At 40.4% G+C, this 72,089-nt stretch overlaps 2 protein-coding genes across 3 annotated transcripts; both read left to right on the forward strand.

Annotated features, from left to right (window-relative positions):
• The first annotated feature begins 14,638 nt into the window (after window positions 1-14,638).
• UPF3B (UPF3B regulator of nonsense mediated mRNA decay) lies at window positions 14,639-31,595 on the forward strand. 2 transcript variants are annotated; one of them, XM_081043848.1, is made up of 11 exons: window positions 14,639-14,895; window positions 15,769-15,875; window positions 16,045-16,151; window positions 20,264-20,362; window positions 21,694-21,804; window positions 22,836-22,879; window positions 23,354-23,536; window positions 23,912-23,950; window positions 25,724-25,884; window positions 26,216-26,510; window positions 29,335-31,595. In XM_081043848.1, the coding sequence occupies exons 1-11, from the start codon at window positions 14,740-14,742 to the stop codon at window positions 29,482-29,484; spliced, it is 1,452 nt and encodes a 483-aa protein (XP_080899974.1). In that variant the 5' UTR covers window positions 14,639-14,739; the 3' UTR covers window positions 29,485-31,595. The 2 variants fall into 2 exon arrangements, with proteins under 2 accessions (XP_080899974.1, XP_080899975.1); XM_081043849.1 differs by lacking the exon at window positions 23,912-23,950.
• Window positions 31,596-46,695: 15,100 nt separating this feature from the next.
• On the forward strand, window positions 46,696-52,668 carry RPL39 (ribosomal protein L39). The gene is made up of 3 exons (XM_081043861.1): window positions 46,696-46,827; window positions 48,678-48,781; window positions 50,944-52,668. Exons 1-3 carry the CDS (start codon window positions 46,825-46,827, stop codon window positions 50,990-50,992), a joined length of 156 nt encoding a protein of 51 aa, XP_080899987.1. The 5' UTR covers window positions 46,696-46,824; the 3' UTR covers window positions 50,993-52,668.
• The last annotated feature ends 19,421 nt before the right edge of the window (window positions 52,669-72,089 follow it).

Here is a 72,089-nt window from a genome sequence, read left to right on the forward strand (position 1 = left end):
AACAGTCAAGTTGTAGAAACAACCTAAATGTCCATCAACAGATGAATGGATAAAGAAAATGTGGTATGTAAAGACAATGTATTATTCAGTCTTAAAAATGAAGGAAATCCTGCCATATGTGACAACATAGGTGAACCTTTAGGACACTGTGCTAAGTGAAATAAGCCATTAACAGAGAGACAAATACTGTATGATTCCACTTTAATGAGGTATCTAACATAGTCAAAGTCAGGGCGGCTGGATGGCTCAGTTGGTTAGAGAGCGAGCTCTTAACAACAGGGTTGCCGGTTCAATTCCCACATGAGATGGTGGGCTGTGCCCTCCACAACTAGATTGAAGACAACGAGCTGCCACTGAGCTTCTGGAGGGGCGGCCTGATGGCTCAGTTGGTTAGAGCGCGTGCTCTCAACAAGAAGGTTGCCAGTTCAATTCCCACATGGGATGGTGGGCTGTGCCCCCTGCAACTAAAGATTGAAAACGGAGACTGGACTTGGAGCTGAGCTGCACCCTCCATAACTAGATTGAAGAATGATGACTTGGAGCTGATGGGCCCTGGAGAAACACACTGTTCCCCAATAAAAAAATTTAAAAATAAAATAGTCAAAGTCATAGAAGCACGGAATAAAATGATAGTATAAAATGATAGTTGTGAGGAGTTACTAATCAACGGGCATTAAGTTTCAATAACACAAGATGAGTAATTTCTAGAAATCTGCTGTATAACATTGTGCCTACAGTTAACAATACTGCATTATACACTTAAAATATATTGAGAATAGATCTCATATTAAGTATTCTTATCACAATAAAATTTTAAACACATTTGTTTTTAATTAAAAACATTTTAAAGATGTGAATGCCAACAACAGAATGAAGCTTTCATATAACATGATTTCCTGTGCCAGGGAATAAAGTGGCCTTTCCTTGAATGTTAACAATCATGCAAGCTCACGAGTTTCCTAAAATGAAATACTTTGATCCAATAAACTAACCTTATCATAAACTCCAATCCCAAAAGTCTTGCTGTTCTAAATAAATACTCCTCAGGATTACATAAAAAGTATTGATAATTATTGAAACTGAGTGACTGCTTAATAAGAGTTGATTATACTATTCTCTCTACTTTTAGGCATACTTGAACATTTCCATAATAAAAAAAATTTTTTTTAAATTCCTCCAATTATTTCCCCATATCAATTGCCAGGATCAAGCACAGGTTTTTTTCAGCAGGAAAAGAAGATTTTTTTAGGATAGGCCTACTTCTCTGGCTTCATATCTTAAGCCCTCCCACACCCATACCTCTTGCATTCTACACTGGAGGAATTCTCAGCCTCAGCACTATTGTGATTTTGGTCCCAATAATTCCCTTGGGACAGGGGGTGGGTTTACCTGCACATTGTAAGATTTTTAGCAGCATCTGTCTTCTATCCACTAGATGACAATAGCACTTACCTGGTTGTGACAACCAAAAACATTCTCCAGAATTTGCCAAATATTCCCTAAAGGGCAAAAATGCCCTGGGCTGAGACTGCTCACATAAAAAACATCCAGACTAAGAGAAAGTTTATAAGAATTTATTTGAGCCAAACTGACAACAATTGCCAGGAAGCAAAATCTGAACGGATTGAGAAAATGCGACACAAAATGGCGGTTTGCAACTTATTTTACACATAGAATCAAAGGAGGAGGGTTACATGGAATCCATTGGTGGTAGATTAAGGGGGTGGGAGAAAGCAAAGTGAGGAAATCTCTGGGATTGGACAAAGTAAATTGGACAGACAGGTTCTTCTTTTACATAGGTGGGTGCAGGATAGTTAATAGTTCTTTTTGCAGCACATAGAGATGGTAATCAGGGGACAAGAATAATAATGAGGGATTTTACAGTTTCCTGCTCTGGTCTGGAAAAATAGATTACTGACATTCCAAGGATGTCATTTTAGGTGCAAAAAGACAATAGACAGGCTCACTTAAGGTGAAGATTGACTTTATGAAGGAAGCTTCAGGATAAAGATGTGACTTCCTGCCATGGCCCACCTTAATTATGAATTTTTTTTTATGCTTAAACCATCTTATGTGGTTATTTTCAGTTTCCTGAAACTGAATTTCCACAGGTTTAACCTGTAGCGCCTTTCCGTCCTCAAAACCACCAGTCTAGGTGTACCAGAGAGTCCTCAGTTCCTAACATGACATGCTGTTTCATACCTCTGATAATTTGTATAAACTATTCCTTTTACCTAGAATGTCTTTTCCCTCCTTCTCTGGCTGACAACTTTTGTTAATGGTTCAAATACCTGCTTAGAACAACACTTCGTTTCCTATGTTCATTTCATTTTTGTAGCCTCAGGGCCTAACACAATCCCTGGGATAAAGTGTTAAATGTTTGCTGAAAAGATTAATCATAATTATGAGATTTTTACTGAACTCCTTGTGAGCACTGAACTTTATAAAAGGTATAAAGCAAGATCCTCACTCTGGAATGGTTTACAATTTAGTGGGTGTGATAGAAACTGTTAATTATCCCCAATTATTCTTTTTCTCCTTTGTTTTGAATAAAAGAAGCCCTGATGGCTGGCTATTAAAAAACATTTCCCACCCTCCCTACAGACTAAGTCCTAGCCAAGTGATATAAATGAAAGTGGTATGTATCCTTTAAAAGAAGGGCCATGTTCTTCTTGAATTCTTCCTTCCTGTTCGCTGGAATGCTGATCAAATGGCTGGAACTCAAGCAGGTATTTTGGACTATGAGGCAAAGCCTCATGCTAAGAATGGCAGCAGAACAATAAAAAACAAGTCTGTGTCCCTGATGAGTATGAAACCACTAAACTAACTTGGCATCTATGCTTTTTGACTTCATTCATAGCAGAAAGAAACACTTTTATCTTGTTTAAAACATGGTCAAACTTGATCCTAAATAACTGAATTGGGAAGACTGACAGCAGAAGAAATTGGATTCAATAGGAAAACAAGCCCCAGGATGCACGAAGAAGTTTGCACAAGAGTAAACTAATGCCAAAGGGAGGTGCAGCACCAGGGATGCATCATGCTCAGACGGCCTTGGGAGTAGAGCTCCAAGTTCTCACACTTGCAAATTTCAGGGTCCCTCCAGCTAAGAAATAAACAACAGTAACAACAAAAATAATAGTAAAACAGATCTTAAATGGTGAGAATCATGAGGACCAGTAGAGGCAAATGCAGAATTTCTTTGTAAGGACATTTTCATACCCAGGGACATGGGACTTCTACAGATAGCAAGCCCACTGAAGGTGGGCTCACAGCCAAGATTACAGACTACATCAGGAAATTCACTGCCTGCAGGGAGTCAGAACAGGCAACAAATGGAATAATTTACACCTGAGGAACTAGTGATAATGGAGCAATCCAAAAGAGCTTTTGGAAAAAGGATGGAATAGAAACAAAAACTTTAAAGTATTAAGAAAGATGGATTTGAAAAATATCCAAACACAAATTTTAAAATATCATTACCTTTTCAAAAAATTAATAGACAAAATGAACAATAGACTAGACACAGCCAAAAAAAGAAATCAGTGAATTGGAAGACGTATCTGAAGAAATCACCTGGAACTCAATTAACACAGTAAAACAATGAAACAGAAAAAGCAAAACAAAACCTAATTACTGGTAAAAAAGAATGAGGCATTCCAATACATGTCTAATAGGGATTGAAGAAGGAGAAAATGGGAAACAGACAATATTTGAAGACAAAATGACTGAAAACATTTTAGAAATAAAGGAAGTCTTCAAGCTGAATGAGCAAACCTATATATATATAGCAAGACAAATGAAAACAAGTCCACACCCAGACACATAGTAGTAAAACTGCAGAGAATTTGAAACAAAGAAAAAAAATCTTATAAGAGAGATAGATTACCTACAAAACAACAATAGAAGAATACCTACAGATTCTTAAAAAAAAAAGATACCAGAGATGATAGAGTATCTCCAAAGTACTAAGAAAAGTAACTCAATCAAGAATCTTATATTCAGAAATCTTACCATTTGCAATGATATGGATGGACCTAGAGAACTTTATGCTAAGTGAAGTACATCAGTCGGAGAAAGACAAATACCATACGATCTTACTTAAATGTGGAATCTAAAGAACTGAATAAATGAACAAAGTAAACAGAAATAGTCTCACAGATATAGATGAAAAATGATGGTTGCTAAAAGGGAGAGGGGTGGGGATGAGGGAGAAGGGAAAGGGATTAGAAAGCATAAATTGATAACTACAATATTGACACAGGGATATGAAAGACAGTCTGGGAAATGTCACGCAGGATGTCACACGGGGTCTCAGCTCCCGCTCCCCACATAGGAACGCAGGACATGGTGAGGCTAAAAAGGAACACCCACGGAGCCATAGGTAGGGGAGTCATACCACTATAGTCTTGTTGGCGGCTGGCTTGGAGACAGGAAGCAGGAGCCACACAATCCGCAAACCACACTCCACCGCTTGCTAGCTCAGCCACCATCTTCTCACTAGCCCCCATTTGCTGCTAGTGTAGCTGCGGCAGTTATATTCGTGGCCAATTGCTCACTGGTTACAGCTGACGGCCAGCTAGCCACAGCTAATGGCCATCCAATCACAGTTGATGGCCACTTACTACCCGAGTGAGCACCTTTCCACATGAGGGCGAGAGCCTGGAAACTGCACTCCTGGCTCTGTCCCCACAGAGTCAATGGAGTTGTGATAGATATATACGATGCCAGAGGGGCAATAGATTGGGGGAGGGGGTTATCACTTTGTGAGGGGTGAAATGCCTAACTATTGCATTGTTTTGTACACTTGAAACTAATAATAGTAAAAGAATCCTTAGTCATTCAACAAACTCAGCAAGTGTAATAAATTTATTTTGAAAAAAACCTCAGTATCTACTATGTGCCAGGTATTTTTCTAAATGCTTGGGATACACAGTGAATGAAACAGACAGAAATACATGCCCTCATGGAATTGACACTCTAATGGGGAGAGACAGGAAAAAAACAATAAATAAATAGGTGAATTACATAATAGGTAAAAACAGATGAGGGGATTGAGATTGTCTGGGGCGGGGAAGGGGTTGAAAATCAGAGTTACCTCATTAAGAAGGTAGGACTGAAGCAAAAATGTGAAGGAGTTGAGGTACTCGGTTAAATGTATCCAGCTACATTTTTGTTTAACAGAGAGAGAAATAAAAGCATTTTTAGACATATAAGGATTGTGGGTGTTTAATATTCACAGACCCTCATTGACACAACTATTAAAATGAACATTTTTGCACAAAAATTTTGTAAGGAAATTGCATCCAGAAGGGAGAAAAAAGGAAAAAGATATGGTGAACAAAGACTTTGCAAAACCTAAATGTGCACTGTTTATGTAACTGTTTATGTAAATAGTGGAGTTTAAAAGACTAAAATCAAAATTACCTTATAACCATAACATAGAAAAGTGGATGATGTGATAGGAAGTATCGAAGTTAAAGCACTGAAAACTCCATGCATTATTTGGAAAAATGTAGTTACTGATGAGAGAAGTAAACAGTTAACAGGACCGAGCTTGTGGGCTAACAGGAACTAGCTTAAACATTAATCACTTGGCTCTAACTCCGCTGGCTAGCACTGCACCTGTAAGCTGACAAGCACCCTACATCATGCTTAGAAAAATATAAAACCCCAGCACTCCTTCTCATCAGTGCAGCTGTCCCCCATCGGACTCTATCGTGGCTAAACTTTATTTGGTAGTGTGGGGACAGAGCCAGGAGTGCAGTTTCCAGGCTCTTGGCCTCATGTGGAAAAGTCCTGGCTCTGGTAGTTAATGGCCATCAACTGTGACTGGATGGCCATCAGCTGTGGCTAGTTGGCCGTCAGCTGTACCCAGTGAGCCATTTGCCACTAATATAACTGCCGTGGCTATGCTAGCAGCAAATGAGGACTAGCAAGAAGATGGTGGCTGAGCTAGCAAGAGCGGATTGCAGTTAGCACGGTGGATTGCAGTTAGCAAGGGGTTGGTTGGTTGGGAGAGAAGTGGACGGCAGGTTGCGGATAGTGTGGCTCCTGCTTCCTGTGTCTCCAACCCAGCCGCCAGCGAGAATATAGTGGTATGACTCCCCTATCTATGGTGTGGGGACAAAACCCCAAAAAAGCAGTTTCCAGGCTCTCGGCCTCACATAGAAAGGTGCTGGCTCGGGTAGTAAATGGCCATCAACTGTGATCAGATGCCAGCAGCTGTGGCTAGTTGGCCGTCAGCTGTAACCCGTAGGCCATTGGCCACTAATATAACGGCTGTGGCTACGCTAGCAGGAATGGAATAGGGGCTAGCAAGAAGATGGTGGCTGGCAAGCGCGGACTGCTGTTAGGCAGATTATGTAGATCCTGCTTCCTGTGTCTCCAGTCCAGCCGCCAGCGAGAATATATTGGTTTGACTTCCCTATCTATGGCTCCATGGGTGTTCCTTTTTGGCCTTACCGTGTCCTGCGTTCTTGGGCGGGGAGTGGGAGCTGAGACCCCGCATGACATATGGCTCTGTGGGTGTCCCTTTTTGGCCTCACCATGTCCTGTGTTCTTATGTGGGGAGCGGGAGCTGAGACCCTGCATGACACCCTGAGAGACAGCCAGTATCTCTCTCTTACCCCGCTGTCTGTCTCTGCAGCTCTCCCTCTCAGTGCCCTGGCAAAACTTCTGCCAGTTCCAAACAGAACTCTCTCTTTCTTTTTGACTTTCAATAAATCTTTTCTCTGAACACTCTTGTCGTGCACGGTCTCAGCTCCCACTCCCCGCCCAAGAACGCAGGACACGGTAAGGCCAAAAAGGAACACCCATGGAGCCATAAGTAGGGGAGTAAAACCAATATATTCTCGCTGGCGGCTGGGCTGGAGACACAGGAAGCAGGATCTGCATAATCTGCCTAACAGCAGTCTGCGCTTGCCAGCCACCATCTTCTTGCTAGCCCCCATTCTCCTTGCTAGCGTAGCCACAACCGTTATATTATTGTTGGCCAATGGCTTATGGGTTACAGCTGACGGCCAACTAGCCACAGCTGCTGGCCATCTGATCACAGTTGATGGCCATTTACTACCCGAGCCAGCACCTTTCTATTGTGAGGCCGAGAGCCTGGAAACTGTTTTTTGGGGCTTTGTCCCCACAACTCTTGTAGAGTCTCATAAATTCTTTTACATTCTATGAATAACCAGGGGTTAATTCTACACCGTGACAGTTATTTATTAATTCTAATTATGTGTGTGATGTGATGGCTGGGTGTGAGGTGGGAGGGATGGTGGGTGGGGGGAGGGGGGTTCACAGTGTGAGGGATGTAGATGGTGGGCGTCTAAGTATTACCTTGTCTTGTACACCTGAAACTAATAAAAAAAATAAAAATAAAGTCTAAAGGATGAAGTAAAATGAAAAAAAAATTAAATGTGCATTTTGAAATTTTAAATCAATACTAAATTAACAGTGAAAACAAATGAAAACATACATCAAAAAACTAAAACACAACCCTAAATAGCCAATGAGTTAAAGAGAAAATCTTAATGGGAATCATGAAAAAGTTAAAACTGAATGATAATAAAATACATATGAGTATAAATATGTATAAATTTATATATATAAAAACATGAGATGCATCTAAAATGGAATCATGAAGAAAATTTATAGTGTTCAGTGAAGTTTTGAAGATATTCCAAATTAATGTATAAAGCATGCAATTTGTGAAGCTAGTGAAAGAGCAGAATAAACTTTAGAAAATACAGATAAAAAATAATAAAGAGAAGAGCAAAAATTAATAAAGCAAAACAAAAATAAAACACACAAAAAAGGAGACGATCAACAAAACCAGAAGCTGGTTCTTTGAAAAGACTAATATAACAGACATGCGTTTATCAAGATGAACCTTTAAAAAAGATAAAAGGTATACATAAATAATACAGAAAAACTACAAATTAAAACCATATAGAACACTTTGGAAACATGACAGAATGACATGCTTTCATCTCCACAACACTCTGAAATTCCACGAAAATAATAATTATAAAAGATATGGACTCACAAGAACATAAAACTTGCTTAGCTGAATGGAGGAATTATGAAACTAAGCACACTTATGGGGGAAGCCAAGAGGAAATAAGCCAATTTGTGCTGCAGAAACACAGAAAAGTTCAGGAACTGAAGGCATCAACATAAACAGTATTTCATGTTATGTGAAACAACTGTAATGTGCTAGCAAAAGATCTATGATTTCTATCCATCAAAATTACATGTACTCCTAATACTGCTATGGTTTGCTGCCTACATTCATAATTGAAGAAAATTCTAAATTTCATTCGTGGTTAGTGAAAATAAAGATGAATTTTTTTCCATCCAAGCTCATAAGTTCAACACATGCACAACCTATTACCTAGCAATTCCACTCTGAGGTATATACCCAACAGAAATACTTGCATGCAGAAACATGTACAAGAATAGCACCTTTATATAATAGGCAAAAATTGGAAACAACCCAAATAGTAAAAAACAGTAAAATGATATCCAGTAAACTGGGAAATTCAAGAAAGGCAAAGTCAAGTCCCAGGGCAATATCTGTTTAGCAGGTCTAAAGATGACTCAATCCTTACAAGAGTAGAAAGGTAAATGGCAGGAGGAACAATGTCTCCAAACAAAAAAAATAAAACAAAAAAAACCTAAAAGACTACCTGATTCTTTTGACCTTATGGAGTAGGATTTTACATCTCTGAAGGGGTTGGCTAAAAAAAATTAGTAATAGGTACAAGAAAATGAATCAAGCAAACAAAATAGCCAAAGTAATCATTAACTCCAGGAAAAACAAAATGTCATGCATGAAAGAAGCATAATAATAGTATATTATAGTCTCAGCTATGAACATTTGCATTCGAGGCGTGACAATTAAGTTCGTGAACTTGTTGCAATGATGTTGCTAACCTTTTCTGATATCAGGGGGATTATTCATTATGAATTTGTACCAACTGGACAAACAGTTAGCGAAGTTTACTATTTGGAAGTGCTGAAAAAGCGAAAAAGTTATACGACCTGAATTTTTCGCCAACAATTCATGGCTCTTGAATCACGACAATGCACCAGCTCACACAGCACTGTCTGTGAGGGAGGGTTTAGCCAGTAAACAAATAACTGTATTGGAACACCCTCCCTACTCACCTGATGTGGCCCTGGATGACTTCTTTCCTTACCTGAACATAAGGAAATATTGCAAGGAAAGCATTTTGATGACATTCAGGACATCAAGGTAATACAGATACAATCAAGGGTAATACATCAAGGGTAAGACAGCTCTGACGGCCATTCCAGAGAGTTCCAAAATTGCTTTGAAGGGTGGACTAGGCGCTGGCATCAGTGCATAGCTTCCCAAGGGGAGTACTTCGAAGGTGACTGTAGTGATATTCAGCAATGAAGTATGTAGCACTTTTTCTAGGATGAGGTCTCAAACTTAATTGTCAGACCTCATAATCATAATGCTAACAATGAATTAATGATTTAATGAAAAAATGTAACAATGGGATAAAGGCAAGTATATGCAAGAACAAGACTGCATTGTTAATAAATCCTGTTTGGAGCATTACTGTTATTTACTCGTGGTTTGCCAGTCTGCCATTACTTGAGTAAATTAATAACAGATACAATTTGTGAGCTGGAACTATTTTCTACAAGACATGTTTATGACATCATGAAATTCTCCAAAACATGTTTTACAAGCTATTGGAGCTAATACATGCCTTAACACAGGATGGGTAAAGACAGGTTCTTTTGTAAAATATTATGACAAGAGGCCCTATCTCCTTGTACTGAGTGTCAGGGAGGCACAATAGAGGGGAACCTCATATGGTAGCTTCTAATAAAGAACAAAGTACAGTCAAATTTACTTTTACTTGGAAACTTGTCTTCAAGATGATTAATCAGGTAACAAGGTTTCTTATTTAGCTAATAGGGTCTTAAATATTCTCCAGCTTTTTATTAGTATTTTAATTAATAATTCATTGTAAAATTTTAAAATAAAAATTTATTTTATTGCTATTTATATTAAAAGCAATCTACAGCAAAGCACATAAGTGAACAGAATGTTTTAGGTCCACAAAACTTTCTCTCTGTCCAATACTTGCCTATTTTTCTCTTTTAATTGACAGTGAACAGAATAGACAAATAGCTGTAGTCTATATTTCTCCTCTCATACACTTTCTGACTTTACTTGTGGGCCCACACATGTGTGTTGAGAGAGGTGGTGGATATAAGAGAACTTAATGCTCATCTTCAATAAAATTCAATACATAATGCTCTCCTTTGTTTCTGTGTAAAACTGAGTGGAGCAGGAGAAGGATTTGGGGAATTAATTAGGGAAACAACCTTTTATTTTGAGTTTAAGATTTAGGAAAAAATACAAATAACTTTTTTAAATTGTAGGAGATGACTAATTTAAAATCATTCATCTTAACATCATCAAGATAAAGCTTTTCTATTTTGGATACCCTGTTCTTAGCTAGTGACAAGGATTTCATTTTTAAACTCACTGTTATTCATTACTCATATGACTATGTGAACAATGGCTGAAAGTATTTGAAACAACCAAAAGGCAAAGGATTTCTAACGTCCATAAAGAGAAAATGTGAACTATGAGATGTTTTAATATTGGAAGCTTTTCTTTGTTTTAATCTTTGGGACACCGCCCTACTTGAAATCAAGAAAATATTCATTTTGAACCATTTTCCCCTTAAGCCTTAGTAGTTGTTTATCATACATAAAGAAGAAACATTTCTGATCTTAACATTTTTGTTTTCCTATATATTCTTTTTTTTTTCATTTGGGGTTTTTTATTGTTCCAAATCCCTCAAACCTGAATTTCTATAAGTTTATTATTCCTCTTTCTGACTTCCTTTACTTCAATATCAATAAAATGTGTTACTATACTTGTTTATTACCGGGGGTGCCAAAAAAATGTATACAAGTGGACACTTTGGTCAACGTTGCTCAAGCAGTACTTCGCCGTAATCAGAAGTGTCTGGACACTGATGGTAACCACTTTGAGCACCTCTTGTAATTGCAGAAGTCAAACATGACTTGTATTCATCTTTTGTTATTGGTATATATTGAGTATTAGAATTTTAATACAGTTTTCCTTTCTTAAAGTGTGTATATATTTTTTGACACCCTCTCTATTTGACATGAAATCTCTTCGTATTTTTGTAACATAACACAAGCACATTTTATTAACATTACTATTACACCTGAGAATTTATCAGTATTTTGGAGATAATCAATTTTTTCTACTTTTTGTTTGAAACTACCAACCTTGGAGACATAATTTGTGTTCACGAATCAGCTGTACTATTTACTAACCATGTGTTAAACAAAAATTTTAACTTCCATGGCTGAAAGTCTTTTGAAAAAAAAGGGTTTATTGGGCCATCGCTAGGAATAAAAACAAAGACCCCAGTCTTGGGGCATGGAGTCTAAACCCCCAAAAGCATGGCTAGGTAGGAAAGACAACAGGTCAGTTGTCTAGGAGTTTTGCAAGATTTTTACACATGAAGTAGTGGGTTGGAAAATGCAAGCCATTCTGAAAGGATTTACATTAGCTGTAGACAAAAGGAATGGTGGAAGGTGCGGCAGGGTAGTTCTGAGATAGGCGCAGCAGAATCTGCAAGGAAGAAGTGTCCGCTCCAGTGGATTAGCTGTGGCCAGCATATGATTGAAAAATTCATGTGTAAATAAGAAGTGAAGGCTCCTGGGTGGGTTTCCATAATCTCAGAAATAACCACCTGGAAATTAATCCTGAATTCCAACAGATATGAGGTGTGATCAATACATATAGTGAATGTTTTAATTTAAAAAATGTTTATTACAGTAAAAGACACATTGCCATTAATCCCCCTCAAAATACTCCCCCCTCACTTCAAACACACTTATCCCATTGTACTTGTCACTTTCTGAAGCAGTTCTGGAAGTCCCTTTTGTGAGTGTCTTTTCCCCCACTTCTTCTGTCTCCCCCCCCCCACTCCGGTTCAAGCCGTACCAACCACCTGAGCCACCGGGCCAACCTGTGAGTGTCTTTAGTTGAACTGTTGTGGCTGCCTTGCTGTCTTGAATTGATTCAAAATGTTTACCTTTCATGGTTATTTTGACTTTGGGGAAGAGTCAGAAGTTGCACAGTGCCAGATCTGGTGAATAAGGTGCATGAGGACACACTGTAATGTTTTGATTTGACAGAAATTGCTGTGCTAGAAGCGATGTGTGACACGGAGCTTTTCCAGTTTGATCAATCAATACAGTAAATGCCATCTAACAGAAGGGTACGGATCTTTAATATGGGAATCAGCGCCTTGAACCTTAGTAATAGTGTGTGACAAGATTCAACTTCTTCGGTGCAGTCAGTCGGGTGTGAGCCACAGTTGAGAGAAGGTGTGTTTTAAAGTGTGCCGCAAATCATCCTCCATCGTGACAACATTCCGTGTCACACAATGCTTCTGGTATACGGCAATTTCTGTCAAATAAAAACATTACGGTGTGTCCTCATCCACCTTATTCACCAGATCTGGCACTGTGAGACTGCTGGCTCTTCCCCAAAGTCAAAATGATTCAGGACATCAAGGCAGCCACGACAGCACAACTTAGGACACTCACAAAAAAGGACTTCCAGAACTGCTTCAGAAAGTGACAAGAATGATGGGATAAGTGTGTTTGAAGTGAGGGGAGTATTTTGAGGTAGATTAATGGCGATGTGTCTTTTACTGTAATAATTTTTCTTTAATTTAAACATTCACCATATTGTTTGATCACATTTCTTATACAGGAATGTGAGCAGTCTTTCGTCAGACCTGGTCCTCAGCTATTAACAGGCTAATTGTTCTGTCTCTTTCTTTCACTCTGCAGCCACTGTAATTTTAACTTAGAACATCTCAGAAGTTTGTTATTTGTAATTTTGGTTTTGAACCACCAATATATGTCTTAATCTCACCCACCGCAAAATTGAGAAAACAATAGCACCCACCTCATAGGGCTGATGTGAAGGCCAAATGACTTATTCCTGCACAGGGCAAAACTGAGCTTTTATCATGATTGTTTTTGTTACTGTGAAAGTCCATAAGTCTTTTGTCTAAATTTCTTTTCACTCTCAAAAATACTTAGCTGAGGAAGACAACCAAGAACATGCAGTAAGTAAATGCTGTGCTTACCTTCTCTCGAAACAACATCAAAATTACCACTAATCTACAAAACAACCATTATTGAGAATACTTAAAATCTAGCTGAACTGAAGCCAGTCAACTAAAGATGGGCAAAATTCACCTCCAGACTGGTAGGAGTGGCAGAGATGCAGAACAGGATGTTCCCACACTCGCCTGTGACCATTAAAGATTGGGGAGGGATATTTTGGCTGTGGGGTTCCCCCTACCCCCCAGAAGAGTGAGAGGTGTCAGCCCTACCCCAGCGCAGGATTCCACTGCCAGGGAGAGAAGTCCCATAATATCTGGTTGTGAAAACCAGCGGAGATTGTGACTAAGTGAGACTGAGTGCAGCTCAGTCTATATATATGACCCCTTTTCTGATTGGTTAGACTCCCTCAGTCGCTCCTGGCTGTTCACATTTTTGGGTATTGCTGCTTTCCTCCTGGACTTGTTACTGTTTTTCCTTTGCTTATGTTGTTGTGGTGGTGTCTGGTTACAATGTACATCTTCAACCTGCAAGAATCTGGGAGCTATGATGAGGGGGCGGGATGTAGGGACCTATCCACAGGCAGATAAGGTAGCTGGCAGTCAAGGTTTCCTGGCTCCATGGGAATGATACTGCATGACAGCAGGCCTGCAGGGCCTGCCAGATGATTTCTCCCACGGAATGCTCTTTGTTTTACTGTACTTATATAACTTTGCTTCTGCGCCTGTGTGCAGCATGCTATTCCTCTGGCTGGCCACCACTGGCGACTGTTCCCAGTCTGTAAGTCTCAATAATACCTATTTTGCACCCAGTTACCTGGTGTGTTCTTTGGGCTTGTAGCTTCTCAGGCACAAATCTTAGAACAACTCAGACTCCTCGGAACAGGCAGTTAGGCAGAAGGTGAAAGGTCCTGCCTGAGTCTTTTTATTAAAAAAATAACCAGCTTAAAATAATATCCCAAAAGACATTTTGGGTTGGCAATCTCTGCTTCCCCTCAGAATCAATGATAGAAAACACAAATTGTTTCCCCTAGTGAGGTACACTTTGGATAACATCGGGTTTATCTGAGGAACACGATATGAAGGACAGCACGCAGAACCTATCTTTCGATCTGAGAAACACTAAACATTCAATATTGAAGTATTCCTTTTACTTAAAAATAGAGACCCGGAGATACCTAAGGTTCCAGAACTCCCAGCCAGAAGCGGGTAACTGCTTTGCATGCCGGGATTTGTAGTCCGGGAAAGAGTGCTTGTAGTCAAGATGGAGGAATTGCTAATGACGTGTGGCGAGCGGCCCCAGGGCAGTCTGCGCCGCGAGGGGACTGGGCGGTGCGCGGATTGGGCCAGATGAATTTAAGATCAGGTATTCAAACCTCTCCTCCAGAGGAAGCTGGGCGCCCTGTAGTCTCGCGAGATCCTGACGAGGCCCAATGGAATGCGGGGCCGGCTTATCACTAGGGGCATTTGGTGGGGGCGGAGTCTTGATGGGGGTGGGCCGGCAGTCGTTAGCTGCTCCGCGTAGGGGCGTTTGGGCCGAGCTTCGACTGTGAGGAGCAAAGCAGTGGCCATGAAGGAAGAGAAGGAGCATAGGCCTAAGGAGAAGCGAGTAACTCTCTTGACTCCCCCGGGGGCCACAGGCAGCGGCGGTGGGGCTTCCGGGGACAGCACCAAAGGGGAAGATAAGCAGGATCGGAATAAGGAGAAGAGAGAGGCGCTGAGCAAGGTGCCTGGTCCGCCGTTGGCCCGTGAGAGGGCGGGACGCGTTCGCCACCCGTGGAGGATGGTTGGGAATGGGGCTGCCCTCTTCCTCTCCGGGTCGACCCTTCTGTTTCTTCCCCTGTATGAAAATCGCATCACCCTGTCTTAATTTCTGGACCGAAATGGATGGAGCACCTCCCGGCCAAGCCCGGGGGTGGGAGTGAGGGAAAAGGGATTCCCAGATGGAGAACGGTTTGGGTCAGAGCTGTGAGATAATGGGAGGGGTGGGGACCGATAATGAAGAGAATGAGGAATTAAAACATTAATTGGGGGAAATTATTAAATACTGAAGGGGCTATCAAGGGTGGGAGTAGTTTGTGATAGGAGTATTAATGGGGGCGAGTTGAAGAAGTATGGGGGAATAGTCTGGGGGCCAGATCGGGTGCATCCTATTTTGGGAACAATGGGGGAATTTGGGGTATTCCTTAGAGTTTTGAATTCTTTATGCTGAATGAGGAAGGGTTTTGTTTTAGGATGTTTGATGAGGTAGGGAAATAATAAATCAAGAGTTCGTGGAACCCATAGAAGACCAGGGTTGGTTGCTAATTTCTTACCACTACATCTTTTGAAAAATGGGTGATATAAAATGATGTGGAAACCTAGTAAACTTCGGGGCTTCAACCTGAGATTTTCCTTGCTCCAGACAGTTCTCATTTCTAAGAGTTTTTAAAAACTGTGTTACTATTTTTTAATTCTGAACATTAGGAGACTATTTTCTCCTGGGTTTTTATAAATGATCTCGTCTTTCAAAGCACAGCTTTCTTCAGGGATGGTGATTCATTCAGGTATGACTGAAAATTGATTTGTACTAATTTATTTTACTTATTCATTTCTGAAGGTGGTAATTCGGAGATTACCTCCCACTTTGACCAAGGAGCAGCTTCAGGAACATCTTCAGCCTATGCCAGAGCATGATTATTTTGAGTTTTTTTCTAATGATACTAGGTAAAATAAATAAATAAAGGGGGGGGGTAAATGAAAAAAGGTTTCTTCCATTCTTTTTTATCCTACTGTTTTCCATTTGATTTTTGAGCCTGTATCTTTAATATGTGCATTCTTACAATTCAGCCAGACACCTGCAAGCGTATTTACATAATTGCTTTCCTCTCTGCAGTCTGTATCCTCATATGTATGCCAGAGCATACATCAACTTTAAAAATCAAGAGGACATTATTTTGTTCAGGGATCGCTTTGATGGTTATGTATTCCTTGACAATAAAGGTGAGTTCTAGTAACTAAAAGAGTTTCTTTGTCATTTGTGTTTAAGACAATGTGTGTATCACAGTGTTTTCCTAATGCCTTGATAGCTTTTCTAAAATCCTGGATGATAAAACGTGCAACATTTAAAGACTTACATATTGATAAACCTATTATAATCTTATACATAGATATGTGTCTTTTTCACAGTCCTCTGGTATTTTTATTAACCTGTTATTTCTATAGTTTGATCAACTGAATGAAATTGCCGTTTTTCTCCTCCTGTGACAATTTTTTGCCCTGAATTAGAAAATCTGTTGTTTGACCAGTTTCAGCGGTAATACTCATTAGTGACTCTTGAAACTTGTATGGCAAGTTTAAACATTTTCTCATCTTGCTTCAAGGATCAACATTTGTTTACTTAATTCAAATAACTTAAGCCAATAGTTCCATGCTGGAATACTGTGTAACATTCTAAATTGTATGTAATCAAAACATCGAACTTGATGACCTGCCACTTTGTATCTAAAGAGAGAAAAAATTTCTGCCTTCACTCTATTTATTTATTTTCTGCGGTTTGCAACATTTAGCCAGAGAATGTCCTCACTGCCATTTGTCACTTTTCTTTGGCTTTGCAATCATAGTGAATGATGTGTCTTTTTGCTGAGTTTTGTTGTTTTCAGTATTACTTCAAAGTTAGTGAAAAATGAAAGCTTTACCAGGGAATACGCCTGTAAAAGTAGGATTGCCACTGTCCAACTTTTATAAATCCCCCACAAACTAGCTACTTCTCCACTCCAGCAACTATATTCCTGTAGATAGCAATGGTTTCCTACTGACTTTGCCTGGAAATCTCTGAGTTGTGTTTAACTCTTTTCTCCTTTTTATCCCTTACATTTAAACAATTGATGAATCTTTTAAATTTGTTCCTTAATGTCTTATTCATCTAGTCTTACTAATATTTTCATATTTGATATCATCACCTAATGCTTAGACAACCACTGTCTCTAAACTTACAGGGTTTTCCTTTTTTTCCATTGCTGTGTAATTCAGTCTAACTGCCATAAAATTAATCTTTTTTGAAATAGTCGTTTAAAGTAATAGTTGTGAAAAAGTCCAAACTCGGGGCAGCCGGTTAGCTCAGTTGGTTAGAGCGCAGTGTTCTTAACAACAAGGTTGCCGGTTCGATCCCCACATGGGCCACTGTGAGCTGCACCTTCTACAACTAGATTGAAACAACTACTTGACTTGGAGCTGATGGGTCCTGGAAAAACACATTTAAATAAATAAAAGGTTTTTTAAAAAAAGGTCCAAACTCCTTAGCCTGGTAGTCAGGACCCTCCATAGTCTGGCCTCACTTCTGTTTTCTTCAGCCTATCTTCCACAGTTTCGTTCTGCTTTGGTCTGGTTTGTCTATTCCTTTTCAAATATATCAGTTATTAAATTAATCTGATTCTGCATGTACCAGGCTTTCCAAAATTATGTTTCCTCCATGACTGCTTTGTGATGCCTTCTGGTCAATTCTACTTACTTTATTCTGGCTTATGTCTATATGCCAGTGGTCTTTACACCTTGTGTGACATTATTCTATGGGAGAGAGCTGGTGTATTTTTTTTTCCAGTAGTCACTTGTTTGTTTTTAATTGAGCTATACCTTACCTTAAAATTCAGTAGTTTTTAGTATATTCACAAAGTTGTAGAACCATCACCACTATGTAAATCCAGAATGTTTTCATCCCCCGATAAAGAATCCTATAACCATTAGCAGTCATCTCCCATTCTCCCCTCTCCCCCAACCCCCGCCCCTGGCAACACTAATCTACTAACTATGGATTTCCCCATTCTGGACATTTCACATAAAGAGAATCATACAATATGTGACCTTTTTTGTGACTGTCATCTTTTACTGAGCATGTTTTCAAGGTTCATTCATGTTATAGCATGTATCATTACCTCATTCCTTTATTTTTATTTGCATTTTTAAAAATTGTGGTAAAATACACAGAAATAAAATTTACCATCTTAACCATTTTTTTATTAAAGTTTGTTGGGGTGACAATTGTTAGTAGTTACATAGATTTAAGGTGTACAATTCTGTATTACATCATCTATAAATCACATTGTGTTCACCACCCAGAGTCATTTCTCCTTCTATCACCATATATTTGATCCCCTTTACCCGCATCTACCACCCCCCTCCCTCCTTACCCTCTGGTGACCACTAAATTGTTGTTTGTGTCTATGAGTTTTTGTTTCTCATTTCTGTGTCTTATTCTTTTGCATCTTAACCATTTTAAATTGTACAGTTTGAAATGAGAAAGAAAAACTCATAGACACAGACAATAATTTAGTGGTTACCAGAGGGTAAGGGGGTGGGGGGTGGGTTATGAGGGTAAAGGGGATCAAATATATGGTGATGGAAGGAGAACTGACTCTGGGTGGTGAACACACAATGGGATTTATAGACGATGTAATACAGATTGTACACCTGAAATCTATGTAAATTTACTAACAATTGTCACCCCAATGAATTTAATTAAAAAAAAATAAAAAAAAAATTGTACAGTTTGGTTGTATTGAGCACATTCACATTGTTGTGCACCCAATCTTTCATCTTTCAAGACCAAAACTTTATACCAATTAAACAACTCCACATTTCCCCTTCCATTAGCCCCTAGCAACTATCATTCTATCTCTGTTGACCTAGAAGTTGACCATTCTAGGCACCGCTCATGTAAATGGAATCAAAGTATTTGACTTTTTTGTGACTCGCTATGTCACTTAGCATAATGTCCTTAAGGTTTATCCATGTTGTAGCATGAGTCAGAATTTCATTCTTTTTTAAGGCTGAATAATATTCCATTGTATATACTACATTTTATTTATCCATTCGTCTGTCAAGGGACATTTGTGTTGCTTCTACATACTCTTGGCTATTGTGAATAATGCTTCTATGAATGTGGATGTACAAATAATTGTTGAAGTCTCTGCTTTCACTTCTGTTGAATATATACAAAAGTGGAATTGCTAGGCCATATAGTAATTCTATCTTAAATTTTTGGAGGAACCACCATGCTGTTTTCCATAGAAGCTGCACCATTTTACATTCCCACCAATAATACATAAGTGTTCTAATTTCTCCAGATCCTCACCAACACATTATTTTGTTTTTCCCCCTTTAATAGTAACCATTCTAATGGGTATAAGGTGATAGCTCTGGATTTGCATTTTTCTAATGATTAGTAAAATAATAATGTTTTCATATGCTTGAGCATATGAGCATCTTTTCATATGCTTTTCAGCCATGTGTATATCATCTTTGGAGAAATGTTGATTCAAGTGCGTTGAACATTTTTCAATTGGGTTATTTGTGGGGGGTTTTCTTGTTTTGTTGTAGGAGTTCTTTATATGTTCTGTATATTGACCCATTATCAGATGTATGATTTGTAAATATTTTCTCCTATTCCATAGGTTGCCTTTTCACTATACTGATTATGTCCTTAGATGTACAGTTTTTAATTTTGATGTCCATTTTATCTATTTTTACCTTTGTTGCCTGTGCTTTTGGTGTCTTGGTGTATTTTTTAAATAACAGCTTCATTGCAATATAATTCACATACCATAAAATTCACCCTTTAAAAGTGTGCAGTTCAGTGTTTTTTTAGTGTATTCAGTTATGCAGCTGTTGCTACAGTCTAACTTTAGAACACGTTTATCACTCTAAAGAAAAACCCCATACCCGTTAGTTGCCACTCTTCATTCTCCCCACAACTTCCCCCGAGCTCTAGACAACCACTAATCTATCTCTATAGATTTGCTTATTCTAGAGATTTCTGTTGTATTTTTAAATGAAAACTAGCCAGTAGATTTTTCTCCCCACATATCAAAATATCACACTTTAGAAGTGGAATTTAAATGACTATTTTACTTCCCTGCCATATCTTTTCATGATAAGTATGAATTTGGGGCTCCTTTGATAGCATGTTGATAATAGTTGTTCCAGTGTGATTGATGCCTGTTGGGAGACCCTTCTCAGATGATTGCCATCAAAGGAGGCCTAGAAAGTGGTGGGGTAACTCTTGTATCCAGTTGACATTTTATTTGTTATAGCAATGTGATTTTTTTTTTTCTAAACAGGTCAGGAATATCCTGCTATAGTAGAATTTGCACCTTTTCAAAAAGCTGCGAAAAAGAAGCCTAAAAAAAGAGATACCAAAGTTGGGACCATCGATGATGGTACAGTATAGCTCTAGTTATGTAATGCTACTGCCAAGGGTTTTAAAAAAATATTACCTTTGTGGGAATTAATTGGACTCCAATCTTTTAAATAAGAGAACATATGGGGTGAAGTTAATAAGAAATATAATTCATTGATGAAAGCTTTGCTTAATTGTTAGAATGGAGGTGGGTTTCCTATAGTTTCCACTCTTTTTGGCTAGTGGAATTTCATTCCTCCACCATAAGCAATACATTGTTGACTATTGAGTAGTAAATGACCTTAAGTTTGTTGATTAAAAGACAATGGGAAAAAAATCAGATGTTTCAAAGTACAACTCCTTGAGGCCCCTTACCATTTTTATGATTATTTGACTTTTGGTTTCCATTTTTATAAAGAGGAAGATTTATCATTGAAAGCTATGATGGAAATTTTTATGTACTCAAGTAACTTAATATAAAGGAATTGAAGTGGCCAGTCCTATTTTCTAGGCTGTGACTATGTAGTTAATTGCATACATAGTAATTACACTGAACCAAAATATAGGATCTAGAAAACTGTAATAGTTGCCACTTAAGGTAATCTGGATCCAGATTTTGAACTCTCTGTAACTTATGTTGGATAAGGGCTTAGCTGCAATATTTTATATCAGATTGATATTTTAGAATCATCTAGTTTGATTTCCATTGTTATAATGGGTATTTTATAAAGAACACAGAAAGGCTCGACACACGGCTGCATATTGATTATATCCAAGATTCAGACCTGGAAGACTAGGTCAAGTGGCATGCTGCACACTGCACAGAAGCTCCAGGTACAAGCAATATGACTCAGATGCGTTACCCTACCTGATGTCGGGGCATGTAGGAAAGAACTCAGTGGCATCACCTCCAGTGCCACTCCAGGACATCCTCCAACTGATCTTTTTGGAACTACTGATTTTCATACATTGAGTCTACATAAAGTGAGGTACACCCATACAGGAATTGGTTACGTGTATATACATAATACATAACTATGTACATGTAATTTTAACGGTTGTCCCCCTAAGTGTGACTCTGGATTAGCAGGAGCAGTCACGTTCAAAAGCAAACTTTGTCATCCCTCGAGGTTCTGTCCCAGCTTGGTGTCTCATTTTCCCTGACACTATGTTGCACTAACTCCCTTCCTGGTGTCTCTAATAGCAGTTCTGAGAGTAAGTAACCAATCAAGCCCTAAATAGTCTATCTTGTGGTTTATTTTTATTCTTCCATGAAGTAGAAGATTATCTTCTTTGATAAATATCCTAGATAATAATTTCCTATTTTGTTTAAAGTTGCTATGCTTTCTGTTTACTTCAACAATTATTTAGATCCAGAATACAGAAAATTTTTGGAAAGTTATGCTGCAGATAATGAGAAAATGACATCTACTCCAGAAACACTGCTAGAGGAAATAGAAGCTAAAAATAGAGAATTAATAGGTAAGTGGGCAAAATGAATTAAGAGCAACAGCTTTCTCATCAGCAGACCTGTCTGACTCCCACTTCTGTCACTTGCTAGCTATGTAATCATGGGGAAAGCACTAACTTCTCTGAGACACTGTTTCTTCTACTGTAAAATACAGATGATAATACCTGCGTCACAAGATTATGAGCATGCATTGATTAGATGGGGGAATTCTCTGTGACCCATGTAGTACCACACAAATGTAACAATTATAAAAGGTTTGAAGACTAGTGTGGCACCTTTAGATGTTGGTAAACATTGGAAGATAAGTTGGTATTTTCTAGTAATAAAAAGCTAGTATTCCTAAAAAAAAAAAAAAAAAAAAAAAAAAGACCTGAAATATCAAAAAATGAATTTAGTCACTGGAAAACTGAAAACCTCTTGAGAAATTCTAGCTTGGATGTTGGTTCTACTAGTGGGCTGTCATTACTGTATCATCTCTAAACATAAGCATAGCCTCTGACTCAGGATATTCACTCCTAGGAATTTATCCAAAGGAAGTATATTTTCAAAAGCTAGCTGCGAGGCTAGATAGCATTGTTCAGAATATTGAAAAATGAATTAAATACCCTTCTAAAACTTGCTCTTTATTAATGGATGCATAGTATAAGCCCATCTCTGATAATTTTGTGAGAAGAAACTCCCAAAAGTGAAATTATGGGGTCAAACGGATTAGATGTTTTTAACCCCTTCCCCCAGTTTCTTCCCAGTTTGACAAATTGATACTCCCATCTGTAAAAGAGAATGTCCTTTGCACTTAATTCTCACCAACACTATGAAGTACGCTTTTTAAAAGTTTTATATTTTGTATTCACAGTTTAAAAGGTATTTTAAATTTTCAGAATTGGAATACTGTAAAACTTCTTTCCAATAATGTAGTTGTGAACTTTCTGTTTAAGGGGTATATAGTTTTTCCAACCTTGGGTGGTTGGCAGGGAATGTCAGAAAATAGAATCCTTTCTAGGGGTTGATAAGTATTATTAATAATCTGTTTACATTTATGTAGCTAAAAAGACAACCCCACTGTTGAGCTTCCTGAAAAACAAGCAGGTAAACCTTTTGTTTACTTAGTTCTCTCAATACTTTTATTTCATTGGTTCACATTCTGTGAACATTTTAAGAGCATTGGGATCCTATAAGAGAAATAGCTGCTTTTTCTTACCATTATTCTTTAAAGATTTGGCTCATTGGCGCTCTCCTCTGTGGTTGCTGGACCAAAGAATCACTCTGCAAACCCAGAGTGTGCTTAACTTGTTCCAGAGACACTCTCTTGATTTTCTGAAAGCTTCTGGAAATACAGCAAGACAGCAGTGGGAGACTCTGATACTAGCAGGCCTTGGTCTTTATTCTCTCTCATATTATGAATGGGGTGGAGAGGGGCTTAAGAAGGTAGAATGCCACTGTGTAGAAAATAGGAAGGAAAGATGATCCAGTTTAGTGGGTGCCCACCATGCCTTTGGGATTGACTTAAGTTTGTGGTGATGATTATTTTGTTTGAAGGTTTATGTTGATGTTTTTTTCTAGAGAATGAGAGAAGAAAAAAGAGAAGAAAGAAGGAGGCGAGAAATAGAAAGAAAAAGACAAAGAGAAGAAGAGAGGAGGAAATGGAAAGAAGAAGAGAAACGAAAAAGGAAAGATATAGAGAAGCTAAAGAAGATAGACAGAGTTCCAGAAAGGGACAAATTAAAGGATGAACCAAAGATTAAGGTAGGAAAATAAACCGACTGCGTGTTGCTGAAAATTGCATTAATCTACTTCTTTAAATATGCGTGCATCTTGTGTGGTGTAAATACAAGTTTTCAGTTTTCGTCCTTTTTTTGGCGGGGGGTGAACCAATAGAAATCTTTCCTATAATACTATTATTTTTGTAAGATAATTTAAAAGGACTAAGTTTACATATTTCTTCAGTGCATATTTGTTATTTTTGTCACTGAAAATGTTCAAATTTTGGATGATTATTCTTTCAGTTCTTCATAAATAGGGGTTTAGGGCTGGCTGGCATGAATTACGGTTTTTATTCAGCTTTTCCTGCATATTTGATACATTAAGTTGCCTCATCTGTTTGTTTTCCACTGTCTTCAGGTACACAGGTTTCTGTTACAAGCTGTGAATCAGAAAAATGTAAGGACCAAGTACATGATACAGAGCACCTAGTATCATGTCACACAGGTCACAGTTAATAAGTCCTGTTGGTGGTGGTGGTAGTGTTTCCTGTAGAAAACCCCTTCAGACTGACTTGAGTCTTCTTAAAAGCTAGCCATTTTAAATTCCTACTTTAAAAGAAATCCCAGATGACTTCCTGGTGCTCTGCTGCATACCCAGAAGCTTCAACAATATACAGCTAAGGACAACCATGCCTAAATAGCTCTTTCTTTTCTTTTTTGTCTGCCTCTCATAACTGTTCTCCTTGTGGGAGTACTAGAGATAATATCCTGCATTATGTGCTTTCCCCTCTCACATGATTCCCGTGTTATCTTCTTGCATCTACCTGGGAATCTGTGAGCAGCAGATTCTGAATAATGCATCACATATAGGAAAAGGAAAACCCATATGAAGATCCCAGCCTTGCTGCTTCCCTTCTGAGGGCATGGCTTGGGCAGCCCTTGCTCCAGAGAACTTCCTGGGGAACTTCAGAGAAAAATCTCACAGAGATGGTGGCAGGGTCTCCTTTGACCTCCTCAAAATTCAGCAGTTTTTGGTTCCCCTAGGCTGTCCAGAGATCATTATTGGTGAGAAGGGGCTTGGCCACAGGGTGAGGGAAGTTCCCATATTAATTCCTTCTAGCAATCTGTCTTCCATGCCACAAGTGACTTGACTTGCTATTCCTAACAGGAAGGCAGAAGGTAGAGCCAACCATGCTAGAGATATTCATTAATGTTCTTATCAGAGTAATGAACATCTTGGCTTCTAATAAAGATGATCATTAGAGAAATAAGAACACTTCCAATGAAACCTGCACATGGTATCCTCACTTTACACTGGTCCCTTCCTAGTGTCCAGTTTGGAATCACCATTTTCAGTGGCTGTCTGCTGAAATCTTCATGCTTAAATCTTTTGGTGGTTGGCCTTTTGCTTGGTGACTTACATGATGCCTTCACTCTGAGACGAACCTTTGTATGATGGCTTCACTCTGAGATTTGAAATTCTTCTATTTTGCCAAAGAATCTCTCTGAATGTCCAACACTAGAGAGATTTGTAGCAGTGGTGTGAAAAATAAACTTTTTTGTTAGAAATTTAAACTTTATAAAGCACTTTTATTTTAGAATTGCATTCTGTCATATATATGACATCGAGCAGAGTTCCTACTCAGTAGAGAAGGAACTTCACTGTTCTGACATGAAGTATTTGGATTTTCAAATCAAATGCCAAATAATTCTTGCTATTCATTTCTAATGATAATATCATTTTACCATCATAGGTATGTTACTCTCAGGCTGAAGGCAAAATTATTCTCGCAATAGATCACTCCTTTGGTGACCGAGGTATTTGTCATTCCAAGTACTACATAAAAACACTCTAACAGTAATGATCTACCTAGCATTTTAAATTTGTGGCAAGTTATATTGACATGCTGGTATGCTACAGAAGGCATGCTTGGAAGTGTGCATTGGTTCACTTAAAGGTTGACTCATTTAAAGCCAAAGGAGTCTCGATCCTATTGCCACAAAGTGATTGAACCACTTCATTTGAGTGTATATAACACTTTCACATTAATAGCAACCTTTTAGTAAATTACTGCTCTCGTGCACTAGTTGTTCACCCAAAAGTTTGAATACCTTCCTCTGAAGCCTTCTACAGTCAAAATTAAAAATATTTGGTGTATTATTTCCTTTGATAGACTCAGAAGACAGTGTCCCACCCTTTAAAATAAAAATAAATTTGTTCTCCTTAAAGCTGCTCAAGAAACCAGAAAAAGGAGACGAAAAAGAATTGGACAAAAGAGAAAAAGCCAAGAAATTGGACAAAGAGAATCTGAATGATGAAAGAGCCAGTGGGCAAAGTTGTACATTGCCCAAACGTTCTGATGGCGAACTTAAAGATGAAAAGCCTAAAAGGTTGGTAGGCAAGGGCTCTTTGTTACATTTGTTTTCAAGGTGTTTCTTCTAGATGCTAGTTTTACTGCTATGTCTTGGACTTATACCTGAATTAAGATAAGCTGTTTTACCAGGGGCAGGGGAATGAGGAGGAGCAGCTTCAGATATTCTAGTATTTTAATCTGTGTGGAAGAATTTTGGTTTTTGTTACTGTTTTTCAAAACGCTAGTATCTTTTTACTTTGCTCCAAAAGTGTAGCCTCATTGCAGTGGCCAAGTCAGAATCAAAGTGTTCCTGCATTTGTGATTAGCAGATCTTTGAGGATACATTCTCAGATTTGTTTTTCATGCAGACCTGAAGAGGAGAGTGGCAGAGACTACAGGGAGAGGGAACGGGATTATGAACGAGATCAAGAGCGCATACTTCGGGAAAGAGAGAGACTGAAGCGGCAAGAAGAAGAGCGCCGGAGGCAGAAGGACCGCTATGAGAAAGAGAAGTCTTTTAAAAGAAAGGAAGAAGAAATGAAAAAAGAGAAAGAAGCACTCCGGGATAAAGGAAAGAAGACTGAAAGTACGGAATCAGTAGGAAGCTCAGAAAAAGCTGAAAAGAAAGAGGAAGTGGTTAAGAGAGATCGCATAAGAAACAAGGTGCGGCATTTCTTTACACTTGTTTATTTTCATGAGGATTTTATTTTCTTTTCCTGCAAGTGTAAAGGAAAGGGCTCATTGTTTATTATAGAATTTTTCAAGGAAATTTTATTACAGAACATTTTATTATAGGAACTTTATCTGCAACTTTTTTCAGTCTTGGTTGGATCCTTTTATTAAATTATAAAAATGTCAAACACACAAAATTAGAGAACAGAATAATGCAATGTACCCATCACTCAGCTTCAACAATTATCAACTCGTGGCCCGCCTTCTTTCTGTTCTACCCCATCCCTACCCCTACTGGATTATTTTCAGGCAAATCCTGGATGTATAATTTCTTCTTTAAATATGTCAATATTAGAGATCAAGGCTCTTTTTCTTAACATATATGACCCTAATAGTATTTTCACACCAAAAAATAACAATAATTCCTTAACATCCTACCTACTCTGTTCAGATTTTCCCAATTGTCTCATTTATATCTTTTTTATTGGCTCTAAACAAGGTCCACAAATTGTATTTGCTTGAAATGTTTCCTTAAATCTCTTCTAATATAAACAATTCCCCCTCCTTTTCTTGTCCTACATTTATTTGTTGCAGAAACCAATTTGTTCTGTAGAGCTTCTAACAGTCTAGTTTGGCTAATTACATCCCTGTGGTATCATTTAACATATTCCTCTATCTTCTATGTTTCCTTGAAAACTGATAGTTATATCTAGGGAAGTGGTCCGCAGATCATTTCTATACTATAAAGGGCCAGAAGGTAAACATTTTAGGCTTCATGCACCATGTGGTCTCTGTCACAACCACTAAACCTTGTAGGAAGGCAGGCATAGACTATGTAAAAGAATGAGCGTTGCTGTGTGCCAATAAAATTTTATTCACAGGCAGTTGCTCTTCTCCTGGCCTGCCTACTCCCACCATTTTGGGAGTGTACTATCCTCTTTTAATAAATTCACCACTTGCTTGGCTTAAAAACAAATATTCACAAAAATAGGCAGCCCCTCACCTAGAGGCCTGAATATATTCAGGCTCAATTTTTGGCAAGAGCACTTCATAGGTGGTGGTGTGCACTTCCTGTGTATCATATCAGGAAGCATATAATGTCAGGGTGTCCTCTGAGTATGATGTTACAATTGATCAATAGCAGTTATTTTGTGGTTATGTAATAGGATATCCTAGTTCTTAGGATATACAAGCTGAAATACTTAGGGATGAAGGGTCATGATGTGTGCAACTTACTGTTAGTGATTCTGTAAAAATAATGTGTACATAAATGTGTGTACATTCACACACATACTAGAGACAGAAAAAGCACATGTGACAAAATGTTAAAATTGTTAATCTAGAAGAAAGGTACTAGGTATTCATTAAGTGTTGCAGCATTTCTATAGATTTAAAATTTTTTTAAATAAAAAGTTTAAAAAACAACTGATAAATCGTTTCAGGTACTATAAGCCTGATCCATCTGTTATAAAAATTTTTATCAGCCTTTCTCCTAACAATTTTGTTTAGATTAGTCATTTCATGGGGAGGTGGAAAATGGTGATATACGAATTCTGCCTTTCCTGTAGTATTTATTATCTGATGTCCTTCTATAAAGAGGAATTTCCCTCAATAGTTGTTTGGTTAGCCTGAAATTCAGTTTACACAGGAAAGACAAGATAAACACTTGATTCTCTTCCTTTATTTACCAGTATTCAGAGTAATGGGTTTGTGTCCCAGCAACTTCTAGGGGTTATGATTGAGGTTTTTTGTTTGTTTGTTGTTTTTTTCCTTATTTGGAATTTAATTTTATTATATTTTAAACTGTTGTAATTTAATAAATATTGCTTACTGCATGATAGAAGTGAAAAAAGATATGAGTTTTTTTGTTTAGTCTTTAAAAACTCGTGGATTTAGAAATGCTTGGTGTATTCCAACTTATTATCAGTTATTGTCTTTGTTGATGTTTAAATTGTCCCATCTTTGCACAACGGGAGCACTATCATCCACTTCTTTAAATACTATGCAGCAGTCTCATCTGTTTCAACATTTCATTTGGTGAATTTGCTGGAATTATTTAATTGAGAATAATGCTTTAAGGCTAACTTTCATACATCAGGGAGAAAGGGTAAGGAAGGCTCATGTAACTTTTTTGTGAATTCTGAAAAAGGCCTATACATTTAAATTTTAAAGGGTCATATTGGCATTAAACCAAACACATTGCCTGAGCTGAGAGCTACATGATGACTTTATTGAAGCTTATTTAGGAGTCTGACATCTAAAGTGCCACCTAGATAGAGAGTCTCAAGCTGGGGTTACATTGCCATACCGGAACTAAGAAACAGTCATGTTTGTGGCAAGTTACATGGGTCTGAGCTCGTAAGTCCAGGGAGGTCTCCATTTAAGACTGCATTCTTTGTTACTGTTGTTACTCCTAAGATTTTCTTATATGCTGGTGCATTTTCAAGTCAATTTACTGATGGGGAGGAGAGATAGGCAATGGCTATGGTTTCTAAGTAAAAAGAAAATCAAGCTGATTCAGTTCATCTTGAGATGGTTAAGAAAATTAGGCAGTAGATTTATCAAAAATTTACCTTAGTCATATAAAATAATACTTATGAAATGGTTGCTTTTTTTTTGGAGATAGGGGTAAAAGGAAGCAGGCAGTTAGAAGCAAATCAACCATCAACACTTACACTGTCGTGTACCGTGTCCTCATATTGTTGGTCTTGTATGAGTTGTTTTTAGTATATATCAGCACATAACTTATGACTCTGAAAATCCCCCTTAAACACTTAGTAGCAATGTTGCAACACTAACGTTTCATTTATTTTAGGATCGCCCAGCAATGCAGCTTTACCAACCAGGAGCTCGAAGCCGAAATCGACTCTGTCCCCCTGATGACAGCACCAAGTCTGGAGATGCAGCAATAGAAAAAAAGCAGGAAAGTGGTATTAGCCATAGGAAAGAAGGAGGAGAGGAGTGATAAGTACAAATGACCGGAGGTGTCCTCCTGACTGTCTAGGCAGCCAAAGAGCACGTATTAAGCAATCCAGAAGTGCCTCAGGGCAAAGGAATAGAGAGAGAAAGGGGGTCGCTGTGCTGGTGGGGTACACTACAGAGGAGTATGTTTTGCGCCAAAGCAGGAACCTGATTGCAGGTTCAGATTGGAAGTACAATTTCATTTTTTATGCGGTTCCTACAAATTAACTTTAAATTGTCAGACAAAGATGAGGGAGAGGACATGCATTGCAATTTGCAGGTAGGAAATGTCTGAAGACTTAATTAGGTATCACAAGAGAAGAAAATAAGAGAGCTGGCTCTAAAATCAAAAGGTTTTGTTAATCCTGGATTGAATTTTCTTAATTTGAGTGGAGCAGAGTCACTCTGAAGTCTTGTTCAGATCTAGTTATATTCACTGTTGGTGACAATTGTTGGCTTTGTGTAGCGTAGAAGCAGCACGCATGGACTTGTAGTACAAGTACAGTAAAGGGTATGACAAATGTTTGCTTATGCAAGATTTAGATATCGTGTCATGTCTATATCCTGTGTCCTAAAATTTTAGGATTAGGTTTAGATTTTTGTTTGCTTATGTGAGCTCAGCATAAAGAATATTTTTAAACATCTCCTTTTGCCTTTAGCAATTTTTATATTAATAAGTAAAATTTAACCCTTGTTTGGTTCTTGACAATCTAGTATTTATTTTATCTTAGGTCTCATGATCTGAATGCATGCCCTGTCCAGGAAGGAAACTGCACCAATATTTGTTCCTGTTTTAACAGCAACTTTCAGTTTTAGCTTGTCTTGCATTGGTGTCAATAAATATCAACATCACTCAAGTATGAAGCTAAGTGTGTTTATTAACTTTACTAAATAGCTATTTGTTTTGAGAAGTTAAATTTGATACTGAATTAACCTCTTGGGAATTCTGAAAGGGGACGAATGATATTCGTTTCTGCCTTCACTAGCGTTCTGCCTTTATTTTGCCAACCAAGAAGATCAAATTATGATTCCCTACTCTTGTTCCCTAAGAACAAAAATGTTTGCACATCCTTGAGCTGCTGCTTAATTCTCATCCTGCCAACTCCTCCTAACGTGGTGTCGGTTTGCCTTTGTATAATAAGTCACTGCTTTATGTTTTCTTCAGCTTTTCGAAGCCAGTATCCCAAGAGGCAGATACGGAGGAAGAGCCACCAAAGATGATGGAGAATGGTCCTCAATCAGTGAAGAGAGTACTAAAAGAAGGGAAGGGGAAATTTTAAGGAGGAAAATAGCTGGCAGTGTTCCATGCCACAGAAAGGTTAAGGAAGTTAAGAAATGTGAAGTGTCTGTTGCATTTGGCAGTATTGAGGTCATTAGTGAAATGCAGCCCCTCTTGGCAGCAGAGGTTAGAGGAGCTTGTCTTAGAAGAAGCAACGTTCTGAAACCATCATTCATGAGTTGGCATCACTTGCCCCAGCCTGGGGCCTGTTGCTAGCCCTCTTAAGGCTGTTTTCATATCAGCACCTCCCTCTTTTGTTCTACTTGCCTTGCCTGTCCAACTCAGTAAACCACTTTCTCACCCCCTTTAAATTTCTTCTACTCATTTGTGTATTCATTTAGCAAACATTTACTAATCGCTGAGTGTGTCAGGCCCTGGGGGTCAAGGACTCAAACAAGTCCTTATTCTTGAGGAACCATGGTCCAGTGGTGGCACAAGACACCCAGAACACAATACACCATGTGAGAACGGCAGTGGTAGCATGGCCTCATGTGGGAATCTGCCCCTAAGCTACCAAGTGTTGCTGGAGAAAATCCCTAAACTACATGAACTGGTGAGACTTCAGGAAGGCCCTCCTTCCCACTAAGCAATTTTTAAAATCCATCTTGATTTCCTTTTCCGCAGTGTCACGTATCTTTCTCTGGTTTACTTCCTTGTTCCTTTTTTGTGTTGGGGGCCGGGGTGAGGAGCACTTCCTCATAACTCATAATTTCATGTTCTCAATTTTAAAAAACTATGCTGTAAACAATAGAAAAGTAGAATTCATTCTGTTTGCCTACTTTTCTTCAGACATAGGTTTGATTTCTCTGGAAATAAAGACAAGATGGAGACATCTCAGACCTGGATACGTGAACGTGCATTAACACCTCCTATGTGTCGAAACTAAGACAAAGTGAACAGGGTCCCTGCCCCCATGATTTTTAACAGCCATGGGGAGTTTGCTGCTCTAGTGGAAAGAAGTGATGCTAAAGGAAGTAGGAATAATTCAAGGGGTGAGGGCAGTGGGAATAGGTATCTCCAGGGCAGTGAAAAAAGAATGATTGTGCATTCATGAGGCTTTCATACCTTTAAAATCAGGAGCCACACCCTCTAGCCCCAGCAGGCAAACACAAGGTAGTCCTGAGGCAGTAAATTAACTCAGATTATACATGAAGATTAACTTTACATGGTAGTCACAGATGTTATCTTTACACTAATTCCATAGGGAAAAAGAGGAATTTTGTAGCCTTTTGTTGGTATATAGAAACTGTATATGTTTTTGTGGGGGCTGCCCAGAATTTACTGTCTCCAGGGCTGTCCTCTACACCACAAAAGTTTATTATGTCCATTTATATTATTAAAAAAGGCAAGATAGCAAAAATAGGCTCACACTTGGTGAATTCTTAGAAAGTATATACTGACAGGTACATACATAGAATTAGCGATCCTTAAAAACCTCACAGAGCTCATTTATTCATTCACAAATATTTATTAAGCTCCTACTACAAAGGAAAAAGTGTGTGAAAATGTCCTGGAATTAGGAGTGTGCCTAGCCTGTTCAGGAATTGCAGAGGCCATTATGGCTAAAGTAGAATGAGCAAGGGAGAGAGTAGTCAAAAGGGATGGAATAAAGTCAGAGAGCTAATGGGCAAGAATTAGGGTTTTCAGGCAGGAATTCCCGCCCATTCTCAGGATGTTTTTTTGCTTTCCCGTTCCCGAATCCCAAAAAAGTTGGTCGGGAAATCGGGAAAATCGGCTCCTTGAACCCAGTAATACCCACAATGGGAAATAAATGTACTACTCACAATGTATCTCTTAGACATTTTTCCTATTTATTGCTAGGGTTTCTGGGCGGGAATCCCTGCCCGTTCTTGGGAATTTTTTTTTTTGCTTTTCCATTCCCAAATCCCAAGAAAAGTGGGTCAGAAAATCGGCTCCTTGAACCCAGGTGGTTGGTAGTATCTGCCGTCACTTTGTGGAAACGATTCATCGTGGAGAACAGAAAACAGTTTATATCTTAGGATTCTGGAACAGGAAAGTGAAAAAACTTCCTGAGAACGGGCGGGAATTCCCGCCTGGAAACCCTAGGCTAGATCCTCTAAGTCATAGTTAGGACTTGGACTTTTATTCCAAATGAATACAGGAACCACTGCAAAGTTTTGACTAAAGGTGTGATATAATCTGATTTAATATTTTGAAATAAAAGGATCACTCTGGCTGCTGTATTGAAAACAGACCAAAGCAGGGAAAGGACAGAGATGGTGAGAAGTTAAGCTATTGCAGTAATGTAGTAGAGAACTGATGGTGGCTAGTGTTGCCACGCAGCAGCCTACTCTGTCTCCTTGTACCTGCCCCCAAAGAAAGGACAGTCTGTGAGACGGATCTTTTCAGGGACATTGCTTCACCTTTGTGTTTGCACCTCATATCTCCCTGTTTGGCCCCCAAAAGATGGCTGGTTAAGTCAATGTCGAGTAAGATTCCCCACGGGCTGGGGGGCAACTCAAGCCAGGCGCAGTCGAGTGGGGACCAACAGGAGAACCCACGAGGTTCATAGAGGTGGGCACATCCCCCCACCTTCCCCAGTCTAAGGAAAGCCTCAGCCTCTGTGGCTGCATTCCTTCCCAAAACCTGCAAGGGAAGAGATTCAATGATGTTCTCTCCATCTATTCATATGCATATAGGTTTTGTCCCTTGGGGAAGTACAAACATCTTGAGACTTACAGTTCTGCTGCCTGCAGGCAAGGGTGATAGGCTTGAATCAGTTTCCTATTACAGTGTATGGAATTCACAGATCTTGAGATTGACCAACTTTATCTCCTTTACTTCCTCACCTAACTAATAAAAGCTAATAGTAAGCCGGATTAGGCGAGTCCAGTCCTTGAGGCTGCATGACCCTTGGCCCCGCTTCACTCTATCATGGCTACTGTCTTAACCCTGCGCCACCCTCCTCGCTCCCCACAATCCTCGTCTCACGGGACTCGACAGGCTAGGACCAGGGTGGTAGCACTGGAGGTGGTCAGACGTGATCAAATTCTGATGTTTTGTAGGTAGAGCCAACAGAATTTGCTGACTGACCAGATGTGGGGTGTGAGAGAGAAAAATCAAAGATTGCTTAAGTAACTGGAAGAATGGCTTTATTAAGATGGGAAAAACTGCATGAGAAATGTAGGGGTGTGAAGGGTTTGGAGGGGGATATGAACAGAGGTCTGGGGCACTCAAGCATTTTGACATGAAATAAAGAAGAACCAGAAAACGATTCTGAAGGAGTAGTCAGAAAGATAGGAAGAAAACCAGGCCAGTGTACATCCTGCAAGCCAAGTCAAAGAAGTATTCCAAGGAGAAGTCAACCAAGACAAATGTTGAGAAGTCAAATCAGATCAGATCAGAGAAATTAATTTAGGATTTAGCAACATAGTTCACTGGTGATCTTAAGAACAGTTTCAGTTTGAGTGCTAGGTGGAAACCTGATTGGAATGGGTTCCTAAAAGGATGGGCACCCACTAAGATGGCTATAATTTTGTTTTAATGGAAAATAAGCATTAGCAAGGATGTGGAAAAACTGGAACCTTCATACACTGCTGGAGGGAAGGTAAAATGGTGCAGCCACTGTGGAAAATAGTCTGGCAGTTATGCAAAACGTTAAACATAGTTACCATATGACTCAGCAATTCCACTCCTAGATATGTACCCCAAAATAATTGAAAACAGGTACTCAAGCAGATAACTGCACACTAGTGATTACAGCATTCTTCGCTACTGCCAAAAAAGTGGAAGCAACCCTAGTGACCATCAACTGAAAAATGGATAAACAAAATGACGCGTCCATACACTGGAATATTATTAAGCGGTGAAAAGGAATGACGTACTGGCACATGCTAGACCATGAGGGAACCCTGAAAACATGCTATGTGAAAGAAGCCAGACACAAACCACATAATGTATGATTCCATTTATATGAAATATCCAGAATACACAAATCCACAGAAACAGAAATACTGGTCGCCTAATGCTGGGGAGAGGGGGAGAAGGGGAATGGAAAGTAACTGCTAATGGGTACAGGTTTCTTTTTGGGGTAATGGAAGTGTTGTGGAATTAGATAGCAGTGATGGCTACACAGCCTTGTGAACATACTAAAAACGACTGAATTATACACTTTTAAATGGTGACTTTTATGGTATGTGAATTATATCTCAAAAGAAAAAGAACGGGAGGAGAGAAATTGGAGACAGTAAATATACACCAATCTGTCAGAGTTTTGTAGTAAAGGGAAGGAGGGAAAGCAGCAGTAGTTAGAAAGGGAGCTGGGGCAAAGAGCAGGTTTTTAAGATGGGAGAGATGGCCAACTATTTATTTGTATGTTGATGGGAACAATCCAGTGAAAAGCAGGGACAGGAAAGGAAAGCTTGCCGGAGTAAGGTTCCTGAATAGATGACAAGGGTTAGATCGAGGGCACAGCGATCAAAAGGTTAACTGTAGCACAAATGTGGGGAGCCGGAGACACACTACCAGGAACTGAGAGTTCTTAGCAGACAAAGCAGGATGTGGGGAAGGGCGTGTAAGCCAGAAGGAAGTGTAAAAGTAGCAATCTCAGGAATCAGTATGTATAACAAAGTTGCGAGCTGAACCCTGGAGGAATGGAAATATACAGAGAACTGTGTGTTGTCTCGACCTATAAGCGCTGTGCTTTGTAGCTTATAAAAGGCTGATGCTCAATAAACTAGGGGCTGGAGACATCTTGGAGCTCCAATCCTCCCAGGCATTCTGTGTCCATCCTCACTCCTCGCGTCGGGTTTCCTGTTAGTCGATCCTGATCACCTAGGTGATCAACACACAAACACTTCATTTGGAGGGACAGGAAGAAGGCACAGGATTTGAGTGCAGGTGCTGGTAGCTGAGATGTGGTAGGTGAGTTATGGAAGTTCTCCTGTGATTACTTAAATTTTTTCAGTGTCTAGGCACCAAGGTCATCAACTGAGCGAGAACAGAAGAGGAAGGGTTGCAGGTGTAAGGAGAGAGAAGAGGTTTGAAACAGTCAACTAGGCCAAGGGTCGGCAAACTGGTGCAAACCCAGCCATTGCCTATTTATGTACAGACTGCAAGCTGAAGATAGTTTCTGTTGTTTTTTTAATGGTTGAGAAAATCAAAAGAAGAATATTTTGTGACACATGAAAATTCTACAAAATTCAAAATTTTAGTATCCGTAACTAAAATTTTCTTGGAACCCAGTCACACCAATTCATTGATACATTGTTTAGCTGCAATGGCAGCTGGGCAGTTGCAACAGATGCTATATGTCGCCTGCAAAGTCTAAAATATTTACTATCAAAAAAAGTTTTCTGGCCCCTGGTCTAGGCCCTTGCTACTCAAAGTGTGGATCCATGCTCCCGCAGCAGGCACATCCCCTGGGAAGTTGTCAAACATGCAGAATCACAATCTGTATTCTAACAAGATCCCCAGGTGAGTCGTGTGCACATTAAAGCTCAAGAAGCACTACTCTAGGAGAATGGGAGAGTGGCTGGACTAAAGAAATGTAGGGTTTTTAGGCAGCACCAAGGGCCCTCTTGAAATCAGTGGTCATAAACCTGAACTGAGGCCAGTCGGTTTCCTCCAGCCTCACTCAGCTGCCTGAGGGGCAGGGTTGGTGGATAGGTGGAGAATTGGATTTACCAATGGTGGAGAGTTATGGTTTCACCAAGCGAGTACAAGAAAGGACATATGTATCTGAGTGAGTGGTTGATATAATTTATTTAAGTAAGGAGGGAAGAAGAGACATGGAGGGGCGGTGGAGAGAAAAGGTGATGGGTTCAATGGATTGATGCTCCTGGTGAGGTAGAAATGTCGCTAGTGATGGGATAGTAGAGGAAGTGAGCAGCAAGGAAGCAGAGAATGGGATAATGCCAAGGTTGAAGTTATGGCAAGGGAGTGAATGACTGAAGTGTGGTGAAGGATAAGATTACTGGAGGAGAGGAGGCCAAGGGTCTGGAAGTATCTGCATGGCTATGGAATTCACAAAGAATTGTGGCAGGAGTAGTGTTTGAGAGAGTGACAGTAAGCCAGGAGCTAAATCTGCAAGGAGTGAGACGAAGAGACTCGGGGACTGGTAGGCAACTATAACAAGAAAGCATCATGGCGTTGGGACTGTAGCAACAGCCCCCATGGGTCTCCTTGTTTCAACTCTTCCCTCTACCCCTTCTGCTCTCCACATAGCTGCCCAAAGGATTTTTCTAAGATACTTATATAATTGCCACTTACCCTTCAAAAGCTTTCGATGGTTTCCATTTGCCTTCAGCAGTCATTTTGAAATTATACTCCGAGGAACTTGCTTAGCAGGGCAGAAGTACTTCAGGGGTTTCTCAGACAAGAAGTGTCCAGGCCAAACAGTGAAGATGTAACCTGCCCTGTTTTTCTATTTTGTCTATTTGATGTATTATAGTTCATTCATTCACTCATCAAATATTTATTGAGCACCTACTATGTGTGAGGCACTATTCTAGGCTCAGAGAATACAGTAGTGAACAAACACACAATTCTAGGCCCTCATGGAGTTTATATTGTAGGGAGGGTGTCAGACAATGAAGAAATGAAATATATGTTATGTCAGAGAAGTTTTTTTTTTTTAAATTAAATTTATTGGGGTGACAATTGTTAGTAAATTTACATAGATTTCAGGTGTACAATTCTGTATTACATCATCTATAAATCCCATTGTGTGTTCACCACCCAGAGTCAGTTCTCCTTCCATCACCATATATTTGATCCCCTTTACCCTCATCACCCACCCACCACCCCCTTACCCTCTGGTAACCACTAAATTACTGTCTGTGTCTATGAGTTTTTGTTTCTCATTTGTTTGTCTTGTTCTTTTGTTGTTTTTGTTTTATATACCACATATCAGTGAAATCATAGGGTTCTCTGCTTTTTCTGTCTGACTTATTTCACTTAGCATTATACTCGTCAGAGAAGTTTTATGGAGAAAAATAAAGGAGTGGGGTAGGGAATGCTGAATGGAGGACTGAGATGGCAATTTTAGATAGATAAGGTGGTTAGGGAAACCCTCACTGACAAGGTGACATGTGAATAAAGACCTAAAGAGACTGACTAATGGGGGAAGTTTCCAGGGAGAGGGAGCTGCAGTGCAAAGGCCCTGTGATGGGAACAAAACTGGCCAGTGTGGCCAAAGCAGAGTGAATTTAAGGTGAGAGCAGTTGGAGACGAGGTCAGAGGTGGGGGTGGAACGGACTGATGGTGTTTGCCCTTTGCAGGCCATTGTAGGGACTTGGATTTTTACCCAGAGTGAGATAATGATAGAGCAGATGAGTGACACAATCAGACTGGTTTTAACAGGATCACTCTGGCTGCTGTGTTCAGAAAAGATTGTGAAGGGAGAGTCAGAAGAAGGGAGAAGAGTCAGGAGGCTTCATAATAATCAAAGAGAGATGGTGGAATCTTAAGCCGGGGTGGGGGCAGTGAGGAGCATTTGGATTCTAGGTATATTTTGAAGAGAGAGCCGACAGGATTTGTTATCAGATTGGAACAGGAGTGTAAGAGAAAGAGAAGAGTCAAGGGTGGGTTTCTATGTAAAATGGCTTTAAAACAAAGAATTATTCTGCTAATGAAGTTGCAAATTGTTGGCCTCCAGATTAAAGCTCAGACTCCTGGGCCTACTCTGGGTGGCCCTGGATACTTGCTCTCGGCCTCTCCACTTTTGCAAATAGTTCCCTCTTCCTGGAAAGCCACCCCTCGCTTCCGCTTCTCTGCCCCTCCTATTCCTCTGTGAGGATTTCCTTCAAGCAGCCCTTTCTCCGAACACCTACCCACCCTACTGCCCAGGCTGGGGGAGGGGTTACTCTGCTCTCCCAGCTTTCCCCACATCCCTCTCAGCACATGGGCCACACTGTGCTGCAAGTGACAGTACAGGCTACCCCACTATTGCACATAGTAAGGGCATTCACCTTCTCGAGTGAATGCATGTGTCTATCCTAAATCCTTTCCTCTTTCTCCAGATGCTTTTATTCTCTGCAGAAGGCTGCTGAGCTCCCAATTTCCTGTGCTCTAAGCCATTCGCTGTGCGCCATTTTGGTTTTCCTTCTCTCCACCTCACAAGTTCTCATATATAACATACTACTTTTGCTGTAGGAAGGTGGTGGGGTGGGTGTTATTCTAACAAATATATAAATATTTGAAATGAAATGAAAATAAAAAGATTCAGATATTTTCCAAAAGAAATAATGGAAAGAGAAATCAGCAACTAATAAAAATTACCTATGGGAAAAAATAGCCTATGGAGAGGGAAGGAAGTGGGAGAGACTGGGATAGCAGCTAGATCTCTGGTTTTGTCTGTAGACCCATATAAATGTGTTTTTAACTTTATATTGAGATACAACACCCATACAGAAAAGTGCACAAACCTGAAGTGTACAATTAGATGAATTTTCACAAAGGGAGCACACCCATAGATTCAGCACCCAGATCAAGAAACAGAACAAGACCAGTGCCCTCTCCCCACAAGGAGAACCACTATCTTGACTTCTAATGGCACAGATTCTTTTTGCCTGGTTTTGGTCTTCACATAAATAAAATTATACAGTTCGCATGCCTTTGTATCTGGCTTCCTTTGTTGCGAATGTTTGTGATATCCATCTATGCCACTGTAGTTAGTTGTAATCTGTTCATTTTCATTGCTGTGTAGGAGTGGTTTGCAAACATTTTAGTCTTAGGACCCCTTTACACTTCAAAATTATTGAGGACCTCAAAGGGCCTTTGTGTGGATTACATCTATTGATATTTATGGTATTAGAAATTGAAACTGAGAAATATTTAAAACCCAATAACACACAAGCACACATTCTATTGTCTGTCAGAGCAATGAAGTCATTACAAGTCATGTAGCCTTTTAAAAACTCCACAGTACACTCAAAAGATTAGAGTAAAAGAAACAAATGACTTATTTATATTATTATAAAAATATCTTTGACCTTGCAGACCCTCTGAAAGGGTCTTGAGAACCAGCCAGAGCTCTGGATCACACTTTGAGAAATGCTGCTGTGTAGTAGCCTTTGGTTAAATATACCACAATTTATCCATTCATCTGGTGATAGACTAGGACAGTTTCCAGTTTGGGGATATTAGAAACAATTCTGTTATGAACAATTTAGTACATACCTTTTGATGCACATTTGTTCACCTTTCTGTTGGAGAAACACCTAGGAAAGGAAATGTGGGGTCATATAGGATGTAAATGGAACCATGTAAAATATTTACATAATTTAACAACAAAATTAAATTTACAAAAAAATTCTCTCTTCATCCGTCCTTCTCTTTCCCCTCCCAGTGTGGGAAATGACCGATTTCCTTTTCAAGGCAAACTTCTCTCCTGATGCCCTTCAGCTGGTTCTCCCCTCCATGTCTTACGAGACCCCCACACTATCCGTAATACCTGGGTTTTCTTGCATCTTTATTCTTGCTCCTTCCTTACCACCTACTCTTTCCCCTTCTTGCACCTTCCATCTATACTGCCCAACGTTTTCAGGCACCAAGAAACTTACGTCAAATCCTGGCGCCTCTTCACAGCCCTTGTCCTTTCTGACCACTGTGGATCCAGCTCTGTTGAAGTCCAGTTGCTGAAACTTGTCTCTTCTGGCTCCACCCAATCAGAATGTACTGTACATTGACTCTTGTGATTGGTGGTATGCTGTTCCTTCTAGCTGGAAAACCCCTTTCCCTATCTTCCCATATCCTGATCCCACCTGTATTAGTCTGCTAGCGCTGCCATAGCAAAGTACCACAGACTTAGGGGGCTTACATAACAGAAATTTCTCACAGTTCTGGAAGCTGGAAATCCGAGATCAAGGAGTCAGCAGATTTGGTTTCTCCTGAGGCTTCTCTCCTTGGCTTGCAGATGGCTGATCACCTTCTCATTGTGTCCTCACATAGTGTTTCCTCATGCGCACGCAGCCCTGGTATTTCCTTGTGTGTCCTAATCTCTTCGGATAATGACCTCAGTCAGATTGGACTAGGGCCCACACTAACAAGCCCCATCTTAACTTAATTACCTCTGTAATGGTCCTACCTCCAACTAAGGTCACATTCCGAAGTCCTGGGGGTTAGGGTTTCAACATATGAATTTTGGGGAAACACAGTTCAGCCCATAATACCACTCACCTTGTAAGGCTGAATTTAAATGCTACCTCCTCCTCCTAACCGGCAATCATCACTCCTTCAACATTCTTGCAATAGTTTATTTGTATCTTTTTTTTTTTTAATCGGGGAAGGGGAACAGGACTTTATTGGGAAACTGTGTGTATTTCTGGGACTTTTCCAAGTCAAGTTGTCCTCTCAATCCTAGTTGTGGAGGGCGCAGCTCAGCTCCAGGTCCAGTTGCCCATTGTTAGTTGCAGGGGGCGCAGCCCACCATCACTTGCGGGAGTTGAGGAGTCGAGAACCAACCGCAACCTTGTGGTTGAGAGCCCACGCTCCAGCCAACTGAGCCATCTGGCTACCCGAGAGCTGAGTGGCAACTCATTGACTTCATTCCAGTTGCAGAGGGCGCAGCTCACTGGCCTATGTGGGAATCAAACCCGCAGCCCCGCTGCCCAGAGCTTGCGCTCTAACCAACTGAGCCACCTGTCCGCCCTGCACCCTTTTTTTAATGGTTCCTGCACTATCTGCCCTGTTACAATACAAGGGAATTAAGGGAATAATGGCTGCTGTTTACTGAGCTTGATGGCTATTATGTGCTGGGTGTATATTAACTAATACCTTACTTACTATGTGCTTAACATATCCTATCAGTGATGATAAATCCTCACCGCAGCACTATGAGTTAAGAAATATTATCCCCATTTTACAGAAGAGGGAACTGAGACACAGATAGGCTAAGTTATGTATCCAAGGTCACAAAGCTAGTATGTTGCACAGCTCGTACTCAAACCCAGATAGTACTGGCTTCATAGTCTGTGCTGTCAACACTGTACTCTAGTGCCTTTTCAGTTCAACAGATATTGAGGCCAACTGCGTGTCAGACTTGGTTCTTGGTGTTGGGGGCACAAGAGTGAACAAATCTGACAAAAAAGAACCCTGCCCTCATGGAGCCTTGTGGTGATGGTACAGTTCTGTATTTTATTGTGGTAGTAGTTCCACAAAGCCACACATGATAAAACTGTATAGAACTACACACACACACACACACACACACACACACACACACACACGAGTGCATGTACAACTTCTGAAATCTGAATAAGCTCTTTGGATTGTTCTATTGTCAATTTCCTGGTTTTGATATATGATAGTTATACAAGGCGTTAATGTTGGTGAAGGCTGGGTGAAGGGTGCACAGTACCTCTTTGTACATTTCTTTGTGACTTTTTGTGAATTTATGATTATTTCAAACTAAAAAGTTAAAAACCAAGAAAAAACAAAAAACCCTCTGCTCTCATTGAGCTTAATTCCAGTGGAGAATTGGACAATAAACAAATGGTATGGCATGTTAGAAGGTGGTAAGTATATTGAGAAAAACAAAGCAGAGAAGGGGGATACAGCATTCGGAAAGTGGTCTCTCTGAAGTAGTGACATTTGAGCCTTGCCTTGCAGGAAGTGAGAAAAGCAACTATGGGATACCTGAATGGAGGCCAGGCAGAGAGAACTAGTGCTAAGGCTGTGAAAAGTACTGTCTGGCATGTTTGAGGAACAGTAAAGAGGTCAGTGTGGCTTCAGCAAAGTGAGTGAGTGAAGAGTAACAGGAGATTGGATCACAAAAGTGGTGGGGTCCAACTGGGTAGGGCCTTTTAGACCATTGTAAATACTTTAACTTTTATTAGAAGAGCAAAGGGGAGGCATTGGAGGGTGCTGAGCAAAACAGTGACATGGTCTGATTTAGGCCTTGAAAGGATCGTTCTGGCTTCTGTAGGGAAGCTAGGGAAGCTAGGCAGAAGCAGGGAGACCGTGAGGAGCCTTAAAATAATCTAGGTGAGAGAGGGTGGCTGAGAGGCAAGATAACCAGATTTTCTGACAAACCAGATGTGGGATGTGAGAGAAAGAGAAGAGTGGAAGATAATAAATTTTGGCCTAAGCAACAAGAAGGATGGAGGTGCCATTTACTGATATGGAGAGCATTTTGAGTGACCCCGTTGGGTGGTGAAAACATCAGGAGTTCTGTTTGATACGTATTAAATGTAAGGCATCTATTACACATCGAAGTGGAGATGTTGAGAAGGTAGGAATTTGAGGAGAGGTCCAGGCTGGAGATACATTTAGGTGTCGTCAACCAAAAGGGGATTTAAAGCCGAGATATTGGATGAGATCACCAAAGGAGTGAGTGTATAAAGAGAAGAGGTCCAAAACTGAACCTCGGGGCTCTCTAATGTTAAAAAGTAAGTGAGACAAGGAAGAATCAGCAAAAGAAACTAAGAAGGGGTAGCATGTGAGGTAGAAGGAAACCCAGAAAGGGCAACAAGAAGTGCCATATAGAAGATGTAAGAATTAAAAGGATGATTTACACAAGCTCTTAAGAGTCTTAACAGTGTCAGTCACACCCTAAATCTGAGGTAAATGGTAGCTATGATGAAGATGATGATGATAATTTAATCAACTGAAGGCTTATTTGCTGCTACTTTGGCCACCAAAAAGAAGACTGGTTCATAAGCAAATGGATGGATGGATGGATGGATGGATGGATGGATGGATGGATGGATGGATGAAATCCAGGTTATGAATCCTGAGGTCTCTCACTTCAATTAAATGTAAAATGATTTTGATGAGGGTGTGAATTGAAAAACTGGATGGGATTAATATAACAAAACTTTTGGGGTGGCCTGATGGCTCAGTTGGTTAGAGTGCGAGCTCTTAACAACAAGGTTGCCGGTTGGACTCTGACATGGGCCAGTGAGCTGTGCCCTCCATAAACTGGATTGAGAACAAAACAAAACAAAACAAAACAATGGCTTGACTTGGAGCTGAGCTGCACCCCCCCCAACTAGATTGAAAAAACAACGACTTGACATCCTGGAAAAACACACAGTTCCCCAATATCCACCAATTAAAAAAAAATATATATATATATATATATACACACACACACACATATATATAAAACTTTTTCTGTTAAAAAATGGTAGCTAATTTTAAAAAACGGTAATTAAGGTGGTGAACACACAATATGATATATAGATGATGTATTACAGAATTGTACACTTGAAACCTATGTAATTTTACTAACCAATGTCAGGCCAATAAACTTAATTTAAAAAATGGCAATTAAATTGGGCTCAAGATTCCTATGACTTCTGCATTCCCTCTTTAAACCTAAGATACTAACATCCAGTTCGGTGCCCAAGGCAGAAACGTGAGACCACATCCTGTTAATTTTGTCACAATCATCTCTTGATTTTATTTCTTCCTATTCAACATCATGGGGACTACCCTACTTTGGGCCACCATCTTTTCTTGCCCAGACTATTTCCAAAGCCTCCTACCTTGTTTGTTTGTTCTACCCTGTGTCACTACACTCCAATTCAAGGATTTGTAACCATTTTGTGCCATGTAACCCTCTGGCAGTCTGATGAAGTTTATAGACTTATTTTCAGAATGTTTTTCAAACAAAGTACATAGGGTTACAAAGAAAATCAATTACACTGCAATATAGCTATCAAAATATTTTCTAAAAGAAGTGAGTGCTAAAGCAATGCAGGGGCTTCTTAACACAGTTCTACTTGTAGGCCTAATAAATACTGTAACTTCAAACAAGTGATGAGTGTATAAATATTTCAAGACATCTGCATTGTAGAGGTCAAAAAAGAGTCTCCCCAAAAGTGCCACCCAGGCATGCAGGTTATTTTGACCTGAAAACAAAGCCCAACAAAGTCAAGAAGAGGTTTTTGTTTGTTTGTTTTTACCTTCCTCTTTATCTGTCTAAAGAAATTCAGATAGAAAAACCTGCTCAAATGAAGGGATAAATGGTCGCTTTTTGTAATAATTATTACATTACATTGTTATAATCATATTAGCATAATATGATCTAAATGTGGCAGATAGGGAGGCACCTGCAAAGTCTGTTTGTTAGACTCATTGTTTCTGGGTGGCCAGGAAAGAATTCATTTACCAAGTGTTCACTCTTTCTCATCTACCTGTGAAATGTCTAATTTCCCTTTGGGGGCTCAGACTCCTGCTGCCCTCTCCTTAGTCCGGAATGGCGTATCAGCCTCAATTGCCCAGTGTGTCCTTGGATCTTATAGTCTCAGGGAACCCCTTGTATGTACATATGTAATACATTTGGTCATTTTCTCCTGTTAATGTCTCATGTTAATTTGATTAGCCAGAAGAATTTAGAGAAATGGGAAGAAAATTATTTTCCACCCTCCTTGGTATCAACTTCAGTGTGATATGAAATGATCTTAGATTTCTATTGGTGACTAAGTCACAGGTACTGCTAATGCTACTGTAGTTTGTTGCCTACATTTGTAAATAAAGAAAGTGGTACATTTCAGAGTTTGATGAAAATGAAGTTGTGATTTTATTTCCCATCCAAGTTCATGTACCCTGTGAATTCTATACATGGGCCTTATGGAACCCAGGTTAAAAACTATAGGTGCAGGGTCAGCCCGGTGGCTCAGGCAGTTGGGGTCTGTGCTCCCAACGCCGAAGGCTGCCGCGGTTCAATTCCCACATGGGCCAGTGGGCTCTCAACCACAAGATTGCCTGTTGGACTCCTCCGACTCCCCCACTCCCACAAGGGATGGTGGGCTCCGCCCCACCATTCCCCCACAACTAACAACAGCAACTGGACCTGGAGCTGAATGGTGCCCTCCACAACTAAGATTGAAAGGACAACAACTTGACTTGGAAAAAAGTCCTGGAAGTACACACTGTTCCCCATAAAGTCCTGTTCCCCTTCCCCAATAAACTCTTAAAAACAGAAACAAACAAACAAACAAAAAAAACTATTGAACTTTTAGTGCAAAAATGCTTGAGGTGACTGCAAAGATAGAGTTCTCTGTTTTAAAATGGGGAAAAGAAAAAGATGAAAATGGAAACATTCATATCTAAAACGTGTGCCATTGATTACTGTACATTTTGCCGAAGGTGGACTAGAAAGTCAGTCTGGGCTTCGTAGCAGCGAAGGACATGGTTCTGTACACTTTAAAACGTTGATTGGCAACCTCTTGCCTAGACAGCCCTAAGGCTGTCCCTAGGCTTACAGGGACCACCTGGTCCAGAACCTGCCCAACTCTCCTGCTTCCTCCAACACCACTATCCCTTCCTGTCCCACACCACTCAGTCAGGTCTACACTGGAGTAGACCCTTGAATAACACGGGGGTGGGAGAGGTGTTAGGCTAACCCGCATGCAGTGGAAAATCTGCCTATAACTTTTGACTCCCCCTAACACAGACATCCCTGGGTATCTGCCACAGGATTGGTTCCAGAACTACCCCCCCAATCATACCAACATCCAGATGCTCAAGTCCCTTATGTAAAATGGCCTACAATAATGCTTACAGGTGGTCCCCCAGGAATCCAAATGGTGGCTCGAGATAGTTTCGGTTGAATCCACGGATGTGAAATCCAGGCATACGGAGGGCCAATTGTATGCTTAGTGAAAAAAAAAATCCCCGTATAAGGAGGCACACGCAGTTCAAAAACCATATTGTTTCAGGATCAACCGGACTTGTACCTATCCGAAAAGGGTGTTCCCCGCCCTGCTCCTCAGCGCGCTTCCGCCCATGCGCAGCACCGAAACCCCTTGCGCCTGCCGTTGGAGCTAATCTCGCGTACTCTGTTCCCTCTGTCTTTGGAAGGGCTTCTGCTTTGGCACTTCTGGCCTTCAGCCTCATCCACGAAGCAGGCGTCCCTGACATACTGACGGGCTCTAGAAGAGACACAAAACGATTTCCATTGCGTCATAACGAGCGCGCCTTCCCACAGCTCCACTGGGGCGTTCGCAGGAAGGGGCCCGCCAAGAGGCAGTGGTTGTCGCATAGCGTCAGCCCGCAAGCTCCTCCCCCGGTGGTGCCTCAAAACTCGTCCTTCCGCTTGCTTCCTCCTCTCTTTATTCGCCGCCATTGTACGCGTGCGGCTGACTCTTCCTCGCCATGGTAAGTCCATCCGTTACCATCGGCTCGGGGGTGGCTTCCTGAGACCTGAGGTTTCCGCGAGCTCGCCGGCACCGCGGACTACATCGAGGTGTGGGAGCGTTTTTACAGGCTTTTGGCAGAGAAGTTCGAGTTGGGCCACCGCTCCAGTCGGTGGGCCTGGCGGGAAGCTTGCGAGCAATTGAGCACCTGGAAGGGGTGGGCTGCGCTGGCGCCGTGAGGTCCGAGGGGGGGTTGCAAATTGCTCCAGGCCGCCGCCCAGTTGGGCAGGGCACCGCTTCCCTTCACCCTTCTCCTGGAGCGAACTGATTCTGGGGCAGGGAGAGAAGTCGGGGGAGGGGAAGCACCCCAGAAATTGTGGCCCGCAGGCTGCTCGCGACACGTGCGGGGCATCGAGAACGAATGTGGGCTGCTGGTTTTTGTAAAGGTTTTTTAACCTAGCGGCTAGACACCTACCACGTTATGAGCTTCCAGAACTTTGTAGTCCTTTGTTCAGGGACTTGAGTGTCACCCCAGGAAGGCGCCTGGGACAAGGAGTGCTGTGATGTGAGCTTATATTCCGTTGGGCATTCTTTGAAATATGCCAGCTGCGGGCAGTCACTGTCGTGGGTTTTTCCTGTGACAGCCTCTTGAGAAGTTAGAATTGTTTATAGGCTTGTAGGTATGAAGAGGATCATCATCTTTGGTGTTTTACAGTTTTATTAGTTGACAGGACATGTACAACTGCAACTGTGAGCTGGGAAAGAGATAAGGAACTCTTTGCCTTCTTTTTAATGGCCCCTGTTATTATGCAAGGGTGTGTTCAGCCATATTGGCCAGACTTTAGACCAGCATTCATGCTGTTTCTCTGGGTTGTCCTGCAAACTGAACGGGGGGGTGGTTGTGGTTGGATGGCCTGAGTTCTTCATGAAAGCCAAAAGATGGAAAAGGAAATTGGGAAAATCATCCTTGGAAAAGTGGAAAATAGTTAGAATTAATATCAAAGTGATCAGTCGGTTAGAATAGATCTACCCCATGTCATAGACTGGGTGTAAATTCGCAATGACTGGTGAAAGTGGGTATCCCTGTGTTACAAAGGGCACTGAGACTCATTCACTTGGAAGCAATACATTGTTTCCTTTACTAAAAGCTGTGTTTTTGAAAACCAAGTTCCCCACCTCTAGCCATGCCAGACATGGTCCTTCTAGGGAAGACTGGAAAGCACCCTAGTATTGGAGCAGAGAGCACCTGGGTTTGAATCCCAGTTTTGCACATTAATACTCTTCCTTTGGGAGAGGTTACATACCTCTCTGACTCTATTTCTTTTTCATGTGAACAATGGGAATTAACGTGTCTCCAGAAACTTTGCAAGGAACCAAAACAAAGGGCATGAGGAGTTTGGCATTGAGAGGGTTGTTTTTGGTATATGTTAAGCATTCAAATGTTTATTGGATTTTGAGGGAGTTCCTGACTTTGAATCTTTTTTGGGGGGGGGGGGAACAGTGTACTTCCAGGACTTTTCCAAGTCGTTTCAGTCTTAGTTGTGGAGGGCGCAGCTCAGCTCCAGGTCCAGTTGCCCATTGTTAGTTGCAGGGGGCGCAGCCCACGGTCCCTTGCAGGAGTCGAGGAGGCGAACCGACCGCAACCTTGTGGTTAGCCTGTGCTCCAGCCAACTGAGCCATCTGGCCACCCGGAAGCTGAGCGGCAGCTTATTGACTTCATTCCAGTTGCGGAGGGCGCAGCTCACTGGCCCATGTGGGAATCGAACCGGCAGACCCGTTGTCCAGAGCTCGCGCTCTAACCAACTGAGCCACCTTTTGAATCTTTTGAGCAAGCTCTGGTATTACTAAGTTGATTGCATATCTCTTTCCCAGTCTTCTCACAAGACTTTCAGGATCAAGCGGTTCTTGGCCAAGAAACAAAAGCAGAATCGGCCCATTCCCCAGTGGATTCGGATGAAAACTGGTAATAAAATCAGGTAAGGACACCACCCCTGCTGTTTTTTGTTGTTTTAATTTAAGATTGCTTTTTGGGCATAAACATAAATTAAAAGTTAGCTACAATCCATTTTATCTTGTACCACCATTCTGAATTTTTTTTTTCCTTTTTAAATGTGCTTCCTCTGGGTTTCTGGACAGCCCTCAGCCTACAGCTGGGCTTAGGGGCAGATGCTCCTTGGAGTTTTGTTAGTTTCCTGGTTGTCTTCAGTCTGGGCCAGAACGTAAGATAGAAGGCTGTCTGTCTCTGTCTCGTTGCACATCCCAGTGGGGAAGACTATGTTGCTCACTTAATCCATCTTTGAAGTATTTATCCTTATAAAAATTGGAAAATTGCCCTCCACTGCAGAAGTAGTTGAATGGATGGTTTTGCAAGAAAGGTGTTACTAGAATTGCTACAAAGTACCTCCAATCCAAGGTCATCTAGGCCAATTCCAGGCAAAGCTAAACCTAAAACTCTGGCCTCCTGCATGCTTTTCAGCCTCACTGCTCTTTGGAGACCAGCTGATCTTTGAGACAGGTCTTGAAGGAAAGAAAAATAAGCATCAGATCAGTGAGATTTGCCCAGGGGCTCACAGACAGTGACAGGCCAGGTGTGTTCAACAGCTTTTGGAACTTTGGTTTGTTTAAAATGAAATATTAAATTTCCTGGCTCTCCCAAACAATTGAACCCAGAAGACCACAGAGGAGGAGGGACAAATATTACCAAAATTCTTATTTTCAACGTGTTTTTGGGCCTAGCAAGTGGGTCCCTTTTGCAAGATAAAGACATTGAAGCTCAGGAGTGTAAGATCATGAAGCTAATATAGAACTCTGGTTTGATTATATGGCACGTCTAAGTAGGATTAGTTTGCTGATATGAAGGCTAAGATGTGATTTGTAAGGGCTGAAATTGAGGACCCATTTCCTTAATTCATTTAGTCAGTTAGACATGTGAAAATCACCCCCCACTGTAGCCTTATATACCAGTTGTTTGCTACCTTTGATTTATTAGGTACTAGACACTGGTATTTATTATTTCTGCATATTAACTTTTACAGGGGATGTCTCAATGTTACAGGTGCAACTAGAATGTAAAGCCCATGGGGTTGCCATCATACAATACTGAGAAAAGAGCGTTGTCACTTGGCGAAGTGGTTTGTATGGCAGCTCAGCTCTTCTACAAGTTTGATGGATTTCTGTTGAGAACATCAGACCCTTTAAATGGGTCTGCACCCTTTAAATGTATCAACATGAACCTCAGTTTCTCTATCATGTCCGCATCCGATTATGGTGCGACCTGCCTTTATAGGTTGTTTTAAGGAATGAAAGAAATGTATATGAAGTTCAAATGTATATGAAGCTCAGTAGGTTACCTGCGTTACCAATATTAACCTATTTGCTCTGGACTCCTAGAACTGGGAAAGTGTTTTGTATTTAGAATTACACACTCTTGGCCAAGAGAATTGGCACAATAGAATGGTTTTTCTATTGACTCAGCTGTGTTCCAACTTTAAAAATGTATTGAAAGCAGGTTGCAATTACAGTGCTTCATTTTGTGGAAGTACTGCCATTATCCTGCTGAAAGAAAATCCTATGTTGATCATTTTCTATTTTGCCTTTATGAGGGTAAAATGACAGATTGACATGGACAATTCTGAGATAGCCTTAGCTCTGCAAATCACTTGGTTTGGTACTGAAATGACTAAGGGTGTTAATCTGTTATAAAAACTAGGCAGGAGTTTTTATATGTGTGTGACCCATTATGTTGAAATGACTTGTTTTGGTGTAGTTCAGAAGGGGGTGGGGGCTGAAAATAACATGTATGTGTGGGTCTGCTCTAGGTCTGTGGAATCAAAGGTGGGTGAGGGTACATTTGGGGCGGGGAAAGAGCTTCCCCACTACTCCCATCTCAAGAACCAATGTGTTTTCCTACCCTGGAATCATTTTGAGAGGTAAAAATTTGATTTGACTAGTTCTTAAACACATCTAGCAAATCATTTTTTACTCTCCAAAAAGAGCTCCAAACTTGTTAAACGAAGGAAAAACAGGACCCTTTGACTTTCAAGGATTTTATGGTACTTAAAAAGCAATGTTTGGTAAAATGAGAGCAGCTAAATGGAGGTCAGGCTGCCTTTGTAACTTGCAGTTTCCTTCTGTGTAGGTACAACTCCAAGAGGAGACATTGGAGAAGAACCAAGCTGGGTCTATAAGGAATAATCGCACATGAGATGGCACCACATATTTTTGCTGTGTCAGGATTGCTTGGATCTTAACCATGGCACTGAAAAGATCGCTACTATCTGAACAGTTGGGTGGGGTGTGTTTTATTGGGAAATTATAAGGAAAATGAGTTTTCTCTTTAATATGTTTCTGCACTAGTAGGTTGGTTCAGAAATAAACATGTGAGGCCTTCTAAACTGTTGTATTCTGGTTTGTGAAGTATTCAATAACACAAATGTTCTCTGGTATCAAGTACTTAAGTATGGCTAGTATAAGGAACTGATACTTAAGTTTTTATTTTATTGTAATTAGTTACGTGTGGCTAGTGGCTCTTGGACCTTCTGTTATGGGAAATGCATATATGTGTCATCTTCATACCTGAGGGTAGCACATTCTTAAAATAAATAGCATCTTTATATATTCTTGAATGATGCCAGTCCTCATATGCGTAGGAATCAGTCATCTGAACTGGGTGGCAAACTGGTCTGCTGCCTGTTTTTGTGTGGCTTGTGAACTAAATTTCTGCGTTTTTAAATGGCTGAAAAAAATCAAAACTATTTTGACACTTAATTAAAATTTACTGGACATGTATGTGCTGGGCACTGTTCTAAGTACTTGAGATTAATCAGTTGATAGGCAAATATATCATATATTAGGCTAATAATGGGCCATTATGCAAGCCATAAGAAATGTCTGGGAATGTGGGAAGCAGGAAGTGCCCTTATTACCTGTGGAATCAGGATGAAGCTGCAGCAAGGGAAAGGGGAACCAAGTTTGGTGGTAACTCCCTACTCAGTTTGTAGGGAACCTGCGCTGGAAGTGTGAACAATGGGCTACAGAGTAGCAACCAGCCCAGGAACCGGGGAGGAGGGATCTTTGAAACATTTCAGTTTCCTCCACCAGCCCCTCCATTTCACATATTTCCTCTAATTGCATCAATGTTACCTTCATATTCAAAGACACCTGCCACTGTGAACAGCAGTTGGTAAACATTAACATGGTAAAAATGTTACTCAAGAGGGAGGGGGGGGAGATGAGGGTAAGGGGGATCAAATATATGGTGATGGAAGGAGAACTGACTGGGTGGTGAACACACGATGCGATTTATAGATGATGTAATACAGAATTGTACACCTGAAATTATGTAATTTTACTAACAAATGTCACCCCAATAAATTACAAAATGTTACTCAAGTCTAAAGCAGAAAGGTTATACAATTAATTGGCAGTCAGGGACAAATTTCTAACCATTTTGGAGTGTGGACATAAATATCTGTATTTTCCTTTGGTTCGATGTTGGGCTGCCAATAGAGGGCCCTAGAGTGACACGGAAGCTGGAAGAGGCAGTAGGGATTCTTGGGATGTTCTGTTGTCAAGCACATCAACAAGCATTCAGGAACCCTGGCGACGTTCTAACATAGAGGGTTGCTCTTGTATGTCACTGGTAAGTGCTCTCCAGCCTGTTTCTTAGCCACAAGGGTGGTAGGTAGCATGTTCTTGTAGCAATCTACTCCTCAGGTCTGAATCTCAGCCGGGAGAAGGGCTCATTCACTTTTCTGTCAGGTCCAGCATATACTCTCCCATCACACCTTAAAGTTCTTTTATTCTTTCTGGTAGTTAGCTACACTTGACCTACTTAACAATTCTTTATATTAAATTTTGTGTTTAAATTACTGCTGTGTGGTTTTTCCTAACTGGAACTTAAGCGATATGTATCAGCAGTTTCAAGGTTATATGACATCACAACAGACTGGATGCAAGAGCAGGTAAGAATTTAGCTGTGCTCTTAGGCTAGATGTTAGAGATCTGCAAGAATTCAGAGTACCACCACACTTACTAAAAGTTTTAAATTTACGTTTTTTGTTTTAAAAGTCAGGATTTAAACAAATACCTTAGCTTCACTATTCAGAGTAGGTTGGGATGTCCTCACGGGCCCAGGGAGGTTGGAATAAGGCTGATGATACACTAATAGCAAAGAGGTTTCTCTACAGACCTTGAATAGGTAAGATTAGAACTGAAAGGGAAAGTGACATGGACACTGATGTTGGTTGGCCGTGTAAAAGGTTTCTTTTTGACCCTGGGAATTAGACACAGGTTCTAGTTCCAGTGGCCCTTCATTAGCTTGTACAATTGTTACGTAGTGGTTCCTCATCTGAAGGACTAGATGTGCTTCCTGAAGGGATGAATGGGAGTTTAGGATTTATATTTCCCCACAAGAAATGCAGCATAATGTGTTAGCTTTTGCAAGATGCAGTCAACCCTCTGATGATAACTGCCCATCCCTTGACGGCCTACTGAGAAGTGACCAGAGTGGTGGTCAAGAGTTGGCAAATTCAAATCTTGTTCACCATTCACCAGCTTAAACCTCTGTCATCTGCGGCTTGGGGCCAACGGGACCTCCCTCAGGGCTGTGAGGATAAACGTAATATTAGGTTGGTGCAAAAGTAATTGCAGGTTTGCAATTATTTTTAACCTTTTAAACCGCATTTACTTTTGTGCCAACCTAATACACTAACCCACTTGCTTCAGTGCCTGACTAAGGAAAGGAGAAGAAGGGTGGGGAATGAGCAGGATTAAAGTTTTGGTGTTGATCTCTCCCCAGCAGACTTGCTATATACTGGATAAAACTAAAATAAGGCAGGGACCGAAGATAATGGGGATGGGCAGGTTGTCATGGAAGAAGTCAGGTGGAGATGGCGCTCACTTCCAGGCTACTTGGGGCTGCTTGTCTGAAGCTGCTGATGGAGACTGGCAGGAGCAGCAGGATAGGTTGCGGCTCTCAGTCTAAATGAAACTGTTCTCTTGATCAATTAGCATACGTTCCTGCAGAGTTGATAATACAGATGTTTTGGAGATGTTTCATAAAGATGCATATAATAGCAGTGAGGCAAATGGTAGAAAAACAAAAAAGCAAACACCAGCAGCATAGTCCAGAGTCATTTTCTAGAAGCAAAGAAAAAGGGAAAGTTTAAAAGTTAAACTTTTAGAACCAATAAGATGGAAGATGCCAAGAAAGATTTTCTACCGGCTGCAGTTGAAGGATTTCTTGCTCAGTTCAGAAGCTGCTTCCAGAGCGTGACCATCGACATAGTTTGGAAAAAGTTCCCTGTGTCCTATGCCACCCATCCAGAGACATTTCACAAAGGAGAGCACTAATGAGATATTCTCATGAGCACACACAGGTGACCACTGAAGACAAGACTAAGAAACTACCATAGTTTGTTCCTGAGAATGTTGCTTCTCTCAGGGTTCCCTGCAAGTTATAAAACTCCTAAGTGAACTAATGCTACAGGAAGAATAGATAACGCATAACAATATACAAATATTACAGGCTTTGCAATTTACTTCAATTCCAAGTAGCTTCTGACATTGGGTGCCCAAAAACTAGAAGTTCCTTTCTTTCAGGAGACTTGACTTTTTACTCAGAGTATGCCATCCAGGTTGTTAAAAGTTTGAGCTGAATTATAAAATCTATGGAAGGGAGTGGTGCTTAGTCCACGTTATTCCAATTAATCATTCACAAAAGATCTAAACATAAAGTTAAACTTTTAATGCAATATAAAACCTCACTATCAATACTGGAATTAAAGGCTATTGTTTTAAAAAGTTCTATTGAATTATACAGAAAAGTGCGCTTACAAGTATATAGCTTGATGAATTTTCACGGGGTGAATCCAGTCATGTCATTACTGCCCAGATCAGAAGGCAAAACATGATCAGCGTCCTAGAAGTCCCTCCTTGGGCCCCCTTCCAGTTACCATCACCCCCAGTGTAATCACTGTCCCAACATCTAAACAGATTCCTCTCGCCTATTTTGCATTTCATATAAGTGGAATAATAAACTACTTTTGTGTCTTGCTTCTTTTGCTCACTTAGCATCACATGAGAGTGACCCTAGTTGTGTGAAGTTGTGCATGATTTGCTTTCGTCGTTGCACAGTGTTCCGGCATGTGAATGTACTTCCACATTTTCCTGTTGACAGTCATTTCCAGTTTGGAGCCTTTATAAATAGTGCTGCTGTGAACATCTTTGTACGTATCCTTTGTTGAAGATAGGTATGCATCTCATTACAGGTGATTTAGTTTTCATTTTTATATTTCTAAGGATGTATAGATACAACAAAAATGCTTTTATAATGAGAAGAAAGCTAATTAAAATCTACAATGAGTATGTATTTATAACCTGAAAAACAATTTAAAGAACAGGAAAACTAAACTTTCAGGATTAGAATAAATTTGCTCACATATGTTCCCTTTTTTTTTTAAAGCAAAAGAGGAATTTAATACAAGCCATCAGAGATGTGTCATAGGACCCAAAGGCAGGGGGTAGCCAGCCTTTATTTTTTTTCCCCCTTCCACCCCACCCCCACTCGGGTTCAAGCAGTTGTTCCTCAGTCTAGTTGTGTAGTAGGACACAGCTCCCTGGCCCATGCTGGTATTATGAGCCTTGCACTCCCCCCGGCTAAAGCAGTCAGTTGTCGGTGGTCAGAGAGCCACTCACGGCAGCTCTCGCCAACTGCTGGCTACTCACGCTGGCCACTGGCCACTCATGGCGGCCCACAGTAGCCCACGGCAGCTCACGCCAACCTCCGGCTGCTCACGGCAGCCCAGCTCCAAGGAGAGCTGTTGCTCGCTATCTTATTAGTTATAGAGGGCGCAGCTCACTGGCCCATGTGGGAATGGAACGGGCAACCTCCGCATTAGGAGCATGGAGCTCCAACCACCTGGCTAGCCCCTTACAGCTTCTTTCTGCATTTCCATTTTACTCCTGTCCCTCCTGGCAGACCTGCTTCCTCTGCCTCTCTCAGCCAAGGTAGCCTCCTCCTCTTTGTCTCAGGTTAGGCGACCAGAGGAAATGGGGGGAGGGGGAATTGCTGAATCCCAATAACATGATCATGAGACTGAGCCGGAATGGCCCAGTCAAGAGTCAGTAAGCTATGGCTGAGGGGCAGGGTCCTGTATAATCATAACTGCCCTGTGGGCAGGTTGTGTGGCCCTGAGACAACAGTATGGGCTGAGCAGACACTCCCCAAAGCAATTACTCTAGTGGAGCTCTGAGCTGGAAACAACCTGTGCGATAGTCCTCATCTTGCCTCTAGAAACCCCTTACCTCTCCGGGCCTTTATTTTCTGTTTGCTTGTGTTTACCCAGTGCTTTCTACAGGCCTTTATGTTGCTTTTTGTTTATGTTTGCTTTTCTGTGGGTATTTTCAGAGGCTTCCAAGAATACCAAGATATTCTTGGTGGGAAAGATAAACACACCAAGTAAACAAGAGAATTCTAAAACAAATTAGACAAGCCAAGCCTATGAGCCGTGAGATTTGAAACAGAACCCTTTTGACCTAAAACCAAATTCTTGGGTTAGGGCTGCAAACAGGAGTCCAAGCTAGATTCAAATGTTACCCCTCTCCAGAGACTCAGGGATGACATTATGCTCATGTTCTCATCTGGAACTGCTCTTTTTTTTCTATAAGATTTTTTTTTATTGGGGAAGGGGAGCAGGACTTTATTGGGGAACAGTGTGTACTTCCGGGACTTTTTCCAAGTCCAGTTGTTGTCCTTTCAATCTTAGTTGCACAGCTCAGCTCCAGGTCCAGTTGCCGTTAGTCGAGGGAGTGCAGCCTACCACAAGGATGTTGAGGAGTCCAACCAACAACCTTGTAGTTGAGAGCCTGTGCTCCAACCAACTGAGCCATCTGGCCACCCAGGAGCTGAGCAGCAGCTCATTGACTTCGTTCTAGTTGCAGAGGACGCAGCTCACTGGCCCACGTGGGAATCGAACCTGCAACCCCGTTGCCCAGAGCTCGCGCTCTAACCAAGTGAGCCACCCATCTGCTCCTGGAACTCCTTCTGAGGGGAGCCCTTGTGGCTGCCTTGTAGTTGGGCTCTCTCCGTGTGTTTTCTGAGACAAGTATTTTGATGGGTTCCAAATAGCACGAGGTACAGTTAACTTTTTCTGTTGTTACCAATTCATTATTGTGGTTGTGATTTAAAACATTTTAAAAAATAAAGTAACCATAGGAGAAAATGAGTACAGAATATATAGGAACTCTCTAATATTCTTGCAACTTTTCTGTAATTCTAAAACAAAATGTTTACTTAAAAATAAAATAACCAACCAAACATTTAATTCTAAGGGTGAAATTGATTACATATGCATTTTATTTTTTTAATTTTACAATTACAGTTGACATTCAATATTACATTAGTTTCAGGTGTACAGCATACACCTGATTAGACGTTTATATAGCTTAAGAAGTGATCCCCCGATAAGTATAGTACCCATCTGACACCATGTATAGCTATTACAATGTTATTGATTATATTCCCTATGCCACGATTATTTTGTAACTGCCAATTTGTACTTTTTTTTATTAGTTTCAGGTGTACAAAACAATGTAATAGTTAGACATTTACACCCCTCACAAAGTGATAACCCCCCCTCTCCCAATCTATTGCCTCTCTGACATTGTATATAGCTGTTACAGTTCCACTGACTCTATTCCTTATGCTGTACTCCACATCCTGTGACTATATATATATTATATATATAGTTGACATTCATTATTAGATCAGGCACCTACACCATCCATGAAGTGATCTCCCTAATAAGACAAATGTCCATCAGATACCCTACAAAATCTTTACAACATTATTGATTACATTCCCCAAACTGTCTTTCGTATCCCCGTGGCAATCTTGTGGTTACCATTGGGCTTTCTAATCCCCTGACCTTCTCCCTCATCGCCACCCCCCTCCCATCTTAATCCCTTCACCTTTTCCACCCAGCCCTCCCATCTGGCAATCATCAGTTTGTTCTCTGTATCTGTGAGTCTGTTTCTGTTTTGTTTGTTTTTTTAGATTCCACATATAAGTGAAATCATATGGCATTTGTCTTTCTCTGTCTGACTTATTTCATTTAGCATAATACCCTCTAGGTGAATCCATGTTGTTGCAAATGGTAAGATTTCATTCCTTTTTATGGCCAAGTAATATTCCATTGTATATATCACCTCTTCTTTATTCACTTATCTATTGATGGACACTTAGGTTGCTTTCATGTATTGGCTATTGTAGATAATGCTGCAATGAACATAGTGGTGCATATATCTTTTCAAATTAATGTTTTTGTTTTTTTTCAGATTAATACCCAGAATGGAATTGCTGGGTCATATGGTAGTTCTATTTTTAATTTTTTGAAGAACCTTAATTTTTCCCATAGTGGCTACACCAGTTTGCAATCCCACCAACAGTGCACAAGGGTTCCCTTTTCTCCACATCCTCGCCAGCACTAGTTTGTTGATTTATTGATGATGGCCATTCCGACAGGTATGAGGTGAGATCTCATTGTGGTTTTAATTTGCATTTTTCTGATGATTAGTGACGTTGAACATCTTTTCATATGTCTGTTGGCCATCTATATGTCCTCTGGAGAAATGTCTATTCACGTCCTCAGCCCCCCCTATTTTTTCTTAAATAGGATTGTTTGTCTTTTTGGTGTTAAGTCATATGATTTCTTTATATGTTTTGCATGTTAACCCCTAATTGAATGTATCATTGGTGAATATCTTCTCCCATTCAGTAGGTTGTCTTTTCATTTCGTTGATGGTTTCCTTTGGTGTACAAAAACTTTTTAGTTTGATGTAGTCCCATTTGTTTATTTTTACTTTTGTTTCCATTGCCCAAGGAGATATATCAGAAAAAAATATTACCAAGAGCAATGTCAGAGGGTTTACTGCCTATGTTTTCTTCTAAGAGTTTTATGGTTTCGGGTCTTACATTTAAGTCTTTAATCCACTTCGAATTTATTCTTGTATATGGTGTAAGAAAGTGGCCCAGTATCATTTTTTTTGCATGTATTTGTCCAGTTTCCCCAGCACCATTTATTGAATAGACTGTCTTTACTCCAATATATATTCTTGCTTCCTTTGTCATAGATTAAATGACCATATAGGCATGGATTTATTTCTGGGCTTTCTATTCTCTTCCATTGATCTATGTGTCTGTTTTTATGCCAGTACCATGCTGTTTTGATTACTGTAGCCTTGTAGTATCGTTTGATATCAGGTAATGTGATACCTCCCACTTTGTTCTTATTTCTCAAGATTGCTGTGGCTATTCGGGGTCTTTTGTGGTTCCATATAAATTTTAAGATTATTTATAAGTTCTGTGAAAAATGCATTGGCATTGCACTGAATCTGTAGATTGCTTTGGGTAGCATGGACATTTTAATGATGTTAATTTTTTCTATCCATGAGCACGGTATATTCTTCCATTTTATTTGTTTCTTCAATGTGTTATTATTTTCCAAATACCAGTCTTTTACCTTCTTGGTTAAATTTATTCCTAGATTTTTTTTCTGGATGGGATTGTTTTCTTAACTTCTCTTTCTGATAGTTTGTTATTCATGTATAAAAATGCAACAGACTTCCGAATATTAATTTTGTGTCCTGCCACTTTACTGAATTCATTTATCAGTTCTAATAGTTTTTTGGTGAAATCTTTAAGGTTCTCTCTATATAGTATCAACATATGCATTTTCAAGTGTGGCGTTCAAGGAATCATGCTGATGGGAGAACGAGTTCCTGGTATGTTTACAAATCACCAAAAGCTATTGAGCTCTGTCATGTGGGGAGGCCTGTGGGGTCTCTGGCCCCGCTCCCCACATAAGAACACAGGACATGATGAGGCCAAAAAGGAATACCCACGGAGCCATAGGTAGGGGAGTCATACCACTATAGTCTCGCTGGCGGCTGGGTTGGAGACACAGGAGGTAGGAGCCACACTATCCGCAACCCGTCATCCACTTGTCTCTGCCTAACAATCTCACTTGCTAGCAATCCACTTCTCTGCAATCTGCTCTTGCAGGCTCAGCCACCATCTTCTTGCTAGGCCCCCTTTTCTGCTAGCGTAGCCACGGCAGTTATATTAGTGGCCAATGGCTCCCTGGTTACAGCTGACGGCCAACTAGTCACAACTGATGGCCATCCAATCACAGTTGATGGCCATTTACTACCCGAGCCAGCATCTTTCCACGTGAAGGCCGAGAACCTGGAAACTGCACTCCTGGCTCTGTCCCCACAAGCTCTATCTATGATGTATACATCATAAACACTGACCTTAAGGTGTGTCTACATGGGTTGATTCCTTAAGGTGTGTCTATATAGGTTGACAGAGAAAATTGTACTATTTCTAGGCTATCCGATCTTAGCACAACCTTCCATCTAGGTGCTTTGGCTAATTGTGTGGGGCAGCAGAGTGACAAGGAAAGCTCATAGCATACTGTAGTGCGGGGGACCCTGCTCGCTGCGCCATTTGTCGTGTGGGGCGTCTGGCGGGGTCTCAGCTCCAGCTCCCCACATAAGAACGCAGGACATGGCTAGGCCAAAAAGGAACACCCACGGAGCCATAGGTAGGGGAGTCATACCACTATATTCTCACCAGTGGCATCCGCCTCTCTGCAATCCGCTCTTGCTAGCCCCCATTCTTTTCTGCTAGCGTAGCCATAGCAGTTATATTAGTGGCCAATGGCTTATGGGTTACAGCTGACGGCCAACTAGCCACAGCTGATGGCCATCTGATTACAGTTGATGGCCATTTACTACCCTAGCCAGCACCTTTCTATGTGAGGCCGAGAGCCTGGAAACTGCTTTTTGGGGCTTTGTCCCCACACATACCTTTCACTTACTATCTCGATGACTTCAGGGGAGTTACTTAACCTCCTTCAGTGTGTGTGAAATGGGAGTTAATACTGTGCTGCAGGCTGCTGGCTGCGACAATTAAATGAGACGGTGTGTCAAAAGTATTTGATCGATTGTCAGGACTTAGTAAACGGTAGCAATTCATCTTTCAGAATTCCCAGTGTAAAACTGTAAAGGTATATATTTTTTCTTCTTTCTTTTTCCTCTCTCCCTCCCTCCTTCCATTCCTTCCTTCTTCCTTCCTTCCTTTATTTTCTTCCTCCCTTTTCTTTTTCCAAAGGGATTGGGGAGAGGTAGACATTTTCTGTTTTAGCAGGCAGTGTTAACAGAAAGCTCACACTGGTGTAGATATTCAGGCCCAAACTGAAAACTGAAAATTGAAAGTAAAGGGATAACAAATAAACTGTTGTAAGACTCCCTCATTTGTGGAGGAAGTGGAAGTCTGGAGCCCAGCACTATTCTTAGGAACCAGTAAAGGGTCACAAGAAGATGAGGATGTTCATCTCCAAGTAGGAACAGTCAAGAATAACATTCATGAATTAAAAAAAATATTTATAGAACATCTACATGCCAGTGTGCTGCCTGCTGGGGATACACTGGTGAAGAGGCTAAGCATGGATGCTGCCCTTAGGAGTCTCACAACGTGTGCAGTGGCTGCACACTCCTGCCAGGTTCTTGGTTTAATATTTGTGCACAACACAGTGTTATATTTTTAGTTTATTCTATTTCATTAAAAATGGATTTTATGAAAGAATAAATCTTTAAAAAATGGATTTATGGGGCAAACTGAGGGTTGCTAGATGGGAGGGCAGTTGTGGATGAGGGAGAAGGTGAGGGGGTTAGAAAGCACAATCGGGATGGAGAGATAAAGAGCTTCCCAGAAACAACAAACTGAAAGAATTTATTACAACCAAGCCAGCATTGCAAGAAATACTAAAAGGACTTCTGTAAATAGAAGAAAGATGAAAACAATTTACTACAAATTTAAAAATGGCAATAACTATGTACCTATCAATAATCACTTTAAATGTAAATGGATTAAATGCTCCAATCAAGAGACATAGGGTGGCTGAGTGGATAAGGAAGCAAGACCCTTGTATATGCTGTATACAAGAGACTCATTTCAGATCAAAAGACACACACACAGGCTGAAAGTGAGGGGTTGGAGGAACATATTTCATGCAAATGGGAGCAAAAAAAAAGCTGGAGTTGCAATACTTATATCTGACAAAATAGACTTTAAAATGAAGAACATATTAAAAGACAAAGATGGGCACTATATAATAATAAAGGGATCAATCCAACAAGAGGACATAACCCTAGTAAACATCTATGCACCTAACATAGGAGCACCTAAATATATAAAACAGGTACTGATGGACATAAAGACAGAGATCAACAGCAACACTATCATAGTAGGGGACTTCAACACACCTCTGACAACAAGGGACAGGTCCTCCAGACAGAAAATCAATATGGAAACAACAGCCTTAAATGATACTTTGGAGCAGTTGGATTTAATTGATATTTTCAGAGCATTTCACCCCAATGCTGCAGAATACACGTTCTTCTCAAGTGCACATGGAACATTTTCTAAGATAGATCATATGTTAGGACACAAAACAAGCCTTGATAAATTTAAGAAAATTGAAATCATACCAATTGTCTTCTCTGACCACAGTGCTATGAAATTAGAAATGAACTACAGGGGAAAAAAACCAGGAAGATACACCAATTCATGGAGGCTGAATAACATGTTGCTAAATAATGAATGGGTCAAGCAGCAGATCAAAGAAGAAATCAAAAGATATCTTTAGACAAATGAGAATGAGAACACGACGACCCAAAATCTATGGGATGCCGCGAAAGCAGTCCTAAGAGGGAAGTTCATAGCACGGCAGGCCTACCTAAAGAAACAAGAAACATCACTAATTGACAGTTTATCTTCACACTTAAGGGATATGGAAAAAGAACAGCAAAATAAACCCAAAGGGAGCACAAGGAAGGAGATAATAAGGATCAGAGCAGAAATAAATGAAATAGAAACCAGAAAAACAATACAAAAGATCAATGAATCCAAGAGCTGGTTCTTTGAGAAGACAAACAAAATTGACAAACCTTTAGCCAGATTCATTAAAAAAAGGAGAGAGAGGACCCAAATTAATAAAATCAGAAATGAAAGAGGAAAAGTGACAACAGACACCACAGAAATACAAAAAATTTTAAGAAATTACTATGAGCAACTATATGCCAACAAATTTGACAATCTGGAAGAAATGGACAATTTCCTAGAGGCGCACAACCTTCCAAGGCTAACTCAAGAAGAAACAGAAAGCCTGAACAGTCTGATTACCACCAGGGAAATTGAATCAGTAATCAATAATCTCCCAACAAACAAAAGGCCTGGACCAGATGGCTTTACAGGTGAATTTTTCAAAACATTCAAAAAAGAATTATCACCTATTCTCCTCAAGCTCTTCCAAAAAATCCAGAAGGAAGGAAGACTCCCAAACACTTTTTATGAAGCCACTATCACCCTGATCCCAAAAGCAGACAAAGACACCACAAAAAAAGAAAACTACAGGCCGATATCTCTAATGAACATAGATGCAAAAATTCTCAACAAAATATTAGCGAACAGAATTCAGCAATACATCAAAAAGATCATACACCATGATCAAGTGGGATTCATCCCTGGTATGCAGGGGTGGTTCAACATCCGCAAATCAATTAATGTGATACACCACATTAACAAAATGAAAAATGAAAATCACATTATCATATCAATAGATGCAGAAAAAGCATTTGATAAAATACAGCAACCTTTTATGATAAAAACCCTTAAGAAAGTGGGAATAGAGGGATCATATCTTCACATAATAAAGGCCATATATGACAAACCCACAGCTAACATCATACTCAATGGGGAAAAGCTAAAACCATTCCCCCTAAGATCAGGAACAAGACAAGGTTGCCCACTTTCTCCACTTCTATTCAACATAGTGGTGGAAGTTCTAGCCACAGCAATCAGACAAGAGAAAGAAATAAAAGGCATCCAAATTGGTAAGGAGGAAGTAAAATTATCATTATATGCAGATGATATGATACTATATAGAGAGAACCCTAAAGACTCCACCAAGAAACTATTAGAACTGATAGATGAATTTAGTAAAGTAGCAGGATATAAAATTAATATTCGGAAATCAGTTGCATTTGTATATACCAATGATAAAATAGCAGAAGGAGAAATTAAAAAAACAATTCCATTTACAATTGCTCCAAAGACTATAAAATATCTGGGAATAAATCTAACCAAAGATGTAAAAGATCTGTACTCAGAAAATTATACAACACTGAAGAAAGAAATGAAAGAAGACATAAATAGATGGAAACACATTCCATATTCATGGATAGGAAGAATTAATATAGTTAAAATGTCCATACTGCCTAAGGCAATATACATATTCAATGCAATTCTTATCAAACTACCAACGACGTTTTTCACAGAAATAGAACATATAATCCTAAAATTTATATGGGACCATAAAAGACCCCGGATAGCCTCAGCAATCTTGAGAAATAAGAACAAAGTGGGAGGTATAACGATACCTGATTTCAAACTATACTACAAGGCTACAGTAATCAAAACAGCATGGTACTGGCATAAAAATAGACACGTAGATCAATGGAACAGAATAGAGAGTCCAGACGTAAATCCATGCCTATATGCCCATCTAATCTACGACAATGGAAGCAAGAATGTACGATGGGGTAAAGACAGTCTGTTCAATAAGTGGTGTTGGGAAACCTGGACAGACACATGCAAGAAAATGAAGCTGGACCACCTCCTTACACCATATACAAAAACAAATTCAAAATGGCTTAAAGACTTAAATGTAAGATCTGAAACCATAAAATATCTAGAAGAAAATATAGGAAGAAACTTCATGGACATTACCCGGAGGAAGATTTTCACTGATATATCCCCTCGCGCGAGGGAAGTAAGAGAAAAAATAAACATGTGGGATTACATCAAACTAAAAAGTTTTTTCACAACGAAGGAAACCATCAATAAAACAAAAAGGGATCCTACTGTATGGGAAAAGATATTTGCCAATGATATATCTGATAAGGGATTAATATCACAAATCTATAAAAAACTTACTCAACTCAACTCCAAAAAAACAAACAACCCAATTAAAAAATGGGCAGAGGACTTGAGGAGACATTTTTCTAAAAAGGACATACAGAAGGCAAGAAGACATATGAAGAAATGCTCAGCCTCACTAACCATCAGAGAAATGCAAATAAAAACCACAATGAGATACCACCTCACTCCAGTCAAAATGGCTATCATCAATAAGTCAACAAACAACAAATGCTGGCGTGGATGTGGAGAAAAGGGAACGCTAGTGCACTGTTGGTGGGATTGCAGATTAGTGCAGCCACTATGGAAAACAGTATGGAGGTATCTCAGGAATCTGAAAATGGAACTACCCTATGATCCAGTAATTCCACTCCTAGGCATCTACCCGGAGAAATCCAAAACTCCAATTCAAAAATCTGTATGCACTCCTGTGTTTATTGCAGCACTTTACACAATAGCCAAGATATGGAAACAACCGAAATGCCCATCGGTAGATGACTGGATTAAGAAGCCGTGGTACATTTATATAATGGAGTATTACGCAGCCATAAAGAAGAAAGAAATCTTATCATTTGCAGCAACATGGATGGATCTAGAGAACATTATGTTAAGTGAAATAAGTCAGAAAGAGAAAGACAAGTACCATATGATCTCACTTATATATGGAATCTAAAGAAAAGACTATGTGAATGAACTAATCAGAAACAGTTTTGGGGACACAAAGAAAAAACCGAGAGTTGTTAGATGGGTGTGTGGGGGGGGTTGGGGATAAGGGGAAAGGTGAAGGGATTTGGAAGCAGCTGGTAACCACAAGATGGCCTCAGGGTTTTTTTGAAAATTAATTTGGGGAAAGTATTCAATAATGTTGTAAAGATTTTGTTGGTTATCAGATGGACATGCGTCCAATTTGGGAGACCACCTCAGGGATACTGTGGATACCTGATCATGGCATTGTACACCAGAAGCTAAAGATTAATGAATGCCAACTATAATTTTATATATATAATGTGATGGTTCAGTGTGAGGTCGGAGGGATAGTGGATGGGGGGAGGGGGGTTCACAGTGTGAGGGATATAAATGATGAACGTCTAAGTATTACCTTGTCTTGTACACCTGAAACTAATAAATAAATTAAAAAAAAAGGAAAAAGAAAAAAAAAAGAAAGCACAATCGGTAACCACAAGATTGCTACGGGGATACGAAAGACAATTTGGGGAATGCAATCAATAATGTTGTAAAGATTTTGTAGGGTGTCACAGGATGTGGAGTACAGCATAAGGAATAGAGTCAATGGAAATGTGACAGCTATATATGATGTCAGAGGGGTAGTAGATTGGGGGAGGGGGTTATCACTTTGTAAGGTGTATAAATTTCTAACTATTACATTGTTGTGTACACCTGAAACTAATAATAAAAAAATGGATTTTATGACGCACTAATAGGCTGCATCTGTAGTTTAAAAAACACTGATCTAGTCGGGGAGATAGACACGTAGACAATTAATTATCATACAATGTTATAAGTGCAATGATAGGTATTTACACGGGGCTCTGTGCTTAGTTTGATTCTCTGCTTTTGACATCTTGACATTCTTTTTTTTAACTTTTTAAAACTTATTGGGGTGACAATTGTTAGTAAAATTACATAGATTTCAGGTGTACAATCCTGTATTACATCATCTATAAATCCCGTTGTGTGTTCACCACCCAGAGTCAGTTCTCCTTTCATCACCATATATTTGTAATTTTTTAAATTAAAAGTATAGTTTGCAGACAATAGCAATTAGTTTCAGTTTCAGGTGTACAACATACTGATTCGACATTTATACACCTTATGATGTAATCACCACACTAAGTCTAGTAACCAACTGTCACCATGCAAAGTTATTACAATGTTATTGACTATATTTTCTGTGCTGTACACTACACCTCCGTGGCTTAAAACTATGGGCTGCTTCATGAATTTTCACGTCATCCTTCTGCAGGGGCCATGGTAATCTTCATGCATCATTCCAGTTTTAGTATATGTGCTACCGAAGCGAGCACTGCCATCTTGAAGTTCTTAATAAAGTTTTAGAAGGGATCTCACATTTTCAGTTCAGGCCTTGCCTAGTATGCCTCTTTTGCTGTATTTTATGTAGCAGTTACAGAACCCACCTGGATTCAAGGGAAGGCTTCGAATGTAGACCCCGCCTGCCATCAGGAACAGTATCAAAGAGCTTGTGGTTGTCTTTAATCCATCACAGCATGGTAGAAGAGAGTGGACAGAGTACTGGAATCCACAAATCTGAGGCTGAGTCCCAGTTTTACACATAGACATGTAGACCATCATAATACAGTGTTATAAGCGCAGTGAGAGAGAAGTATTTATAGGAGTCAAGAGAAGTATTCTGAACTCACATATTTCTAGATACAGCTAGCGTGGCACTAGCAAACCACTTCAGCTTTCGGGACTTCAGTTTTTTTTTCCATTTGAAATGAGGAAGTTACTTCTAAAATCATGAACCTCTAATGCCACATTTGTTACTCTCTAAATGTATAATATGTCTGATACAGTGTTTATTAGAAAAAGTGTTTCACAGGGCTCACCAATGGGAGGAGGACATGGGAACGGAAGGCAAATGAGCTACAAAACAACAACTATCAGTTTAATCAGAAAGCCTGGCCTGTGGATGTAAATTCAAGGTCAGCTGCCTCCAACTCCCACTTATTCATTCCACAGACACACTGTGCTGAGTGTTGGGTTCTGGGTGCTGGGCTGCAGCAGTGAGCCACATAAATAATCTCTTGTCTTCCTGGGCTCACAGTTTACAGGGTGGCAGATGAGTGTGCAGACAGTTGCACCCCTAGTGCTGAGTGCTCTGGTGATAAAGGTACAGATCCTTGAGAACCTATCCTGTACTTGGGAGGGGCTGAAGAATAGCAAGCTGAGCCCTGAAGGCTGAAGAGGAGTTAGGTCTGAGGGTGGAGTGTGGTGTGGTCGTATCCTATGCAGAGGAAAAGAGAAAAGACTGAAAAAAGGCCCACTTGAGAGAAAGCTGGGAGACTTGAGGAAACTGAAAGTCACTCTGTGTGGCAAGAGTGTAGAAAGGGGACATATTGGGAGGTGGTGGGAGAGAGTGCTGAGAGGAAGTAGTGATTGAGGGTGTTAAGAATGAGAGTGGAGAGATAAGCAGGGACCAGTTCATGGGGAGCCTCTAAGCCTTAAGAGGGAGTTTGGATTCTACCCTGAGGTCCAGAGAAACATTGAAGGGTTTGAAATTGGACAGTGGCCTACTCGGTATGGGTGTAAAAAATCACTGAGGGGGGCGGCCTGATGCCTCAGTTGGTTAGAGCGTGGGCTCTGAACAACAGAGTTGCTGGTTCAATTCCCACATGGGCCAGTGAGATGCGCCCTCCACAACTAGATTGAAGGCAACGAGCTGCCGCTGAGCTGCCGGAGGGGCGGCTGGATGGCTCAGTTGGGTAGAGCGCAAGCTCTCAACAACAAGGTTGACAGTTCAATTCCCACGTGGAATGGTGGGATGGTGGGCTGAGCCTCATGCAACTAAGATTGAAAAATGGCCACTGGACTTGGAGCTGAGCTGCACCCTCAAAAACAAGATTGAAAGACAATAACTTGGAGCTGTGACCCTGGAGAAATATGCTGTTCCCCAATATAAAAAAAGTATAAAAATTTCTAATAAAAAAATCACCAAGGTTAGCGGTGGACTGCTGAGATTGGACTGGTTGAAGTTGGCGGGGGGATGGGGTATGCTAGAAGCAGAGACTAGTAAAAGGCTGTGGTTTGTAGTGCAGGTGAGAAATGATGGTGACCTGGATTAGGGCAGAGGCAGTGAAGATGGAGTCAAACGGACAGGTAAGAGAGATTTAGTAAAATCTACAAGACTTGCAATTGACTGAGTGTAGGGAGGGAGAGAAGAGGGAGTTTGCAAATATGGCACCCAAGTTTCTGGCTTGAGTATAAGGGTGGATGGTGGTGTCATTTACTGAGAAAGAAGGGCTATGAGAAGAATTTTTGGTGGGAGTGCAGAGGGATCAAGGGTTCAGTTTTGGATATACAGTTTATCCTTGAACAATATGGGTTTGAACTGTGCTGGTCCACTTATTCGCAGACTTTTTTTCAATAAATACTGTAGATGTATTTTCAGTTCCTTATGATTTTCTTAATAAAATCTTCTTTCCTCTAGCTTACTTTATGGTAAGGATACAGTATATACCAGGGGTGCCAAAAAAATACATACACATTTTAAGAGATGTTAACACTTTGGTCACGTTGCTCAAGCAGTTGTTCGCCGTAATCAGAAGTGTCTGGACACTGATGGTAACCACTTTGAGCACCTCTTGTAATTGCAGAAGTCAAACGTGATTTGTATTCATCTTTTCTTATCAGTATATATTGAGTATTACAATTTTAATAGTTTTCCTTTCTTAAAATGTGTATACATTTTTTGGTACCCTCTGTATAGTACATACACAAAATATGTGTTGATTTTTTGTTATCGGTAAGACTTTCAGTCAACAGCAGGCTATTAATAGTTAAGTTTTTGAGAAGTCAAAAGTTACACTTGGATTTTTGACTGCTTGGGAGTCAGCGCTCTTACCCCCCCTCCCCGGATTGTTCAAGGGTCAATGCATTTAGTTTGAGATGGCTGTAAGACTTCCACGTGAAGATATTCAATAGACAGTTGGGTTGTAGATATGCAAGTCTAGAGAGAACTAGAAGTATCTGAGCGGTTAGGGAAGGGGTTTTATTTTGGCCTGGTAGTGACAGCTTGTTTGCATAATGACATGAAGAACAGAAAAGAGAGGGACAGATAGGAAGACAGAGGTGTCAATGTCAATAGTCAGTGGATCAAAACTCCCTAGGGCTGGGAAGGGATGAGTCGAACAGGACCAGGGATTTGTCTTATAGAGGAGAGCCTAGGAGTTAGGAGTTCAGACTCTAGAGTCAGACTATCTAGGTTGGAACAGTTGGTTCTATCACCTAGCTGTGAGATCTTGGGCAAGTCACTTACTCTCCCTGAGTCTCTGTTTCCTCAACTATAAAACAGGGATGTTATGAGAACCTACATCATAAGTTTGGTCTGATGATTAGAAGAGGTAATGCACATAATATGCTTACCATTGTGCCTGGCAGATAATTAGCACTGCATAAATGGTAGCTGCTGTTATTGTTATAACAGGAGCAGAGGGGGGAAAATGGGTGCATATACAAGTCAGTCCATAGATTTTATTGCAGGAAGTAGACCAAATTCTTTTTAGATAGTTTATATCCTTTGATAAAATAGAAGGTGAGCTTATCTACTGGGGGACTACCTGCTGATGCGTCTGAGGGGAGAAAAGCCACTCATTTGGCATTGATTAGGGCATAGGACAGTCACTGCCAATGGAGGGTCAACAAATCGCCACCTAAATCACTAAGCCTTGCTTTTAAATTGAAGTAAAAATGGAAACAGTGGAATGACTCCTAATTTTGGAACTTGTACAGAGTTCATATTTGGAAGTATCTGTTCACCTAATTTTTTTCCTGATTTAGTTTTTTTAATAGATTTCCCCCCCTTTCTTCCACCCCGCCCCCCTCCACTCTGGTTCAAGCTGTTGTTTCTCAGTCTAGTTGTGTAGGACATAGCTCCCTGGCCCATGATGCTATTATGAGCCTTGAGCTTCCCCCGGCTGAGGCAGTTAGTCCCCAGTCATCTCTGGTGATGGCTGCCGGCCACTTACACTGGCCATGGGGAGCTCATGGCAGCACATGATAGCCTGAGGTAGCGCACACAGCAGCCCAGCTCCAGTTCACAATCTTAACTGTAGAGGGTGCAGCTCATTGGCCCATGTGGAAATCGAACCAGCAACCTCAGCGTTAGGAGCACAGCACTCCAGCCACCTGGATAGCCCATAGATTTTATTTTTAAGAACAGTTTTAGATTTACAAAAAAATTGAGAAGACAATACAGAGATGTATAGTTCATAATTTTTCCAGATTTCCTTAGTTTTTACCAAATATCCTTTCTCTGTTCCAGGATCCCATCCAGGACATCACTTTTCATATTGTCATTATGTCCCCTTAGGTTCCTCTTCTCTGTGATAGTGTCTCAGACTTTCCTCGTTTATTTTTTCTTCCAGAAATATTTTAATAAAAATTGGCCATTTCCAAGAAATACCCACTGCATACCCATCAACAAAAGAGAACCATAACAAATGAGAAAATTTACCATATGGCTATGATTTAAAGGAAAAAAAAACTAGCAGACACTCAAGCATATCAGCTCAGTCCAATATTAAAATTACATTCCTTCTTGTGGGCTATGGTTAGGATTCTGAAGATTACAAAATAAAACTTAATGCAAATGCTGAACTATTTAGGTCAAAGGACCTCTGTAGAAGCATCTGTCCTCAAAGGCTTTCCAGTTTGAGACTCAATTTCAGAATAAGGTATAACAAATGAACAGAATACATACAAGGTGAAAGAGGGATTCTACAATTTTCAACATACTCTGAACCTAAAAAAACAAGTCTAGACTTTGTAAAAATTATTTTCCTGTTGAACAATTGCCAAGACTGGAATCAAAGATAAATAGAAGGTGCAACAGTTTGCTTTGGTCTTGTGTTATTCAGATTGTGGGGTTTGGGGAAGGGTTGTTTTGTTATATTTTTATAAATATAAAATAAACATGAAAAAATACTATACTTCAAAAAAACAAACCTAAGAATTCAAGAAAGCATATCAGTAGCATTCTAGACATTTAAAACCTATCTCGGAGACATCATCAAAATGGCGGCATGAGTGAGCCTCTATAAGTCTTCCTGGAATTTACAACTAATCGAACAACTATAACTCCACAAAGGACTCCCTGCACAGCAGACAGGCAAGACAAAGAGGCCCACTATTGAATTCACCTAAGGTGAGAGAATCACGAGCGGGGGAGGAGGGAAGGGAGAAGTGCGGAGACAAAGCCGTCCTGCGGGTGCAGGACGCAGGCCTAGCTCAGTGCTCCAAGCTCGCTGCATCCCGGAACTACCACAGCTGCGGGAGAGGGAAGAACTCGGACTGCTAGGGCTCCGCTTATGGCCCACAGGGCTCAGGGGACACCATATAACAAGGCTGAAACCAACGCTCATGGCAGAGACCTCGGAGAAAAGACTGAGGGAAGAAGGCTGAAAACTGTGGTTTAAGCCCTCACTGCCGAGCAGAGAACAGAAGCCTTAGCCCCGGAGACTAGCCGCCCCCTCCCTACCCTC

The sequence above is a fragment of the Rhinolophus hipposideros genome (genome assembly GCF_964194185.1).
Source record: "Rhinolophus hipposideros genome assembly, chromosome: X".
Classification (NCBI taxonomy): domain Eukaryota; kingdom Metazoa; phylum Chordata; class Mammalia; order Chiroptera; family Rhinolophidae; genus Rhinolophus; species Rhinolophus hipposideros.

Bases quoted from the DNA above. Each gene is read 5' to 3' on its own strand.
- UPF3B (XM_081043848.1), top strand. From the start codon at position 14,740: ATGAAGGAAGAGAAGGAGCATAGGCCTAAGGAGAAGCGAGTAACTCTC. The intron at 16,152-20,263 runs GTGAGTTCTAGT...TTTTCTAAACAG, and splicing joins TGTATTCCTTGACAATAAAG to GTCAGGAATATCCTGCTATA. The intron at 23,537-23,911 runs GTAGGAAAATAA...CACTGTCTTCAG, and splicing joins AGGATGAACCAAAGATTAAG to GTACACAGGTTTCTGTTACA.
- RPL39 (XM_081043861.1), top strand. The intron at 48,782-50,943 runs GTAAGGACACCA...CCTTCTGTGTAG, and splicing joins AAAACTGGTAATAAAATCAG to GTACAACTCCAAGAGGAGAC.